Here is a 72,089-nt window from a genome sequence, read left to right as displayed (position 1 = left end):
ATCGGCAGACTCAGTAGCCTCGGTTTTTCGGATGACTGCCTTGCCTGGTTCACCAATTACTTGGCAGACATAGTTCAGTGTGTCAAATCGGAGGGCATGCTGTCCGGTCCTCTGGCAGTCTCTATGGGGGTGCCACAGGGTTCAATTCTCGGGCCAACTCTTTTCTCTGTATATATCAATGATGTTGCTCTTGCTGCGGGCGATTCCCTGATCCACCTCTACGCAGACGACACCATTCTATATACATCCGGCCCGTCCTTGGACACTGTGCTATCTAACCTCCAATTGAGCTTCAATGCCACACAACACTCCTTCCGTGGCCTCCAACTGCTCTTAAACGCTAGTAAAACCAAATGCATGCTTTTCAACCGATCGCTGCCTGCACCCGCATGCCCGACTAGAATCACCACCCTGGATGGTTCCGACCTTGAATATGTGGAGATCTATAAGTACCTAGGTGTCTGGCTAGACTGTAAACTCTCCTTCCAGACTCATATCAAACATCTCCAATTAAAAATCAAATCAAGAGTCGGCTTAGTATTCCACAACAAAGCCTCCTTCACTCACGCCGCCAAACTTACCCTAGTAAAACTGACTATCCTACCGATCCTCGACTTCGGCGATGTCATCTACAAAATTGCTTCCAACACTCTACTCAGCAAACTGCATCCAGTTTATCACAGTGCCATCCGTTTTGTCACTAAAGCACCTTATACCACCCACCACTGCGACTGGTATGCTCTAGTCGGCTGGCCCTCGCTACATATTCGTCGCCAGACCCACTGGCTCCAGGTCATCTACAAGTCCATGCTAGGTAAAGCTCCGCCTTATCTCAGTTCACTGGTCACGATGGCAACACCCATCCGTAGCACGCGCTTCCGCAGGTGTATCTCACTGATCATCCCTAAAGCCAACACCTCATTTGGCCGCCTTTCGTTCCAGTACATTTAACATTTACATTTAAGTCATTTAGCAGACGCTCTTATCCAGAGCGACTTAGTACTCTGCTGCCTGTGACTGGAACGAATTGCAAAAATCCCTGAAGTTGGAGACTTATCTCCCTCACCAACTTCAAACATCTGCTATCTGAGCAGCTAACCGATCGCTGCAGCTGTACATAGTCTATTGGTAAATAGCCCACCCATTTTCACCTACCTCATCCCCATACTGTTTTTATTTATTTACTCTTCTGCTCTTTTGCACACCAGTATCTCTACCTGTACATGACCATCTGATCATTTATCACCCCAGTGTTAATCTGCAAAATTGTAATTATTCACCTACCTCCTCATGCCTTTTGCACACAATGTATATAGACTCCCCTTTTTTCTACTATGTTCTTGACTTGTTAATTGTTTACTCCATGTGTAACTGTCTGTTCACACTGCAATGCTTTATCTTGGCCAGGTCGCAGTTGCAAATGAGAACTAGTTCTCAACTAGCCAACCTGGTGAAATAAATAAAAAATAGAGGAACAGGTATGATAGTTAGAGGAACAGGTATGATAGTTAGAGGAACAGGTATGATAGTTAGAGGAACAGGTATGATGAGTTGGATAGAGGAACAGGTATGATAGTTAGAGGAACAGGTATGATAGTTAGAGGAACAGGTATGATAGTTAGAGGAACAGGTATGATAGTTAGAGGAACAGGTATGATGAGTTGGATAGAGGAACAGGTATGATAGTTAGAGGAACAGGTATGATGAGTTGGATAGAGAAACAGGTATGATAGTTAGAGGAACAGGTATGATGAGTTGGATAGAGGAACAGGTATGATGAGATTGACAGAGGAACAGGTATGATGAGTTGGATAGAGGAACAGGTATGGAGAGTTGGATAGAGGAACAGGTATGGAGAGTTGGATAGAGGAACAGGTATGGAGAGTTGGATAGAGGAACAGGTATGGAGAGTTGGATAGAGGAACAGGTATGATGAGTTGGATAGAGGAACAGGTATGATGAGAGAGGAACAGGTATGATGAGTTGATAGAGGACAGGTATGATAGAGGAACAGGTATGATGAGTTGGATAGAGGAACAGGTATGATGAGAGAGGAACAGGTATGATGAGTTGGATAGAGGAACAGGTATGATAGTTAGAGGAACAGGTATGATGAGTTGGATAGAGGAACAGGTATGATGAGATTGACAGAGGAACAGGTATGATGAGTTGGATAGAGGAACAGGTATGGAGAGTTGGATAGAGGAACAGGTATGGAGAGTTGGATAGAGGAACAGGTATGATGAGTTGGATAGAGGAACAGGTATGATGAGAGAGGAACAGGTATGATGAGTTGGATAGAGGAACAGGTATGATGAGTTGGATAGAGGAACAGGTATGATGAGATAGATAGAGGAACAGGTATGGAGAGTTGGATAGAGGAACAGGTATGATGGTTAGAGGAACAGGTATGGAGAGTTGGATAGAGGAACAGGTATGATGGTTAGAGGAACAGGTATGATGGTTAGAGGAACAGGTACGATGGTTAGAGGAACAGGTATAATGAGATAGATGGAGGCACAGGTATGATGAGATGGAGGCACAGGTATGATGAGATAGATAGATAGATAGAGGATTCAGGTATGGTGAGATAGATAGAGGAACAGGTATGGTGAGAGACAGAGGAACATGTATGATGAGTTTCAGGAAAAGGTATGATGAGATAGAGGAACATTTATGATGAGTTATAGGAACACGTATGATGAAATAGGGGCACAAGTGGCACCTACAGGAGACAGGGGAGCTGCATCCTCAAATAGCTAGTGTCTGTGATCTATTATCTTCGATGTCAAATCGGATGGCTGCTCCCCCTGCTCTTTGCCATTTAGTGTGATTGAACAGGAGCGGGCTGTCAGAGCTGATACGATAAGAGCTTGTGCATCGCTCTCGTCCTCTCTGTCTCCTAACAATCCCTCACCTCACGGTTGATTAAATGATATGATTGGAGAGAAAACAGACCGTATGAGTTTCTCTTCACTATGACATGCCGTCACCACTGAGCAATAATAGTAGCCTCTTCACCACAGAAAGTAAACATCCAGCTTCTTATTGGGGTGAATAATTAAAACCGCCTTTGTGCCGAGTGCCTCCTGTTTTGTGCAGTGTGTATTATTTTTATCCTGATAACAGATGTGTTCAGAGGATCATATGAAAGTAGGATCTCAGAGAGAAACTGGAGATATTGTACTTTATGATAACACCAGTGTGATAAGACAGGCAGCACACAGTTCTCTGCGTATTGTGGTGAACCACTTCCTTTCCCTTCCAAAGGATATGCACTTTGACCTTTTGAAGGATTTAAGTCACAACATTCCGTAAACATTTACTTTACAGGGTCAACTAAATTCCATTCCTCAGAGGTTGAATCAGATGCATAGCCAGTGGTCTTATTGATGACCCCCTTGTACATTGATACAGTACTCCTTCTGTAAACCTTCGCAGAGGCAGTGTAAACAGCTTTATTCTCCACAGATGAAATTGGAAATGCTCTGAGCCAGAGTCAAAGCTTAGCCACACGACCTTTAACTGTAGTTATTATAGTTGTAGGAGAAGTTTTAGAAAAACTCAGGTTGGCTTTAGTTTGGTTGAGTCTTCTCCTGGAGGCAGACCTGACCAATATTCCGGTAGATAGCAAAGACAAAAATTGGCTATATTGAGAAAAATTCATAAAAACAAATTCCATCCTGAGCGTTTTGGTCTTCATTTAAGGTTAGGGTTAGACATTAGTGTTAACCCAGATTGTATGACTTTGTGCCTGTGCCAGCTATAGACCACTCTGCAGAGTGGCCTCCTTAACAAGATTCATGATGAAAAACGCTAATCTGCTGGAAAAAAACTAATTTCACCAGCTTTTAACAGGCTTAAACATTGTTGCCAGCTTCTAACAGGCGTTTAGCAACGTTTACCGCCTGATATCTTGCATCACTAAACACTTTCCAAATATGGTCCAAATATCCCCCTATCCCCTACCTAGTGCACTACTTATGACCAGAGCCCTATGAAACCATTTGTGCAGAGGGGGCATGCTGAGTGTCTTGCCGACAGCCCAGAGTCACAGGGGGTTACATCCACTGACAGGAAGGGGACGTCAGGGTGTCACCAGCGCTATCTCACTGGGCAAAAACCAAGGGGCCAGGGTTTCCGTTCCAGAAGAACGATTTAGACTGCTCCTACAGTATTGCTTCTGTACTGCAGTTTAACTGACGCCCTGCCAAGAAAGACAATTTCCATACACAGCCACAGAGAATTCAGATTAGAAAATTCCTAATAAGACACTTTAGTCATCACCTTTGTGCACAAAACATCCTTTGAATTTTTCAACCTTATGTGGCAAAATGTCACGCCCTGGTCTTAGTATTTTGTGTTTTCTTTATTACATTTACATTTACATTTAAGTCATTTAGCAGACGCTCTTATCCAGAGCGACTTACAAATTTATTATTTTGGTCAGGCCAGGGTGTGACATGGGTTATTTATGTGGTGTGTTTTGTCTAGGGGTTTGTTGTAGGTAATGGGATTATGGTTAGTGGGGTTGTCTAGAAAAGTCTATGGTTGAGAGGGGGGTGTAGAGAGAGAGAGGGGGTGTAGAGAGAGAGTGTGGGGGGGGAGAGAGGGGGAGAGAGAGGGGGGAGGTGGGGGTGGGGGTGTAGAGAGAGGGGGAGGTAGGGGGGGGGGGAGAGAGGGGGGAGGTGGGAGGTGGGGGGAGAGAGAGGGGGAGGTGGGAGGTGGGGGTGTAGAGAGAGGAGAGGGAGGGTGGAGAGAGAGGAGAGGGAGGGGAGGGAGGAGAGGGAGGGGAGAGAGGAGAGGGAGGGTGGAGAGAGAGGAGAGGGAGGGTGGAGAGAGAGGAGAGGGAGGGTGGGAGAGGGGGAGAGAGAAGAGGGAGGGTGGAGAGGGAGAAGGAAGGTGGAGAGAGAAGAGGGAAGGTGGAGAGAGAAGAGGGAGGGTGGAGAGAGGGAGAGGAAGGTGGAGAGAGGGAGAGGGAAGGTGGGAGAGAGAAGAGGGTGGGTGGGGAGAGGGAGGGTGGAGAGAGGGAGAGGGAGGGTAGAGGGGGAGAAGAGGGAGAAAGGGTGGGGAGAGGGAGGGTGGAGAGAGAGAGAAGAGGGAGGGTGGGGAGAGGGAAGGTGGAAGGAGAGAAGAGGGAGGGTGGGGAGAGGGAAGGTGGAGAGGGGAGAGGGAAGGTGGAGAGAGAAGAGGGAAGGTAGGGAGAGGGAAGGTGGAGAGAGAAGAGGGAAGAGGGAAGGTGGAGAGAGAAGAGGGAAGGTAGGGAGAGGGAAGGTGGAGAGAGAAGAGGGAAGAGGGAAGGTGGAGAGAGGGAGAGGGAGGGTGGAGAGGGAAGGTGGAGAGAGTGGGGAGAGGGAAGGTGGAGAGGGGAGAGGGAAGGTGGAGAGAGAAGAGGGAAGGTAGGGAGAGGGAAGGTGGAGAGAGGGAGAGGGAGGGTGGAGAGGGGGAGGGGGGTGGAGAGAGGGAGGGAGGGTGGAGGGAGAGGGATGGAGGGTGGAGAGGGAGAGGGAGGGTGGAGAGGGAGAAGGAGGGTGGAGAGGGAGGAGGGAGAGGGAGGGTGGAGAGAGGGAAGAGGGAGGGTGGGAAGAGGGAGGGTGGAGAGAGGGAAGAGGGAGGGTGGAGAGAGGGAAGAGGGAGGGTGGAGAGAGGGAGGGTGGAGAGAGGGAGGGTGGGGAGAGGGAGGGTGGGGAGAGGGAGGGTGGGGAGAGGGAAGGTGGAGAGAGGGAGAGGGAAGGTGGAGAGAGGGAGAGAGGGAGAGGGAGGGTGGAGAGAGAGAAGAGGGAGGGTGAAGAGAGGGAGAGGAGATGCAGAGGGATATATGGAGAGCGATAAGGGAGAGAGGGAGGGTGGAGAGAGAGGGTGGGGGTGTGGGGAGAGAGGGTGGGGGTGTGGGGAGAGAGGGTGGGGGAGGTGGAGAGAGGGAGCGTGAGAGAGGGTGAAAAGGAGAGATGCCACCAGCTGTGTGCCCTCATTAGAAACAACTGTATAATTGCCTCACACAACCAGGTGAGACTCTCCTGTCCATTCACCTCTCTCTCTCTCTTGTCCTAGATGTTTGAGATACCTGCTCTCTCTAGCTACTCTTTCATTGTCCAGATTCCAGTCATTCACCTCATTCTCTCTCTCTCCCTCTCCCTCTCCCTCTCCCTGTCCTCTCCTGTCCTGGCTGTTTGAGTTACCTGCTCTCTCCAGCTACTCTTTCATCGTCCAGGCTCGTCATTCACCTCATGGTTGATGAAAGTGAATAGAGCAGTTTGGCGAGTCACCTCACACGTGTGACGCAATAGGTGTTGGCCAAAGAACAACACAGAATATCCAAATTTGCCATGGTGGGCTAGGTAACAGGAGGAATGGGACAACATTCACCCAACTTATTGTATAGAACATTTGTGGGCAGAACTGAAAAAGCGTGTGCGAGCAACGAGGCCGACAAACCTGACTCAGTTACACCAGCTCTGTCAGGAGGAATGGGACAACACTTATTGTGGGAAGCTTGTGGAAGGATACCCAAAACGTTTCACCCAAGATAAACAATTTAAAGGCAATGCTACCAATTACTAATTGAGTGTATGTAAACTTCTGACGGACTGGGAATGTGACGCTGGAGGCAGGACTTTCTCCTATAGAGCTCCATTTTTATGGAATGGTCTGCCTACCCATGTGAGAGACGCAAACTCGGTCTCAACCTTTAAGTCTTTACTGAAGACTCATCTCTTCAGTGGGTCATATGATTGCAGTGTAGCCCAGGAGTGTGAAGGTGAACGGAAAGGCTCTGGAGCAACGAACCACCCTTGCTGTCTCTGCCTGGCCGGTTCCCCTCTTTCCACTGGGATTGTCTGCCTCTAACCCTATTACAGGGGCTGAGTCACTGGCTTACTAGGGCTGTTTCATACCGTCCCTAGGAGGGGTGCGTCACTTGAGTGGGTTGAGTCACTGTTGTGATCTTCCTGTCTGGGTTGGTGCCCCCCCTTGGGTTGTGCAGTGGCGGAGATCTTTGTGGGTTATACTCGGCCTTGTCTCAGGATGGTAAGTTGGTGGTGTGGGGGCGGTGCTTTGGCAAAGTGGGTGGGGTTATATCCTTCCTGTTTGGCCCTGTCCGGGGGTGTCATCGGATGAGGCCACAGTGTCTCCTGAACCCTCCTGTCTCAGCCTCCAGTATTTATGCTGCAGTAGTTTATGTGTCGGGGGGCTAGGGTCAGTTTGTTATATCTGGAGTACTTCTGCTGTCCTATCCAGTGTCCTGTGTGAATTTAAGTATGCTCTCTCTAATTCTCTCTTTCTCTCTCTCTGAGGACCTGAGCCCTAGGACCATGCCTCAGGACTACCGGGCATGATGACTCCTTGCTGTTACCAGTCCACCTGGCCGTGCTGCTGCTCCAGTTTCAACTGTTCTGCCTGTGATTACTATTATTTGACCATGCTGGTCATTTATGAACATTTGAACATCTTGACCATGTTCTGTTATAATCTCCACCCGGCACAGCCAGAAGAGGACTGGCCACCCCACATAGCCTGGTTCCTCTCTAGGTTTCTTCCTAGGTTTTGGCCTTTCTAGGGAGTTTTTCCTAGCCAGCGTGCTTCTACACCTGCATTGCTTGCTGTTTGGTGTTTTAGGCTGGGTTTCAATCAGGCCTTTATAGTAGAATGGCCAGACTGAAGCCACTCCTCAGTAAAAGGGTCATGACAGCCCGCTTAGAGTTTGCTAAAAGCCACCTAAAGGACTCTCAGGCCATGGGAAACAAGATTATCTGGTCTGATGACACCAAGATTTAACTCTTTGGCCTGAAAGCCAAGCGTCACGACTGGAGGAAACCTGACACCATCCCTACGGTGAAGCATGATGCTGTGGGGATGTTTTTCAGCGGCAGGGACTGGGAGACTAGTCAGGAGTGAGGCAAAGATGAACAGAGCAAAGTACAGAGATCCTTGATGAAAACCTGCTCCAGAGGGCTCAGGTTCTCAGACTGGTACGAAGGTTCAACTTCCAACCGGACAATGACCCTAAGCACACAGCCAAGACTATGCAGGAGTGTCTTAGGGACAAGTCTCTGAATGTCCTTGAGTGGCCCAGCCAGAGCCTGGACTTGAACCTGTTCGAACATCTCTGGAGAGACCTGAAAATAGCTGTGCAGCGACACTCCCCTTCCAACCTAACAGAGCTTGAGAAGATCTGCGGAGAAGAATGGGAGAAACTCCCCAAATACAGATATGCCAAGCTTGTAGCATCATACCCAAGAAGAATCGATGCTGTAATCTCTGCCAAAGATGCTTCAAAGTACTGAGTAAAGGGTCTGAATACTTATTTAAATGTAATATTTAAGTTTTTTATTTTCTATATAATTAGCAAACATTTCTACAAGCCTGCTTTTTCTTTGCCATTATGGGTTTATTGTGTATAGATTGAGGGGGAAAAAATGATTTATTATATTTTAGAATAAGGCTGTAACGTAACAAAATGTGGAAAAAGTCAAGGAGTCTGAATACTTTCCGAAGGCCTGTATGCTGAGCACTTGTTGGATGCTTTTCCTTCACTCTGCGGTCCAACTCATCCCAAACCATCTCATCTATATTTACACACTATGAGGTTGGAATAATACTGTCAAATTGTGAAAATGATGATAATGCCATTTTAGTGTAAGAGCTGTTTGAAAAAAAAACACCCAAAAATGTCAGCATGTTTTTGTGGGATGGAGCTTTGGCCTGCCTGGTGATATTTCCAGACTCTGCCAATAACAAATAGCTTTCCCCTCCACACTCAGAACACTCCCAGACAGCCCTAGCAAAACTCTTGATTGAGAAATTGCTCTTTGATAAGAAGAACATTTGTAACATTTATAATTTAAGACAATCCCAGTAAGGTCCTTAATTGTTACCCAGAAATTATTTGATATTTAGATAAAAACGGCTGCATTAGACCTATAAATGCTGACTCATTCAACAAAGCAAGTTTGATCTTGCATTTACATTTAGATTAAATATGTCCACAAAGCTGCCTGGAGACTGTTATATTATTACTGTTATATTATTGAAAAGTTTTAATGACTTTCAACTTGCACCAGAGGCAAAAATAGGCAGAGAGGGACAGAACAGGCATTACATCAAATCAACTTGCCTTTGTAAACAACCTCTGGTGATAGGATGCCATGGGATGTGATGAACAGCAGGAGTGTCAAACTCATTTCATGGAGGGCCTAGTGTTGGCAGGTTTTTTTTCTTCCATTTCAATTAAGACATAGACAACCAGGTGTGAGGAGTTCCTTACTAATTACTGAACTTAATTTATCAATCAAGTACAAGGGAGGAGCAAAAACCTGCAGACACTCGGCCCTCCGTGGAATGAGTTTGACAAGGCTAGACAATAGCACCATCATTTGGCCTGATGAGGTAAATACAGAACTTTAACCTGTATAGCAAGCTGCAAGTCCTATCAATCTATAGAGAATGATAGAAGCCTCTTGTTGCCAAAACACAGTTTTAGCAACATTGAGGGAAGCCCTGCTTCCGCCCTGCTTCCATCATGCTTCCGCAATTTTAAAGTAGTCAGTGGAGTGGGGATTCCTATGGGTTGTAGACTCAATGACGCTGCCCATGCAGTCGCAGACGCTATGATGGCACAGATATAAAGATGAGTCCTCTATATATCTCTATATATCAGTCATGTAATTTCATGCAAGTTTGCATTTTGCAACAATATAGTAATATATATACACTGCTCAAAAAAATAAAGGGAACACTAAAATAACACATCCTAGATCTGAATGAATGAATGAAATATTCTTATTAAATACTTTTTTCTTTACATAGTTGAATGTGCTGACAACAAAATCACACAAAACATTATCAATGGAAATCAAATTGATCAACCCATGGAGGTCTGGATTTGGAGTCACACTCAAAATTAAAGTGGAAAACCACACTACAGGCTGATCCAACTTTGATGTAATGTCCTTAAAACAAGTCAAAATGAGGCTCAGTAGTGTGTGTGGCCTCCACGTGCCTGTATGACCTCCCTAAAACGCCTAGGCATGCTCCTGATGAGGTGGCGGATGGTCTCCTGAGGGATCTCCTCCCAGTCCTGGACTAAAGCATCCGCCAACTCCTGGACAGTCTGTGGTTGGTGGATGGAGCGAGACATAATGTCCCAGATGTGCTCAATTGGATTCAGGTCTGGGGAACGGGCGGGCCAGTCAAATCAAAATCAGATCAAATCAAATTTATTTATATAGCCCTTCGTACATCAGCTGATATCTCAAAGTGCTGTACAGACACCCAGCCTAAAACCCCAAACAGCAAGCAATGCAGGTGTAGAAGCACGGTGGTTAGGAAAAACTCCCTAGAAAGGCCAAAACCTAGGAAGAAACCTAGAGAGGAACCAGGCTATGTGGGGTGGCCAGTCCTCTTCTGGCTGTGCCGGGTAGAGATTATAACAAAACATGGCCAAGATGTTCAAATGTTCATATATGACCAGCATGGTCGAATAATAATAAGGTAGAACAGTTGAAACTGGAGCAGCAGCACGGCCAGGTGGACTGGGGACAGCAAGGAGTCATCATGTCAGGTAGTCCTGGGGCATGGTCCTAGGGCTCAGGTCCTCCGAGAGAGAGAAGGAGAGAATTAGAGAACGCACACTTAGATTCACACAGGACACCGAATTTGACAGGAGAAGTACTCCAGATATAACAAACTGACCCCAGCCCCCGACACATAAACTACTGCAGCATAAATACTGGAGGCTGAGACAGGAGGGGTCAGGAGACACTGTGGCCCCATCCGAGGACACCCCGGACAGGGCCAAACAGGAAGGATATAACCCCACCCACTTTGCCAAAGCACAGCCCCCACACCACTAGAGGGATATCTTCAACCACCAACTTACCATCCTGAGACAAAGCTGAGTATAGCCCGCAAAGATCTCCGCCATGGCACAACCCAAAGGGGGTGCCAACCCAGACAGGATGACCACATCAGTGAATCAACCCACTCAGGTGACGCACCCCCTCCAGGGACGGCATGAGAGAGCACCAGTAAGCCAGTGACTCAGCCCCTGTAATAGGGTTAGAGGCAGAGAATCCCAGTGGAAAGAGGGGAACCGGCCAGGCAGAGACAGCAAGGTTCGTTGCTCCAGAGCCTTTCCGTTCACCTTCCCACTCCTGGGCCAGACTACACTCAATCATATGACCCACTGAAGAGATGAGTCTTCAGTAAAGACTTAAAGGTTGAGACCGAGTTTGCGTCTCTGACATGGGTAGGCAGACCGTTCCATAAAAATGGAGCTCTATAGGAGAAAGCCCTGCCTCCAGCTGTTTGCTTAGAAATTCTAGGGACAATTAGGAGGCCTGCGTCTTGTGACTGTAGCGTACGTGTAGGTATGTACATCAGGACCAAATCAGAGAGATAGGTAGGAGCAAGCCCATGTAATGCTTTGTAGGTTAGCAGTAAAACCTTGAAATCAGCCCTTGCTTTGACAGGAAGCCAGTGTAGGGAGGCTAGCACTGGAGTAATATGATAAAAATTTTTGGTTCTAGTCAGGATTCTAGCAGCCATATTTAGCACTAACTGAAGTTTATTTAGTGCTTTATCCGGGTAGCCGGAAAATAGAGCATTGCAGTAGTCTAACCTAGAAGTGACAAAAGCATGGATTAATTTTTCTGCATAATTTTTGGACAGAAAGTTTCTGATTTTTGCAATGTTACGTAGATGGAAAAAAGCTGTCCTTGAAATGGTCTTGATATGTTCTTCAAAAGAGAGATCAGGGTCCAGAGTAACGCCGAGGTCCTTCACAGTTTTATTTGAGACGACTGTACAACCATTAAGATTAATTGTCAGATTCAACAGAAGATCTCTTTGTTTCTTGGGACCTAGAACAAGCATCTCTGTTTTGTCCGAGTTTAAAAGTAGAAAGTTTGCAGCCATCCACTTCCTTATGTCTGAAATACATGCTTCTAGCAAGGGCAATTTTGGGGCTTCACCATGTTTCATTGAAATGTACAGCTGTGTGTCATCCGCATAGCAGTGAAAGTTAACATTATGTTTTCGAATAACATCCCCAAGAGGTAAAATATATAGTGAAAACAATAGTGGTCCTAAAACGGAACCTTGAGGAACACCGAAATTTACAGTTGATTTGTCAGAGGACAAACCATTCACAGAGACAAACTGATATCTTTCCGACAGATAAGATCTAAACCAGGCCAGAACTTGTCCGTGTAGACCAATTTGGGTTTCCAAGGTTTAGAGGCCATGATTATTTTCATCATTGTGTCAAAAGATATAGTACTAAAACACTTGAGCTTCTCTCTTGATCCTAAGTCCAGGCAGAGTTGTGCAGACTCAGGACAACTGAGCTTTGAAGGAATACGCAGATTTAAAGAGGAGTCTGTAATTTGCTTTCTAATAATCATAATTTTTTTCCTCAAAGAAGTTCATGAGTTTATCACTGCTAAAGTGAAAGTCATCCTCTCTTGGGGAATGCTGCTTTTTAGTTAGCTTTGCGACAGTATCAAAAAGGAATTTTGGATTGTTCTTATTTTCCTCAATTAAGTTAGAAAAATAGGATGATCGAGCAGCAGTAAGTGCTCTTCGGTACTGCACGGTACTGTCTTTCCAAGCTAGATGGAAGACTTCCAGTTTGGTGTGGCGCCATTTCCGTTCCAATTTCCTGGAAGCTTGCTTCAGAGCTCCGGTATTTTCTGTGTACCAGGGAGCTAGTTTCTTATGAGAAATGTTTTTAGTTTTTAGGGGTGCAACTGCATCTAGGGTATTGCGCAAGGTTAAATTGAGTTCCTCAGTTAGGTGGTTAACTGATTTTTGTCCTCTGGTGTCATTGGGTAGACAGAGGGAATCTGGAAGGACATCAAGGAATCTTTGTGTTGTCTGTGAATTTATAGCATGACTTTTGATGTTCCTTGGTTGGGGTCTGAGCAGATTATTTGTTGCAATTGCAAACGTAATAAAATGGTGGTCCGATAGTCCAGGATTATGAGGAAAAACATTAAGATCCACAACATTTATTCCATGGGACAAAACTAGGTCCAGCGTATGACTGTGACAGTGAGTGGGTCCAGAGACATGTTGGACAAAACCCACTGAGTCGATGATGGCTCCGAAAGCCTTTTGGAGTGGGTCTGTGGACTTTTCCATGTGAATATTAAAGTCACCAAAGATTAGAATATTATCTGCTATGACTACAAGGTCCGATAGGAATTCAGGAACTCAGTGAGGAATGCTGTATATGGCCCAGGAGGCCTGTAAACAGTAGCTATAAAAAGTGATTGAGTAGGCTGCATAGATTTCATGACTAGAAGCTCAAAAGACGAAAACGTCATTTTTTTTTTGTAAATTGAAATTTGCTATCGTAAATGTTAGCAACACCTCCGCCTTTGCGGGATGCACGGGGGATATGGTCACTAGTGTAGCCAGGAGGTGAGGTAAAATTCATCAGGCTTAAGCCATGTTTCAGTCAGGCCAATCACATCAAGATTATGATCAGTGATTAGGTCATTGACTATAATTGCCTTTGAAGTAAGGGATCTAACATTAAGTAGCTCTATTTTGAGATGTGAGGTATCATGATCTCTTTCAATAATGACAGGAATGGAGGTGGTCTTTATCCTAGTGAGATTGCTAAGGCGAACACCGCCATGTTTAGTTTTGCCCAACCTTGGTCGTGGCACAGACACGATCTCAATGGTGATAGCTGAGCTGACTACACTGACTGTGCTAGTGGCAGACTCCACTATGCTGGCAGGCTGGCTAACAGCCTGCTGCCTGGCCTGCACCCTATTTCATTGTGGAGCTAGAGGAGTTAGAGCCCTGTCTATGTTGGTAGATAAGATGAGAGCACCCCTCCAGCTTGGATGGAGTCCGTCACTCCTCAGCAGGTCAGGCTTGGTCCTGTTTTGTGGGTGAGTCCCAGAAAGAGGGCCAATTATCTACAAATTCTAACTTTTGGGAGGGGCAGAAAACAGTTTTCAACCAGCGATTGAGTTGTGAGACTCTGCTGTAGAGCTCATCACTCCCCCTAACTGAGAGGGGGCCAGAGACAATTACTCGATGCCGACACATCTTTCTAGCTGATTTACACGCAGAAGCTATGTTGCGCTTGGTGATCTCTGACTGTTTCATCCTAACATCGTTGGTGCCGACATGGATAACAATATCTCTGTACTCTCTTCACTCGCCAGTTTTAGCTTTAGCCAGCACCATCTTCAGATTAGCCTTAACGTCGGTAGCCCTGCCCCCCGGTAAACAGTGTATGATCGCTGGATGATTCGTTTTAAGTCTAATACTTCGGGTAATTGAGTCGCCAATGACTAGAGTTTTCAATTTGTCAGAGCTAATGGTGGGAAGCTTTGGCGTCTCAGACCCCGTAACGGGAGGAGTAGAGTCCAGAGAAGGCTCGGCCTCTGACTCCGACTCGCTGCTTAATGGGGAAAACCGGTTGAAAGTTTCTGTCGGCTGAATGAGCGACACCGGTTGAGCGTTCCTACAGCATTTCCTTCCAGAAACCGTGAGAAAGTTGTCCGGCTGCGGGGACTGTGCCAGGGGATTTATACTAACGTTACTATCTGTACTTACTGGTGGCACAGACGCTGTTTCATCCTTTCCTACACTGAAATTACCCTTGCCTAACGATTGCGTCTGAAGCCCTGCTTGTAGCACAGCTATCCTCGCCGTAAGGCGAGTACAGCGACTGCAATTAGAAGGCATCATGTTAATGTTACTACTTAGCTTCGGCTGTTGGAGATCCTGACAAATCGTGTCCAGATAAAACGTCCGGAGTGAAAAAGTTGGGGGGGGGGGGAATAAATATATAAAATATATATATATATATATATATAAAACAGTAATTAAAAAGTAAAAACCGTAAAGTTGTCAGGTAGCAAAATAGGTTGGCAACAAAACGCACAGCACAGCAACTCGAAAACAGGTCTGCAAGTTGTGACCGGAAATTACGTCCATAGCAGTCCATAGCATCAATGCCTTCTTCTTGCATGAACTGCTGACACACTCCAGCCACATGAGGTCTAGCATTGTCTTGCATTAGGAGGAACGCAGGAGGAACCCAGGGCCAACCAGCATATGGTCTCACAAGGGGTCTGAGGATCTCATCTCGGTACCTAATGGCAGTCAGGCTACCTCTGGCGAACACATGGAGGGCTGTGCGGCCCCCCAAAGAAATGCCACCCCACACCATGACTGACCAACCGTCAAACCGGTCATGCTGGAGGATGTTGCAGGCAGCAGAACGTTCTCCACGGCGTCTCCAGACTGTCACATCTGGCACATGTGCTCAGTGTGAACCTGCTTTCATCTGTGAAGAGCACGTCCTGCACGGTGTTGCGATGTAAACACAACCCCCATCTGTGGACGTCGGGCCCTCATACCACCCTCATGGAGTCTGTTTCTGACCGTTTGAGCAGACACATGCACATTTGTGGCCTGCTGGAGGTCATTTTGCAGGGCTCTGACAGTGCTCCTCCTGCTCCTCCTTGCTCAAAGGCGGAGGTAGCAGTCCTGCTGCTGGGTTGTTGCCCTCCTACCGCCTCCTCCACGTCTCCTGATGTACTGGCCTGTCTCCTGGTAGCGCCTCCATGCTCTGGACACTACGCTGACAGACACAGCAAACCATCTTGCCACAGCTCGCATTGATGTGCCATCCTGGGTGAACTGCACTACCTGAGCCACTTGTGTGGGTTGTAGACTCCATCCCATGCTACCACTAGAGTGAAAGCACCTCCAGCATTCAAAAGTGACCAAAACATCAGCCAGGAAGCATAGGATCTGAGAAGTGGTCTGTGGTCCCCACCTGCAGAACCACTCCTTTATTGGGGGTGTCTTGCTAATTGCCTATAATTTCCACCTGTTGTCTATTCCATTTGCACAACAGCATGTGAAATTTATTGTCAATCAGTGTTGCTTCCTAAGTGGACAGTTTGATTTTACAGAAGTGTGATTGACTTGGAGTTACATTGTGTTGTTTAAGTGTTCCCTTTATTTTTTTGAGCAGTGTATATACAGTGCCTTGCGAAAGTATTCGGCCCCCTTGAACTTTGCGACCTTTTGCCACATTTCAGGCTTCAAACATAAAGATATAAAACTGTATTTTTTTGTGAAGAATCAACAACAAGTGGGACACAATCATGAAGTGGAACGACATTTATTGGATATTTCAAACTTTTTTAACAAATCAACAACTGAAAAATTGGGCGTGCAAAATTATTCAGCCCCTTAAGTTAATACTTTGTAGCGCCACCTTTTGCTGCGATTACAGCTGTAAGTCGCTTGGGGTATGTCTCTATCAATTTTGCACATCGAGAGACTGAACATTTTTCCCATTCCTCCTTGCAAAACAGCTCGTGCTCAGTGAGGTTGGATGGAGAGCATTTGTGAACAGCAGTTTTTAGTTCTTTCCACAGATTCTCGATTGGATTCAGGTCTGGACTTTGACTTGGCCATTCTAACACCTGGATATGTTTATTTTTGAACCATTCCATTGTAGATTTTGCTTTATGTTTTGGATCATTGTCTTGTTGGAAGACAAATCTCCATCCCAGTCTCAGGTCTTTTGCAGACTCCATCAGGTTCTTCCAGAATGGTCCTGTATTTGGCTCCATCCATCTTCCCATCAATTTTAACCATCTTCCCTGTCCCTGCTGAAGAAAAGCAGGCCCAAACCATGATGCTGCCACCACCATGTTTGACAGTGGGGATGGTATGGTCAGGGAGATGAGCTGTGTTGCTTTTACGCCAAACATAACGTTTTGCATTGTTGCCAAAAAGTTCAATTTTGGTTTCATCTGACCAGAGCACCTTCTTCCACATGTTTGGTGTGTCTCCCAGGTGGCTTGTGGCAAACTTTAAACAACACTTTTTATGGATATCTTTAAGAAATGTCTTTCTTCTTGCCACTCTTCCATAAAGGCCAGATTTGTGCAATATACGACTGATTGTTGTCCTATGGACAGAGTCTCCCACCTCAGCTGTAGATCTCTGCAGTTCATCCAGAGTGATCATGGGCCTCTTGACTGCATCTCTAATCAGTCTTCTCCTTGTATGAGCTGATGGTTTAGAGGAACGGCCAGGTCTTGGTAGATTTGCAGTGGTCTGATATTCCTTCCATTTCAATATTATCGCTTGCACAGTGCTCCTTGGGATGCTTAAAGCTTGGGAAATATTTTTGTATCCAAATCTGGCTTTAAACTTCTTCACAACAGTATCTCGGACCTGCCTGGTGTGTTCCTTGTTCTTCATGATGCTCTCTGCGCTTTTATCGGACCTCTGAGACTATCACAGTGCAGGTGCATTTATACGGAGACTTGATTACACACAGGTGGATTGTATTTATCATCATTAGTCATTTAGGTCAACATTGGATCATTCAGAGATCCTCACTGAACTTCTGGAGAGAGTTTGCTGCACTGAAAGTAAAGGGGCTGAATAATTTTGCACGCCCAATTTTTCAGTTTTTGATTTGTTAAAAACGTTTGAAATATCCAATAAATGTCGTTCCACTTCATGATTGTGTTCCACTTGTTGTTGATTCTTCACAAAAAAATACAGTTTTATATCTTTATGTTTGAAGCCTGAAATGTGGCAAAAGGTCGCAAAGTTCAAGGGGGCCGAATACTTTCGGAAGGCACTGTATATATATATTTTTTTTTTCCAGATCAGGCCATGGTCCCTGGGACAACAACTCAAAATATGTTGGTCACATACTCATATTCAGCAGATGTTATTGCGGGTGTAGCAAAATGCTTGTGAAAATATAGAAGTTATTTCTGGCTATATGTAATAACACAAAAATTGTTCTGGGCTAATAATGTAAGAAATAACACCCCAAAATATACACTGCAAAGTTGCTTAGGAGTTCCCCAGCCTGTCCCAGGATGCCCTCTTCCTCCATCCTTGGTCAGGAGGTCAACAAACTCTACAGGAAACAGAAGAGCAGATAGGCTGCCGGCCCAGACAAGGTCTCTCAAGCCATATATAAGCATTGTGCTGACCAGCTCTCCCCTGTTTTCACTGAAATATACAACCAGTCACTAGAGAAATGCACTGTTCCTGCCTGTTTCAAATCTTCCATCACTGTTCCAGTCCAGAAAAAACAAAAGGTGTCCGGTCTGAATGAGTACAGACCTGGTGTCCTGTCTGAAGGACTACAGACCTGGTGTCCTGTCTGAAGGACTACAGACCTGGTGTCCTGTCTGAATGAGTACAGACCTGGTGTCCTGTCTGAAGGATTACAGACCCGGTGTCCGGTCTGAATGACTACAGACCTGGTGTCCTGTCTGAATGAGTACAGACCTGGTGTCCTGTCTGAATGACTACAGACCTAGTGTCCTGTCTGAAGGACTACAGACCTGGTGTCCTGTCTGAAGGACTACAGACCTGGTGTCCTGTCTGAAGGATTACAGACCTGGTGTCCTGTCTGAAGGACTACAGACCTGGTGTCCTGTCTACAGACCTGGTGTCCTGTCTGAAGGACTACAGACCTGGTGTCCTGTCTGAAGGACTACAGACCTGGTGTCCTGTCTGAAGGACTACAGACCTGGTGTCCTGTCTACAGACCTGGTGTCCTGTCTGAATGACTACAGACCTGGTGTCCTGTCTGAAGTACAGACTGAAGGATTAGACCTGGTGTCCTGTCTGAATGAGTACAGACCTGGTGTCCTACAGACCCGGTGTCCTGTCTGAAGGACTACAGACCTGTCCTGTCTACAGACCTGTCCCTGAAGGACTACAGATGAAGGATTACAGACCTGGTGTCCTGTCTGAAGGACTACAGACCTGGTGTCCTGTCTGAAGGACTACAGACCTGGTGTCCTGTCTGAAGGACTACAGACCTGGTGTCCTGTCTACAGAATGAAGGACTACAGACCTGGTGTCCTGTCTGAAGGAGTACAGACCTGGTGTCCTGTCTGAATGAGTACAGACCTGGTGTCCTGTCTGAAGGATTACAGACCTGGTGTCCTGTCTGAATGAGTACAGACCTGGTGTCCGGTCTGAATGATTACAGACCCGGTGTCCGGTCTGAATGAGTACAGACCTGGTGTCCTGTCTGAAGGATTACAGACCTGGTGTCCTGTCTGAAGGAGTACAGACCTGGTGTCCTGTCTGAAGATTACAGACCTGGTGTCCTGTCTACAGACTGTCTGAATGTACAGACCTGGTGTCCTGTACAGACCTGGTGTCCTGTCTGAAGGATTACAGACCTGGTGTCCTGTCTGAAGGACTACAGACCTGGTGTCCTGTCTGAATGATTACAGACCTGGTGTCCTGTCTGAAGGATTACAGACCCTGGTGGTGTCCTGGTGTCCTGTCTGAAGGACTACAGACCTGGTGTCCTGTCTGAATGAGTCTACAGACCTGGTGTCCTGTCTGAAGGATTACAGACCTGGTGTCCTGTCTGACTACAATGAGGTACAGACCTGTCCTGTGTCCTGTCTGAATGACTACAGACCTGTCCTGTCTGAAGGATTCTGGTGTGTCTGAATGACTACAGACCTGGTGTCCTGTCTGAAGGATTACAGACCCGGTGTCCGGTCTGAATGACTACAGACCTGGTGTCCTGTCTCTACAGAAGGACTACAGACCTACAGGTGTCCTGTCTGAAGGACTACAGACCTGGTGTCCTGTCTGAAGGATTACAGACCTGGTGTCCTGTCCTACAGACCTGGTGTCCTGTCTGAAGGACTACAGACTACAGACCTGGTGTCCTGTCTGAAGGACTACAGGTGTCCTGTCTGAAGGATTACAGACCTGGTGTCCTGTCTGAAGGACTACAGACCTGGTGTCCTGTCTGAATGACTACAGACCTAGTGTCCTGTCTGAATGACTACAGACCTAGTGTCCTGTCTGAAGGACTACAGACCTGGTGTCCTGTCTGAATGACTACAGACCTGGTGTCCTGTCTGAAGGACTACAGACCTGGTGTCCTGTCTGAAGGATTACAGACCTGGTGTCCTGTCTGAAGGACTACAGACCTGGTGTCCTGTCTGAAGGACTACAGACTGTCTGAAGGACTACAGACCTGGTGTCCTGTCTGAAGGACTACAGACCTGGTGTCCTGTCTGAAGGACTACAGACCTGGTGTCCTGTCTGAAGGACTACAGACCTGGTGTCCTGTTTGAAGGACTACAGACCTGGTGTCCTGTCTGAAGGAGTACAGACCTGGTGTCCTGTCTGAATGACTACAGACCTGGTGTCCTGTCTGAAGGACTACAGACCTAGTGTCCTGTCTGAAGGATTACAGACCTGGTGTCCTGTCTGAATGAGTACAGACCTGTAGCGCTCACCTTGGTCATCATGAAAACCTTTGAGCGCCTGGTACTGTCCCATCTCTAAACCATCACTGACGCCTCCCCTCGACCCACTGCAGGTCACCTACAGAGCTTACAGGTCTGTGGACAACGCTGTCACCGTGGGCCTAGACTACACCTCAAACATCTGGAAAACCCAAAGACATACCAAGGATATTGTTTGTGAACTTGAGCTCTGTGTTCAATACCATCATGTCAGAACAACTAAAAGACAAACCCTCCAAGCTGAATGTGTCCAGCTCCATGTCAGTGGATCACTGACTTCTTGACCAACAGGACTCATCACGTTGGGAAAACACCTTTCGGACTCTTTATCCCACAACGCTGGGGCGCTGTAAGGACGCGTGCTCTCATCTCTACTCTACACCAACTACTCACGTATGCAGGTGACGCCACTCTGGTTGGTCTCATCAACGAAGGCGATGAGTTCAGGTACAATGGAGAGGTCGATCAGCTGGTGTTCTGGTGCAGTCTCAATAACCTGGAACTCAACACAGACAAAACTGTGGAGATGGTTTGTTGACTTCAGAAAATGCCGCCACCACCAGATTGATGGCTCAGCTGTTAGCACGGCTGAATCATTCACATTCCTGGGAACCATCATTGCCCATAACCTTAAGTGGGAGGACAACATCACAGCAAGAAGGTACCCCAGCGGATGTATTACTTGCGGCAGCTGAAAAAACTCAAAATCTGCCAGTTTATGCATCAATTGTTGAGTTCATCCTCATCTCCTCCATCGCCATCTGGTTTGGGTTTGAAGCTGCTCACAACAAGGGCAAATTTCAATGCATTGTCTGGTCTGCAGAGAGGGTTATTGCTGGCTAGCACCTGCCCTACATCGAGGTTCTGCATGACTCCAGGGCAAGGAAGTGTGCAGGAAAGATCCTAGCCAACCCCTCCCACCCCCTACACCAAAAATTCACCTCACTCACAACCAAAACCCTCTCACACCTGAAACGTTGCTTCCCCGGGCTGTGGCCCTAACCAACCGGCCATCCGGCCCAGAGACTAAAGGACTATGTACTCGATGTGGCACACCGCATCAAGCCATCTCTGAACTGTACACAAAATAACTGAACTATACTGCATGTCCATCTCTCTGCATTTACATTTGCTGATACTGTAAAATGGTACATTCACTGTGTATTTGTATATCTGTTAATTATCTTATAGCTCTTTGCTCACTTACCTAGTTGTATATATGTATGTAAACGTTGTTTAAAATCTGCTGTCTGTATTTGGTCTCTAAATCACCATATGAAATGGTAAAATTCTGAGTTTGTGTAAATGTACTTGGTGAAGGTGATTCTGATGTTGGATTTCTTCATGGTTTTACCCTGCTTAGAAACGCCTAAAATGGCTATACTGCTTCTTACTTTATCATAATCCTAATAATCCTTATCATAATTGCACAACGTTTTGCAACGGAAACCGTTTACTGTTTACTCTCGGAACCAAACGGAAACGGGACCTACCTGAATTTGTCCAATAGAAACTCTCGTTTTCATTTCAAAATGTTTCCTGTTTAGAGTAAACGGTTTCCATTACAAAACGTTTTGCAAAGGAATCTGACTAATGAATACACCCCAGGGTTATAATCATTAGTACAAACCGTACACCTAAAACGAGAGCTTCTATTTGGCAAATCCAGGTAGGTCCCACCCCGTTTCATTCCGTTTGCTTCCGTTTAAAAAAGTTTTACCACAGAATAGCCATGTTTTTGCTATATCGCGAATGAGAACATTACAGAAATTTAGGGCGGCCTATGTTTTAGTCTCGTGAATTTAACCCAAAGGCACATTTGGATTAATTTGGAAAAAGGGCGTTACTTCCGTAACCAGGTAGAGGTCCGTGGCCGGAGTGAAACTTCCCTGTAAACGTGAAGTCACAGGTGCATAATTTATTATTTCCTTGATTCAATGTCAATACCCAACCACTAGAGAGAGGCATGAGACCAGCTTTTTTAATGGGCCTACATACAATATGCTCATGTTGTGTGGGCGCCCAAATTAGAGTTGAGTTGCAGAATGGGGCTTATTGATTAAACTGGTCAATTAACCACTCGTTTATTTATTTTTATCAGACTTAAAGGTGTAGATCAGGGGTGAGAAACTCCAGTCATTGGGGACCGGAGGGGTGTTACTTTTTCCTCATCCCTAGCAAACACAGCTGATTAAACTAATTGCGTTCTAAACTGAAGATCATGATTCGTTGAATTGTGAAGTTAGCTGGGGCTGGGGCAAAAGTGTGACATCAATCAGGCCCCCGAGGACTGGAGTTGCCCATCCCTGATATAGATATTGCTCAGGTTGATAGATTGGGTATCATGACTGCAAGTCAAATCTAACAAAGACACTTCTTTCAACTTTTTTCTAAAGATCGGACACATTTTTTCAATTTTCGCCTAAAATGACATACCTAAATCTAACTGCCTGTAGCTCAGGACCTGAAGCAAGGATATGCATATTCTTGATACCATTTGAAAAGGAAACACTTTGAAGTTTGTGGAAATGTGAAATTAATGTAAGAGAATGTAACACATTAGATCTGGTAAAAGATAATACAAAGAAAAAAAAAAACTTTTTTTTGTTTTGTTCTATCATCTTTGAAATGCAAGAGAAAGGCCACAATGTATTATCCCAGTTTAGGTGCAATTTAGATTTTGGCCACTAGATGGTGTATGTGCAAAGTTTTAGATTGATCCAATGAACCATTGCATTACTGTTCAAAATGTTGTATTAAGTCCACCCAAATGTGCCTAATTGGTTTATTGACACATTTTCAAGTCCATAACTGTGCACTCTTCTAAAAAAAATAGCATAGTATTTGTTCACTGTGATAGCTGTAAATTGGACAGTGCAGTTAGTTTAATGAGAATGTAAGATTTCTGCCCATATCAGATATGTCTATATCCTGAGACATGTTCTTGTTACTTACATCATGCTAATCACATTAGCGCACGTTAGCTCAACCGTCCTGTGGGGAGGGGGGGGGGACCGATCCGTAGAGGTTTTAAAATGCAGGGTTTCTTTTAGTTTTTTGTTTGGTTTCGGTTCCTCCTCAGTGAACTGGTCTTGTTTTAGATGGGGAAACTCTGGTGTGTCTGTTGCCATGACCACGTCTGGACATGCAGACTAAAACAAGAAGATGGGGATGGTGAGGTAAAAAATAAATGCCACTGGAATCAAATAATCCCTCTGGTGTTTGACAGCTCCTTTTTCTGAGCCCCTCTGAAAAAAACATCTTCAAAGCAATACCAGATACCCTCCTCAACCTGTACTAGTAACTTTCATATGCACGTGACATATCAATTGGCTGTGAAAATAAAATATGACACATAGAGAGGCGTGAAGTGTGATATGCTACTTGTAATCTGCATCCCAAATGGCACCCTATTCCCTATGTACTGCATTACTTTTGACCAGAGCTCATAGGCTAGTAACCCGAAAGATCGCTGGTTCGAATATACAAGTCGACAATGTGAAAGTCTGTCGATGTGCCCTTGAGCAAGGCACTTAAACCCTATTTTGCTCCATGGGCGCCGTACTTCTATGGCAGTCCTTGTAAAACAAAACATTTCACTGCACCTATCCGGTGTGTGACAATATTATTATGATATTTTGTGATTTATAGAGCGTACTGTAAATCAGAGTAGCATGTCTGTTCTACACAATATAATTCCATCTGCAGATTCTCCACATTCCATAACGTTGAAACCACTTCAACAGACACCGAGGCGCTGAAATAACTGTACAAGATACAGCCACTCTGTAGGTCTATTTTATCAGAGGGAGAGAAATTCTTAGTCTCCAGGGTGCATCCTGGTCATGTATTCAGTGGAGTCCAATGGACAAGTACGATGACAAGGACATCAATTTTCAATCAATTGTATCCGTTGCAGCTCTACAGGCTATATCTATTCCATGGAGAGTAGAGAGATCAATATGTTTTTTAAAGTTTACAGTAAATAAAACATTTATTTAACCTTTATTTAACTGTTGTTTTTTTACCTCTATTTAACTAGGCAAGTCTACCGACACCAGTGAGCCAGCAATATGATTAATATCAAAGGCTTCTGCTGAACAGACAGTTATGCCCATCACAATACATATTTTAGAGATTGTTATTAGTGTGCTACAACACACACACACACACAGCAGGAGATTTAGCACCTAACAGGCACCTGTGTCTCCTCTGGCTGATATTAGTTATGTCCTACAACACCCGGCCTCCACTATGAGCTAATACCAATTTGTAGTCATTGAGTGCCACAAATGGCATGCTATTCCCTATATAATGCAGGTCGAGGTCGAGGTCACCAGGTTAAGTAAGCCAAGACATCATACAGACACACAGTCAGAGATAGTATAATTTAACTCACAATATTGTATTTCTTTATTCATTATTGAAACCCTGAAGTGACGATAGATAAAGGCGGTGGCCATTTTTGTTATGCCTCGTCTTCTCCTAGTTCATCAGTCAGACACAGCCAGTTATAACAAATCATGTTGAGGTAACAGGTACAGTAATAAATTATTAATTATTAAAAAACACTACTAAAGAAATTCATATCAATAATACAAAGGTTTCAAACATACTTGATATGATATCATTGATTTCTTCAGACACAAGCTTTTTTCTTCTCTTTTTTTGTAAAATACTGCCAAAGACAACATGCTACTTCATACCCTGGGAAGTGGAACTTCCACTGTACTGCACCTCTCGGTGAAATACATCAGGGTCACTCCAGGGCCATGTTTATTAAGCACCAAATGAATGAAAATGGACTTAAACATGAAGGCAATACTTGGACTTGTCCAATAAGAAACGGCCATTTTTGTTTTCCATTGCGAACTGCTTTGCTACGTACGGAACACGACCCAGGGCTGAGAGTATAGAAACTGTTCAGTGCAACAGACATGAGACAGACAGATTCGGCTACATGGGATTGACATATGATAAGATCAGTTTTTCACATTCCATTATGCCTTCCCTTTCATATTTAGCCATTTTTCAACAGATGCGGATATGAAACTCAAACTCTGTTAAAAATGCAATGGTACTTTGTTCTTTTAAGAGCCCATTTCTAACCAGATGAACAAGCCATAATGTTTGTTTTTTGTTTTGTTTAGTGCTTTAACAGTACAAGCCATTTCATATGTTGTGAAATACTCCTTATTAGACAAGAGAAATCGAACGTCTTGTTGCTTGGAGTGACTGGTCCCCTCGACCTACAAGCCAGATTCCCCATCGACTGATCCCAGACCAGTACTAACAGCCACATCCTCCCACTTTTCTTCAGGACCCCAGGAAACAAAGCCACATCCTTTCATGCCAGTGGCTAGTGCAAATAGAATATACTTCAAAATCATATACCCTTATCGTTTCAGAATTCAATCTTCAACACCATGGAGAATGCACAACCACAATGTTACACTCAAATAATGTGTCCCAAGTCCCCGACCTGACTGACAGTCAGATCACGGGTCCCCAACAACATCTAACTTCACATCTCCCCAACTGGAGAATTCCTTGATGTCCACCTCCACAGAGAGCACCATCACATCACTGTCTGTAATTCAAAGTCAGTCCATAAGGAGCTCAAACGGAAGGGCCTTTTTTTCTGACCAATCAGGGGAAGGGAAAGGGTAAATCTATTAATTTGTACAAATGAATGCATTTAACCAAAATGTTTCTTCTGCATTTAACCCAACCCCTCTGAATCAGAGAGGTGCGGGGGACTGCCTTAGTTGACGTCTACGTCATCAGCACCCGGGGAGTAGTTGTTGTTGGGGGTTAACTGCCTTGCTCAAGAGCAGAATGGCAGATTTTTCCACCTTGCCGGCTCTGGGATTCGAACCAGCGATTTTTCAGTTACTGGCCCAACGCTCTTAACCACTAGGCAACCTGCTATAAGACCCCCACTTGGGGATGTCTTGGAGTTGACCCCCTCAACTGAGAGAGGTTTTCCATGACACTGTAACAGTCAACAGTCAGTTCCTTCGCTCCCCAAGTCCCCCCTTCCTCCTCCAGTTGTTGCTCCCTGCCAGTCTGCAGTTCTCTCTAACAACAATGCTACGCAGAGGCGCGAAGGGTGACACCATCATAAGATAACACAGTGGACTTTGTGAGAACCCGTTGAGCGTTCTCCTCGCCACTTCATCTTCTTTTTCTTCTTTAGGCTCCTCTCTGGGATCTGCTGCCTGCAAAGGGAGGGTGGGAGAGAGGGGGGGGGTCGAGAGAGCGAGGGAGAGAGAGGGGGGGGGAGAGGGGGGGGAGAGAGAGAGAGAGAGAGAGAGAGAGAGAGAGAGAGAGAGAGAATACAATGAGTAAGAAAGGAGGGTATGTAAAGGGAGGAGAAAACGAGAAAAAAGAGATGGAGATGAGAGAAGATGAGGGTTATAATCAGATGGCCAAGCTATCTAATCAGCTAGACTAGATGGCCTCTGTGTTACTCCTCTAAATGCTTGACAAACAGTTGAGTGGGCCCTCCAGCAGGATATGACCACACCAAACATCAACACATACTGGAGTCCTCTGAAATTACACATCTGTTCATTCAGGAAATAGCTACAGTTTTTTGCCCATCCTTTTAACACTACTTTTTCTGGCATTCATGTCAAACATATAGTTATGTACGTTTGCAAAGAGAAACCAAAATGGTGGTTCTCTTATTCCAGCATCAATTTAATCCAATATGTTCATGCCTATAGATTCATAATCCTTAAACATAACCTGCAAGTCAGTGAGTATCCATCTAGAAGTTTGACCTACCTTATAACCCTGACTAATCCATGGAACGCCTTGTCCACATTCATAGGAGGATCCTTGGCACTTGTCTCAATGTATGTAATCTGTAAAGAAAAAACACATTGATCCAACATTGCCAGGAAAGACAACATAGTACACAAGCAAACATCAAATTGTCTCTTGTTTTAAAAAGTTCTACAGCTGCACCATCGAGAGCATCCTGACTGGTTGCATCACCGCCTGGTATGGAAACTGCTCGGCCTCCAACCGCAAGGCGCTACAGAGTGTAGTGTGTTCGGCACAGTACAGCAAGCGGTACCGGAGCGCCAGGTCCCGTTCCAAAAGGCTTCTTAACAGCTTCTACCCCCAAGCCATAAAAATGCTGAACAGCTAATCACATGGCTACTCAGACTATTAGCATTGACCCCCCCTTTTTATGCTGCTGCTACTCGCTGTTATTGTCTATGCATAGTCACTTTACCCCTGCCTACATATTACCTCATTTACCTCGACTAACCTGTACCCCTGCGCATTGACTCGTCGGTACTGGTACTCCCTGTATATAGCCTCGTTATTGTTACTTCTACATTTTTTTACTTTAGTTTATTTAGTAAATATTTTCTTTACTTTTATTTTTCTTAAAACTGCATTGTTGGTTAAGGGCTTGTAAGTAAGCATTTCATGGTAAGGTCGACTATACCTGTTGTATTTGGCGCATGTGACAAATAACATTTGATTTGATTTAGCTAGTGCCACAAGGTATAGACAACAAATAGTAATCACGTCTTTCCGACCAGACCCTCATAATAAGGAATGTGAGTTTTTCCGACCCAGCACCAACAACCTCTCTCCCAGCCTGCCCTGCACCAAGAACCTCTGTCCCAGCCTGCCCTGCACCAACAACCTCTGTCCCAGCCTGCCCTGCAACCAACAACCTCTGTCCAAGCCTGCCCTGCAACCAACAACCTCTGTCCCAGCCTGCCCTGCACCAACAACCTCTGTCCCAGCCTGCCCTGCACCAACAACCTCTGTCCCAGCCTGCCCTGCAACCAACAACCTCTCTCCCAGCCAGCCCTGCAACCAACAACCTCTCTCCCAGCCTGCCTTGCACTAACTAGGTAATTCAGTAAATACGGTTTTCCTGGTCAGAAAAAAACTATCCAGGAGTCCCTATCAAAAATACATGAATCAATTTGGACACTGTACTACATCAAACCAGACATTGAATACATAGGATTTAGACGTCAAGCTGTCCCATAATGCTTCTTGTCGAAGCTGTACTCACGTTGTGTTTGGCAGCCATTTCCTGCCCCTGGTCGCTGGTGATTTTGCGCAGGTGAACCAAGTCCACCTTATTGGCCACCAGCACCATGGGGAAGGCCTCCCTGAAGGAGAGAATGAAAAAGAGGGACTGAGGAACAGATGTATCTCATTTAACACAACGTGTTCAGTAACACCACTACACAGCTGACGATCTGACTGGAATCCCACTGAGCAAAAGTTGGTTGAGTCAACGCTGTTCCCACGTCACTTCAAACCCCCAAAATCTATGTGATGATGTTGAATCAATGTGGGAAACTGATTGGATTACCAACAAAAACATTTTTTTTTATTAGTATCATTTTTTAACCAATTTTTTTTAACCATATTTTTTTTGTTGAATTCACGTTAGCTAACAACTCAAATCTAAATAAAAACTAGAAATTGAACTGACGTCTGCGCCCAGTGGGATGGAGACGTTGGCTGAGGAAGCAGTAGTTTGTTGTCATTTTTTGTGAACAAGAGATACAATAGAGAACAGAATGACTATCTGCTGTATAGATGAACCCTTTACCAGTGAGTTCGAGGGACGACACAAAACATTACGGCAGACAACCCAGTCGGAGGCACTCCGAGCACCAGCAGCAGTATGTGTCTGGTCCATAAGGCATGCATCATACTTGTTTTATTTCACCTTTATTTCACCAGGTAGGCTAGTTGAGAACACCTTTATTTCACCAGGTAGGCTAGTTGAGAACACATTTATTTAACCAGGTAGGCTGGTTGAGAACACATTTATTTAACCAGGTAGGCTAGTTGAGAACACCTTTATTTAACCAGGTAGGCTAGTTGAGAACACATTTATTTAACCAGGTAGGCTAGTTGAGAACACCTTTATTTAACCAGGTAGGCTAGTTGAGAACACCTTTATTTAACCAGATAGGCTAGTTGAGAACACCTTTATTTAACCAGGTAGGCTAGTTGAGAACACCTTTATTTAACCAGGTAGGCTAGTTGAGAACACCTTTATTTAACCAGATAGGCTAGTTGAGAACACCTTTATTTCACCAGGTAGGCTAGTTGAGAACACCTTTATTTAACCAGGTAGGCTAGTTGAGAACACCTTTATTTAACCAGGTAGGCTAGTTGAGAACACCTTTATTTAACCAGGTAGGCTAGTTGAGAACACCTTTATTTAACCAGGTAGGCTAGTTGAGAACAAGTTCTCATTTACAACTGCGACCTGGCCAAGATAAAGCATAGCAGTGTGAACAGACAACACAGAGTTACACACGGAGTAAACAATACCAAGAGCTGTGTCTCACCTGTCCTTCACCCTGAGGATGAGCTGGTGGAAGCGGTCCACATGTTCAAAGCTGGCCTTGTCTGTCACAGAGAACACGATGAGGAAGCCGTCCCCCGTCCTCATGTACTGCTCCCTCATAGCACTGAACTCCTCTTGGCCTGCCGTGTCCAGCACTGTGCAATTACACACAGACAGGTACCAGTGTTTCAGCACTGTGCAATTACACACAGACACTGTAATAACACAGAGACACTGTGTAATAACACACAGGCACTGTAACACACAGACACTGTAACACACAGACACTGTAATAACACAGAGACACTGTGTAATAACACACAGGCACTGTAACACACAGACACTGTAATAACACACAGGCACTGTAATAACACACAGACACTGTGTAATAACACACAGACACTGTAATAACACACAGGCACTGTAATAACACACAGACACTGTAATAACACACAGATACTGTGCAATAACACACAGATACTGTGCAATAACACACATAGAGGTACCAATGTTGCAGGTTTTACAATATGTTTTTGGGGAAATTCATTTTCTTGCTCAACTATGAAAAATCTAGCTAAAAAACAAATGCACATCATGGGTGTAAATCCCAGGATCTAAATCTGTGAATCTATATGGGAGCACTGTGCTACAATGTGTTTAATTAACAAGTTAGAAACACAATTAATAAAGGAGACAACCACCCCCCCTAACCCTGACAGACAGAGGACAAGATGTCTCCCTACCGTCCAGGATGGCCCACTGTCCGTCTATCTCTGTGTGTTTCAGGTAGGAGTCCTCGATGGTGGGGTCGTAGTCAGACACAAAGATCTTCTGAAAGAACTGGATGGTGAGAGCGCTCTTCCCCACCCCTCCGTCCCCCACCACCACCAGCTTGTAAGTGGGGAGGTTGTCGCTAGGGACCGCGCTGCTGGTTGCCATGGTGACAGGCAGCTGGCTACACCTGGAACACGGCAGGAGGGGGGAGGCAGGCAGGCAGGGAGGGAGAGATGGAGGAAGAAAGGAGCACAAGATAAGAGTGTTAGACTGCTGCTGCTGGTGCTAATTCATTGCCAGGGAGACCAGACTTCACGGAGAACCATGCATCAAACACCAGCCCCCTCAGAGAGAAAGAGCATCAGCTAGCTATCGACACCTCCACACCTCCGTCAATCTCAACTAGAGAGGCTTGCAGAAAAGGCTGTAGTAAAGGATGTGTGTGATGTGCAAGCAACATGTGTCATAATACTGAAATAAACCAAAGAGCTGGAGCAGCAGAGCCTAAGATAGAGATTAGGCTACTGACTGAGCTGGAGAAAACACCCTGGTCACTGATTGGCTGTCTGTATGAAGAAGTGCCTTGCACAGCCAGCCAACCAGTGGTGTAATGGAGAGGCTCTCCTTCCCACTATGTAGACTATTCTGTTTTCTCCTTCTTCTGAGACTGCCAGAATAGCGTGCAGCAACAACCACTCTCCCAGCACCATTATGAGCAAGGGAAATACAGTCTAGACATATAGACTACTGTGTTTTGTAATTATGGCTTTCAGAAAGAAATGCACTGCCCGTGACTTTTCTCTGAAAGAGTAGACTATATAGCAGCTGTCGTGGTGCATTTTCACCAGCTTCCCACAAAAATAATTATGATTCAGATTCACTGACCATTTCTGTTTATTTTTCTGTCGCTTGACAACATTTTCCCTCCCACACTTTCTTTAAATTGCTGTTTTCTACTGTGACTTAGTAAGGACCTGGTCCTTGATAAATATGGACATTACAGCAGGTAAGTGCTCTGTTGTCTTGTGTGTGGGGGCATTATTTCATTAACCTTATGCCGTAATGGCGAAAGGCAACAGCTTTCACAAGACATGTAAAGCCACTAAGATAGTGGGTAGAGGACAGGCTGTGGGTAGAGGACAGTCTGTGGGTAGAGGACAGGCTGTGGGAAGGGCAGGCTGTGGGTAGAGGGCAGGCTGTGGGTAGAGGGCAGGCTGTGGGTAGAGGACAGGCTGTGGGTAGAGGGCAGGCTGTGGGTAGAGGACAGGCTGTGGGTAGAGGACAGGCTGTGGGAAGAGGACAGGCTGTGGGTAGAGGACCGGCTGTAGGTAGAAGACAGGTTGTGGGTAGAGGACAGGCTGTGGGTAGAGGACAGGCTCTGGGTAGAAGACAGGTTGTGGGTAGAGGGCAGGCTGTGGGTAGAGGACAGGCTGTGGGTAGAGGACAGGCTGTATGTAGATGCTGTGGGTAGAGGACAGGCTATGGGTAGAACATGTGGGTAGAGGACAGGCTGTGGGTAGAGGACAGGCTGTGGGTAGAGGACAGGCTGTGGGTAGAAGACAGGCTGTGGGTAGAGGACAGGCTGTGTGTAGATGCTGTGGGTAGAGGACAGGCTGTGGGTAGAGGACAGGCTGTGGGTAGAGGACAGGCTGTGGGTAGAGGACAGGCTGTGGGAAAAGGACAGGCTGTGGGAAAAGGACAGGCTGTGGGTAGAGGACAGGCTATGGGTAGAGGACAGGCTGTGTGTAGAGGACAAGCTGTGGGTATTTGCTGTGGGTAGAGGACAGGCTGTGGGTAGAGGACAGGCTATGGGTAGAAAATGTGGGTAGAGGACAGCATGTGTGGAAAGGACATGGCATAGATACAGTTGAAGTCGGAAGTTTACATACACCTTAGCAAAATACTTTTAAAAACTCAGTTTCTCACAATTCCTGACATTTAATCCTAGTAAAAAATCCCTGTTTTAGGTCAGTTAGGATCACCACTTTATTTTAAGAATGTGAAATGTCTGAACAATAGTACAGAGAATGACGTTTCATCACGTTCCCAGTGGGTCAGAAGTTTACATACACTCAATTAGTATTTGGTAGCATTGCCTTTAAATTGTTTAACATGGGTCAAACGTTTCAGGTAGCCTTCCACAAGCTTCCCACAATAAGTTGGGTGAATGTTGGCCCATTCCTCCTGACAGAGCTGGTGGAACTGAGTCAGGTTTGTAGGCCTCCTTGCTCGCACATGCTTTTTCATTTCTGCCCACAAGTTTTCTATAGGATTGAGGTCAGGGCTTTGCGATGGCCACTCCAATACCTTGACTTTGTTGTCCTTAAAACTATTTTGCCACAACTTTTGAAGTTTGCTTGGTATCATTGTCCATTTGGAAGACACATTTGCGACCAAGCTTTAACTTCCTGACTGATGTCTTGAGATGCTGCTTCAATATATCACATAATTATCCTCCCTCATGATGTCATCTATTTTGTGAAGTGCACCAGTCCCTCCTGCAGCAAAGCACCCCCACAACATGATGCTGCCATCCCCGTGCCTCACAGTTGTGATGGTGTTCTTTGGCTTGCAAGTCTCCCCCTTTTTCCTCCAAACATAACAATGGTCATTATCGCCAAACAGTTCTATTTTTGTTTCATCAGACCAGAGGACATTTCTCCAAAAAGTATGATCTTTGCCCCCATGTGCAGTTGCAAACCATAGTCTGTCTTTGTATGGCGGTTTTGGAGCAGTGGCTTCTTCCTTGCTGAGCGGCCTTTCAGGTTATGTCGATATAGGACTCGTTTTACTGTGGATATAGATACTTTTGTACCTGTTTCCTCCAGCATCTCACAAGGTTGTTTGCTGTTGTTCTGGGATTGATTTGCACTTTTCACACCAAAGTACGTTCATCTCTAGTAGACAAAACGCGTCTCCGTCCTGAGCAGTATGACGGTTGCGTGGCCCATGGTGTTTATACTTGCGTACTATTGTTTGTACAGATGAACGTGGTACCTTCAGGCGTTGGAAATTGCTCCCAAGGATGAACCAGACTTGTGGAGGTCTTGGCTGATTTCTTTTGATTTTACCATGATGTCAAGCAAAGAGGCACTGAGTTTGAAGGTAGGCCTTGAAACACAAAATTAATCAAATTATGTAACTTAGCCTATCAGAAGCTTCTAAAGCCATGACATAATTTTCTGGAATTTTCCAAGCTGTTTAAAGGCACAGTCAACTTAGTGTATGTGAACTTCTGACCCACTGGAATTGTGATACAGTGAATTATGTGAAATAATCTGTCTGTAAACAATTGTTGGAAAAATGACTGCACAAAATGTATTGCACAAAGTAGATGTCCTAACCGACTTGCCAAAACTCTAGTTTGTTAACAAGAATTTTGTGGAGTGGTTGAGAAACGAGTTTTAATGATTCCAACCTAAGTGTATGTAAACCTCCAACTTCAACTGTAGGTCACATGGCAAGGTCACTGCCCAGGATGTGTGACACAGATCTGACCCTTTAAAATAATTCAGATTTTTTTTTGCCTGATTCCAGTTATTTGTTTCCCCAAAGTCAGTTTTCCATTTTCTTCTCTATGTTTCTGTTTTCTCCTGTTTTTTCAGGTTTTCACTCTCAACGTCACACTTTTTTTAATAGAAAAAGAGCAGAATTGGATGTTCCAAGAACACAACTATGTTAAAACCACATCAGGAGGCCATTTTTTAGTTCTAGAAAAAAATGAAGAAATGTCAATTTTGGTGTGTAGTTAGCCTGTAATGAAAGTGCACACCAGGAAGAGATCAGTATTTTATTAGGCATTGCTATAGCGCTCACGTGATTGCAGAGTTTGCAAAACAAATAGCTACTAGATTGATGAAAATAATGTTGATACTGTACCATTCTGGTAGGCATAGGCTATGTTGTATTTAACATTTAATTGAGAAGGTTTGTGGGAAAGCTTCTCCATCGCTTCCAGAAGGTTATCATTAGCATTATCGCTAACGGCTACACAGTGCTGTCAGGACTTCTGCCGAAGTCGAAGCCTCTCCTTGTTCGGGCGGTGCTCAGCGGTCAACGTCACCGGTCTTCTAGCCATCATTGATCCATTTTTCATTTTCCATTGGTTTTGTCTTGTCTTCCTACACTGGTTTCAATCCCATTCATTACCTGTTGTGTATTTAACCCTCTGTTTTCTCATCATGTTTTTGTCATAGATTGTTTGTTATTCAGTGTTGTGTTGTATTGGTGCGCGACGGGTCTTTGTACCCATTTTGTTTATTTGTTACATTTTGTGTTTGGAGTGTTTAGTTTATTTGTTATTAAATACTCCATTACACTCCGTTTGATTCTCCTACGCCTGACTTCCCTGCCACCTATATACACGACTCTGACAAGTGTAGACATAAGCGTGCACACACAGACATGGGCATTCTTGTGCTGTTTCATAAAGTTTCAGGAAAATAAGAATCCCTGATGCATTTTGTTACTGTCTTAATTCACAAATATATTTTCTAATAAGTTCAATAGATTTAGTTGATTTCCTACTAAGTTCAATACATGTTTTAATATTGTTGAATTCCCTTAATTAATGTCTGGATTCCGTGATTCTGTCCTGGTTCTCTGCACCGTGCATACAGCGAGTGGGTAGAGAACAGCCCAGACAGTGGGTACAGCCCAGGCTCAGCCCAGACAGTGGGTACAGCCCAGGCTCAGCCCGGACAGTGGGTACAGCCCAGGCTCAGCCCGGACAGTGGGTACAGCCCAGGCTCAGCCCGGACAGTGGGTACAGCCCAGGCTCAGCCCAGACAGTGGGTAGAGGACAGCCCAGGCTCAGGCCAGACAGTAGGTAGAGGACAGCCCCAAGCTCAGCCCAGGCAGTGGGTAAAGGACAGCCCAGGCTCAGCCCAGGCAGTGGGTAGAGGACAGCCCAGACTCAGCCCAGGCAGTGGGTAGAGAACAGCCCAGACTCAGCCCAAGCAGTGGGTAGAGAACAGCCCAGACTCAGCCCAAGCAGTGGGTAGAGGACAGCCCAGACTCAGCCCAGGCAGTGGGTAGAGAACAGCCCAGGCAGTGGGTAGAGGACAGCCCAGACTCAGCCCAGGCAGTGGGTAGAGAACAGCCCAGACTCAGCCCAGGCAGTGGGTAGAGGACAGCCCAGACTCAGCCCAGGCAGTGGGTAGAGAACAGCCCAGACTCAGCCCAGGCAGTGGGTAGAGAACAGCCCAGACTCAGCCCAGGCAGTGGGTAGAGACCATGGCACTGGGTCGCAGGAAACAGCAGTCAGCTGGTGAAGGCAGCCCGCCCCTTCCTGCTCCACAGCAGTCAGCTGGTGAAGGCAGCCCGCCCCTTCCTGCTCCACACAATAAAGGGAAGGAAAGTGGTTTCCTTCCTCAAGCGGCCCAGACAGACCTTCCTGCCTCAAGCAGCCCAGACAGACCTTCCTGCCTCAAGCGGCCCAGACAGACCTTCCTGCCTCAAGCGGCCCATACAGACCTTCCTGCCTCAAGCAGCCCAGACAGACCTTCCTGCCTCAAGCGGCCCAGACAGACCTTCCTGCCTCAAGCAGCCCAGACAGACCTTCCTGCCTCAAGCGGCCCAGACAGACCTTCCTGCCTCAAGCAACCCAGACAGACCTTTCTGCCTCAAGCAGCCCAGACCGACCTTCCTGCCTCAAGAGGCCCAGACAGACCCTTGGAGAAGGATGTACTGGAAGATATTCCTGCCTCGCCCCACAAGGGAACAGAAACTAGAGGAACAACCTGCCTCCCTCACAAGGGAACAGCTAGCTAGAGGAACAACATCACTCAGTCACATGGGAACAGCTAGCTAGAGGAACAACCTCGCTCCCTCACAAGGGAACAGCTAGCTAGAGGAACAACTTCCCTCCCTCACAAGGGAACAGCTAGCTAGAGGAACAACATCCCTCCCTCACAAGGGAACAGCTAGCTAGAGGAACAACCTGCCTCTCTCACAAGGGAACAGCTAGCTAGAACAACTTCCCTCCCTCACAAGGGAACAGCAAGCTAGAGGAACAACCTGCCTCCCTCACAAGGGAACAGCAAGCTAGAGGAACAACCTGCCTCCCTCACAAGGGAACAGCTAGCTAGAGGAACGACCTGCCTCCCTCACAAGGGAACAGCTAGCTAGAGGAACAACCTGCCTCCCTCACAAGGGAACAGCTAGCTAGAGGAACAACCTGCCTCCCTCACAAGGGAACAGCTAGCTAGAGGAACAACCTGCCTACCTCACAAGGGAACAGCTAGCTAGAACAACTTCCCTCCCTCACAAGGGAACAGCAAGCTAGAGGAACAACCTGCCTCCCTCACAAGGGAACAGCTAGCTAGAGGAACAACCTCCCTCCCTCACATGGGAACAGATAGCTAGAGGAACAACTTCCCTCCCTCACAAGGGAACAGCTAGCTAGAACAACTTCCCTCCCTCACAAGGGAACAGCTAGCTAGAACAACTTCCCTCCCTCACAAGGGAACAGCTAGCTAGAGGAACAACCTGCATACCCAAAACATACTGTACCACCTCATCAATCAATTAAACTACTACTGACCGTTTACCACCCAATACATACCAATTTTATACCACCGGTCCAGCTCTGATCTGTCTCACTCATCTAAGATCCTCACGTGAGCGCTGACTGATGACCAATGACTAAGGGAGTACTGCCAGTAAAGAGCATGTCCTTATCATCACTGGTAAATGGCCAGCGAGTGTGCCAACTAAAGTCCTGTTGACTGTACACATGAAGTCACTAGATTCTGGATACAAATGAGATCACTAGATTCTGGGTATATATGAAGTCACTAGATTCTGGGTATATATGAGGTCACTAGATTCTGGGTACAAATAAGGTCACTAGATTCTGGATACAAATAAGGTCACTAGATTCTGGGTATAAATGAGGTCACTAGATTCTGGGTACAAATGAGATCACTAGATTCTGGGTCTTCAGCATCTGTGATGACAGTATACACAATCACATAATGGACAGCTGTGTGCTCAATGTGCTCTGAACGTCTCTCATTCTATAATCTGATCAGAACTCATGCATTACATATTTTGCCACTAAAAGACTGACTGTACATGACTTGGTAAAGATAATGTTATGTTACTTTTGAGATGCCTCTTCAGTGAATCAACCTCACCTGGCTGTCAGTGGACTTTATAGGAACATCTAATGTACTGCAGAGTATAGATCCATGTCACATTTCATAGAGTAACGCCTTGTTAGAGTCATTTGGTTGACACTGCCCAACTTGTTTCTCTAAAACAAAACAAGAGTTCAAGCTGCTTTGATCAAGTTTAAATTAAACATACAGTACCTTCAGTAGCATTTTAACTTCTCTGATCGACTGACAAATGAAAAGCCTTGAAAATAAAAGAGAGCCGCACACTCTAGGAGCTAAGATTCAAAAATGTAATTGCCAACGTTTTGACAGCCAAACTGTCTTCATCAGGGTAAAGCCTCCACCACCATGTGAAAAGCCTCCACCACCATGTGAAAAAGCCTGCACCACCATGTGAAAAGCCTCCACCACCATGTGAAAAAGCCTCCACCACCATGTGAAAAAGCCTCCACCACCATGTGAAAAGCCTCCACCACCATGTGAAAAGCCTCCACCACCATGTGAAAAGCCTCCACCACCATGTGAAGAGCCTCCACCACCATGTGAAAAAGCCTCCACCACCATGTGAAAAGCCTCCACCACCATGTGAAAATCCTCCACCACCATGTGAAAAAGCCTGCACCACCATGTGAAAAGCCTCCACCACCATGTGAAAAAGCCTCCACCACCATGTGAAAAAGCCTCCACCACCATGTGAAAAAGCCTCCACCACCATGTGAAAAGCCTCCACCACCATGTGAAAAAGCCTATACCACCATGTGAAAATCCACCTTATTGAATATGTGTAGCCTCCACCACCATGTGAAAAATCCAGACTATGTGTAGCCCTATTGAATATGTGAAAAGCCTCCACCACCATGTGAAAAGCCTCCACCACCATGTGAAGAGCCCCACCACTATGTGAAAAAGCCCTACCATATGTGAAAAGCCTCCACCACCATGTAGAAAACTCCACCACCATGTGAAAAAGCCTATACCACCATGTGAAAAGCCTCCACCACCATGTGAATAAGTAGCCCATGTGAAAAATAGACCATGTGAAAAAAAGCCCCATAGACCATGTGAAAAAGCCCCATAGACATGTGTAGCCCCATAGACTATGTGTAGCCCTATAGACTATGTGTAGCCTTATTGAATATGTGTAGCCCTATAGACTATGTGTAGCCCTATAGACTATGTGTAGCCCTATTGAATATGTGTAGCCCTATAGACTATGTGTAGCCCTATTGACTATGTGTAGCCCTATAGAATATGTGTAGCCCTATAGACTATGTGTAGCCCTATAGACTATGTGTAGCCCTATAGACTATGTGTAGCCCTATTGAATATGTGTAGCCCTATAGACTATGTGTAGCCCTATAGACTATGTGTAGCCCTATAGACTATGTGTAGCCCTATAGACTATGTGTAGCCCTATTGAATATGTGTAGCCCTATAGACTATGTGTAGCCCTATTGAATATGTGTAGCCCTATAGACTATGTGTAGCCCTATTGAAGGCTGCTCAATGGTGGGTGACCTCATCCTATGATGTGGTGCCTGAAGAAATTCTGCAATGGTTATAATGCATCTATTCATAACATGCCTGGTTGAAATACAGTCTGAGGTATAAACATTGTAACAAAGCAGATACATGTATCAATTAAGTTTGATCTTGCGATGTTTTATCAAGTTATTATATTTTTTTATGAAAAGTAGATTATACTACTGTTCACTTCACCACTGACATAAAACGTCACAACATTATTTCTGTTGTTTTGAAGTCGGGGTTCTGTGTGTATAAGAAACGAGTTGCCGCGCATGGATAAAGGTTTTTTGTTGCTTCTTGAATGTGAAAATCTTTTAGAGAAGTTTGCTGCATCAAGCAATTTCCGCAAATTTAATATTGGCGTCCATTTCTCGAATCCAACAGAGGCCCCACAATGTTACAAAAAAATGTACTCCAGTTTACGTTGCAGAAACCAACTCCACAATTTAAATATTTACAAAAGCAGAGTAAAAAACTGACATGAAAAAGACTTACTAAGAATGTTTAAACAACCTACAGTAGCTATGTGTAGCTGCCTGGCCAACGACGACCATTTCAGCAAATAACTTACCAATATGAAACCCGTTGTCGTGGAAGTAGACTACAGCACTTCACGTACAAATATTCCACATCCCTCTTTCTATCCGTTACCTCAGAACATTGCCATCATCTTGTGACGAGAATGCGCCTGTCATATCCGCGATGCGACGCAGTCCGCTATGTAGCAAATTTTTATTGCAACAGCTGATACTAAAAATAGAACGGTCTCATAGGGGTGGACCCTTATGTTGGTTACAAATAAGAATCATCCGATTTTACTCTCTGCATTAAATAATGACTGCTATTCAAATTTGGTCTAAATTAACATTTTTAAATATGTTTCACAGAAACATATTTTGTCTACAAAATGTAGAAATCTGATGATTATTTTTAGGAACGCACCTTTTTTGAGAAAGTGGACTGTTCCGTTATGTCGAGTCTCCCCCAGACTGGTTTCAAGCAATGGTTTGAAGAGGTACCTCTGTCTAAATTCTAAGGTGGCGTCTCTGAGTAGCACATTTCGATTTTAACATCAACATAGCTTTTGTAATTATTTTATTGACCATGAAACTTGATTAGTGGCAATTACAGTCACAAGACTAATTCATTGTATTTGTATGGGTCACTGATCACTACATTTATTAATTCGAGCTAATTACAGTCGCTAGCCTAATTCATTGTATTTCTATGGGTCACTGATCAGTACATTTATGAATTATTCTATAATGCATCACATGTTAACAAAATGAAAGTGAGAAAGTTAATCAGATGTGAGACTCAAAGTACATTGATCATGGAAAAATAGAGGTATACAAACTAGGGCAAAAAAAATGCATAATTGAGTGTGGAGAAGTTGCGGTGTGGTACAGCAGTGCTTCATTTGTAAATCGAGGTGCCGGAACAAAAAGTGAGCACGAACGCATGAGAAAAATGTGCCATAGAGCAGTAGAGGAGAGGCACTTACAGAAGTTGCACACATGGCGGAAAAAAATTGTATCCTAGGATCCCAGAAAAATATGGCCTTTTATAAACACTATTCATGCAATTGTACATAATTTTACATGACACATGACGTTGGCAGAATCTTTTTTAATACCGCACAAATAAATGATCGAAATGGCAGGCTACTTTGACACTGAGAAAACTAGAATCTGAGATCAATAAAAACGACCTTGTCTTAAATTCAATAGCCTGGCTCACCCAATGACACGGTGCTCACACATATATATTTTTCTAAAACAATATTTGAAAGTTGATCAAATATGTTGGTAGCCTAGCATAGTCTTCTCTTTTCAGCAGGAGCCATTTGCTTTCCAACCCGTGTTTTCCCTCAATTGAGGCTCAGCGGTCTAAGGCACTGCATCTCAGTGCTAGAGGCGTTACTACAGACCCTGGTTCGATCCTGGGCTGCATCACCAACGGCCGGGATTGGGAGTCCCATACGGCGGCGCACATTTGGCTCAGTGTCGTCTGAGTTAGGGGATGGTTTGGCCGGGGAAAGACGTAATTTTAAATAAGAATTTGTTCTTAACTGACTTGCCTAGTTAAATAAAGGTTAAATAAAACATATTTGAAATATTGCTAAAAGGGCTGTTTTGTCTGCATGCTGTTTTTTCACTGACAGATTTGCCTCGTGTTCCCCACTATAGGCTATTCCTTACTATTGGGCTACAGTGGCAATTTTAGCATGTAAATCTTGATGAGGCAAAAAAAAAAATGGATGACCATTTAAAACGTATTTTACCAGTCTGAGCTTTTTTTTCTGAGTTCCCAGTTGTCTTTAACTCTCTGAAGTCTGAGATTTCCCAGTTCCTAGTTTCCGGTTGTTTTGAACACGGCAGGAGTCATGCTGGATTGACAGCATGGCCAATGTATTCAACCTTATCTGTCCAATGACATGTGCATGTTTTTCCTTTTAAGCTTGGAAAAGAGACCCTGAAACCCAGACTTGGACCACAACCCACTCTACTGAATAGCAGGTTAGTGATTGCTTTGCAACGCTTGCAGTTAGCCACTGATTCCTTCCAAATCACTCATCGTTGGATTTGCGATTTCCAACTTAGTAGTGTAATGTTTATGTCCAATTGCCGATGAGCACAGATATGTTTTAACTATAATTTCTCCTCATATCACAAGGATTGAGAATTATTTGCCAGTAATTGTCAACATGATTCATCATGATGACTGCTTGTCTAGCTTGCTAGCTAACATATTGAAAGTATGATGTTGATATGATCAGTTCAATCAAAGCTACTGTAGATATAACATGATTTGATGTCATTTTATCTGTGGCCAATGACCTTGAGCCTTCTTGAATGGGCACCTCTAATGTACAGTAATTATATGGCAGCACCCAAGGGGCTTGAATTTTTGAGCTCTCCCCATAGATTTTGTAGTGATGTAATGTCCCCATTAGCTGAGCCAATCACGGCGCAAGTAGAGAACATTATCAACCACAATTCTCTGTATTTTCCACTGGCTGCCACCACCATAGACAGCACTGAGCTAGGCTGAAAAACCTACATTTTGGAGCTGTCTTACTCAAGAAAGCAACCATGTTTGTATGCAGCTTTATTAACTGAATGATTTTGGGGGTTTTACATTGTTTGCAAACTGATAGGTAACACGTATTAATGGCTAAATAACATGCAAAAAAAGGCACACAATAGATAAACAGGCTCTGCCCCACCTGCCCTGAATGACGGGGTTGCCACTGTTGGGCTACAATCCACAGCTAGGCTATTTTTAAAATCTTGAGACTCTGTGGCTGAATTATAGGCCTTCTCATGGTGAAGTAGATTATTCTGAATTATTTCATTTATTCCTGAACAGACAGCAGTAATTATATAACTTTGGTAAGTGTATTTACATTTATCAGGGGTGCTGCACTTCCTCCTTTACGCGATTCTATAAGGAAATACATTATGTGCAAAGCTGGAGAGATGAGAGTTGGAGGCTCGTGTCTTTCAGAGCAGAGAAGGAGATAGATCATAGAAAGGGAAACTCATTCTAGTTCTGTGAGACATACTGGCACACTTCTCACACAGCCACGGCCACGCGTTGGTCTCAAACATAGGTTACAATGGTGCGCAAATCATAAACCCAAGCCGGCCCAACCCAAATCAAATATTTAAAAATTAGGCTGAAAATCAACTTTTTCATATAATGTATATTTTTTGTGGGGGCAGGATAATGAACAAAGAGGCAACTTGAATTAACTTTGATCGCTTTTATAATATTTTTTACATTGCAAAAAGTGACAATTATTTTTCATGCCACAAGAGGTACCGGATCTGGCCAAATAGGTTCCGGAACAAAACGGAGAGGTGCCGGATATTGTGACGTCATTATGTTGACACTTTTAGGTGAAATTAACAGATATGAGGCTGAAGCGATGGATTTAAGGCTTCCTTCATGCCATTACAAGTAGCCTAAATATCCTTCTGATCTCTTTCATGGGTTTCAGTTGGAGGACAGGTGACGGATAAGATTATATCAATCAAGTGTGTTTGTGATTGCATGTGTAGGCACTGAAATAGCACAGATACAATTTATCATGTTCTTTTTCTCTCCATACTTCACTTACAGTAAACAACATCTATATTGATTCTACAGATACTTACAGAGTGGGTCCTTTCTCCTTGAGAGAGAGACTGGCTAGAAATATGTGCCATGAGGTCAGACACCATTGTGTTCCTCTGGGAACCCGTTTCAAATCAAATCAAATTTTATTTGTCACATCCTCTGAATTCAACAGGTATAGATAGACCTTACCGTTAAATGCTTACTTACAAGCCCTTAATATATTCCTCTAAGGGCTCAGATCCCGCTAGCGGGATTAAAATCGACAACATCCGGTGAAGCTGGAACGCGCGATCTGGAGCCTATTTTAGAGTATATCCCATAGGTTAGCATTGAAACGGCCTGTGACCTCAAAGAAATACAATTCCGGATAGATTTTCCTCTGGTTTTTGCCTGCCATATCAGTTCTGTTATACTCACAGACAATTTTAACAGTTTTAGAAACTTCAGAGTGTTTCCTATCCAATGCTAACAATTATATGCATATCCTAGTTTCTGGGCCTGAGTAACAGGCAGTTTACTTTGGGCACGCCAGTCATCCGGAAATTCAGGATACTGCCCTTAGCCCTGAAAGGGCTTAACCAACAATGCAGAATTTTGTAAAAAGTAAGTAAGTAAATATTAGAGCCAGTTTCATCATAGCGCTTGATGGTTTTTGTGACTTTACGTGAAGAAACTTCAAAAGTTCTTGAATTCATCCGGATTGACTGACCTTTATGTCTTTAAGTAATGATGGACTGTCGTTTCTCTTTCCTTATTTGAGCTGTTCTTGCCATAATATGGCCTTGGTCTTTTACCAAATAGGGCTATCTTCTGTATACCACCACTACATTCCCACAACACAACTGATTGGCTCAAACATATTAAGAAGGAAAGACATTTCACAAATGAACCTTTAACAAGGCAAACCTGTTAATTGAAATGCATTCCAGGTGACTACCTTATGAAGCTTGTTGAGAAAATGCCAAGAGTGTGCAAAACTGTCATCAAGGCAAAGGGTGGCTACTTTGAAAATCTCAAATATAACATATATTTTGATTTGTTTAACACTTTTTAAGTTACTACATGATTCCATATGAGTTATTTCATAGTTGTGATGTCTTCACTATTATTCTATATTCTAGAAAATAGTAAAAATAAAGAAAACTCATGGAATAAGTAGGTGTATCCAAACCTTTGAATGGTACTGTGCATAGCAGTGCTATTTGCAGTTAGCTCCAGGTAAACGTTGCAGTTCTTCAGCCATTCTTCAAACCAAAAACAACCTACATATGGACAGTACCAAAACAAATGATCTAATGATTCTGTCTCTTCGCAGCATAGCAAAATCTGCAGAGCTGGGATGGTTGTATCCCCATATATATATAACATTCTATTGGTTGCAAGAATTGTGTATAATAATTTAAATAGAAAAACTCAAAGTTTTGAATCAAGTGTTGTTTGGTGTATCAGTTCATACATGAACCATGTGCCATGGAATCGGTACATCGAAAATATCTTCCCAACTATTTTGCAATTTACATGGCACAGCTGTACATTTTTTGTCCTTAAATGAAAGTGGTATACTTTTTTATTTATCACAATTTTCTTTAGACAATTTTTGTCTTTAATGCAGGGCCGACAGACAAGTTCCTTACTTTCTCCCTCTTCCATTTTTGCAGTAATGCAGCAATTATTTGGTTGTAATTTTGTGAAGACCAGCCCTTTCCATATTTGTATGTTAGTTGCATGTGTGACATAACTCCACCAGTCCTATTTATGATATAATGTACAAAGATTATACCTTTATTTTTGTATTCCTGCATCGGTCTCTGATCATTATACAATGTGACATATGGCGTGTTTTAAAAATAGTCATATTTTGGAGATGATTTCATTTTCAAATAACTGAAAGGGAGAGGTTGTAATCTGAATAAAGGGAAAGGGCGAGACATTCCTACTAATCTGCTAGAAAACCCATTTGGAAATTATCTAGATCCTCTGAGGCTGTGGAGGGATCCAAGTTGTGGATTTAAAAGAAAACATGAATCAGCGGTTAATGGCACCTTTCTTTTTAAGCCATGGATTTCTATGCCCTTGATACTATTGTTGTATCTGATTTTAATAGCCAACATTTCGATGGCCATAATAAATAGATATGCCAAAAGTGGACAACCTTGTTTTACTTCTCTTGACAGTTTAAAACTTTCTGAGAAGTAGCCATTATTTACTATTTTACACCTAGGGCTACTATACTTAACCTTAACCCATTGTTTAAGAGATTCTCCCAAACCTTTATGTTCTAGGCATTTACAGTGCATTCGGAAAGTATTCAGACTCCTTGACTTTTTCCACATTTTACATTACAGCCTTATACTAAAATTTATTATTTGTTTATTTCCCTCATCAATCTACACACAACACCACATGATGACAAAGCAAATTTATAAGAAAAAAATGGAAATATCACAGTTACATAAGTATTCAGACCCTATACTCAGTACTTTGTTGAAGCACCTTTGGCAGCAATTACACCTTCAAGTCATCTTGGGTATGACACTACACGCTTGGCACACCTGTATTTGGGGAGTTTCTCCCATTCTTCTCTGACAATCCTCTCAAGCTCTGTCAGGTTGGATGGGGAATGTCGCTGCACAGCTATTTTCAGGTCTCTCCAGCAATGTTCGATATGGTTCAAGTCCGGGCTCTGGCTAGGCCACTTAAGGACATTCAGAGACTTGTCCCGAAGCCACTCCTGCATCGTCTTGGCTATGTGCTTAGGGTTGTTGTCCTGTTGGAAGGTGAACCTTCGCCCCAGCCTGAGGTGCTGAGCGCTCTGGAGCAAGTTCTCATCAAGGATCTCTCTGTACTTTGCTCCGTTCACCTTTCCCTCGATCCTGACTAGTCTCCAAGTCCCTGACGCTGAAAAACATCCCCACAGCATGAGGCTGCCATCACCATGCTTCACCATAGGGATCGTGCCTGGTTTCCTCCAGACGTGACACTAGGTATTCAGGCCAAAAAGTTCTGGTCTGACAGTGGTCTGACAGTCCTTTAGGTGCGTTTCAGCAAACTCAAAGAGGGCTGTCATGTGCCTTTTACTGAGGTGTGGCTTCCTTCTGGCAACTCTACCATAAAAGCCTGATTGGTGGCGTGCTGCAGAGATGGCTGTCCTTCTGGAAGGTTCTCCCATCTCCACAGAGGAACTCTTGAGCTCTGTCAGAGTCACCATCGGGTTCTTCGTCACCTCCCTGACCAAGGCCCTTCTCCACTGATTGCTCCGCCCGACCAAAGTCAGCTATGAATACTAGGCCTGGCTTCCCAGATTTTTCAGTGTTCTATTGTTTCCAGTACTTGTCTTATATTTTCTCCAATGTATCGTCCATGTAAAAAACCTGTCTGATTAGGATGAATAATATCCAACAACACATTTTTTATTCTAAGCTCTATATACTATGCTAGAATTTTTGCATCACAGCACTGAAGTGTAAGGGGCCTCAAAAAAAATCATTGACTGGATCTTTATATTTACCACTTGGGTCTTGTTTCAGTAATAAAGAAATCAGACATTCTTGCTGAGTATCTGATAATCTAGCATTTAATATGAATGGTTAAAGCATGCTAATAACGGTCCTCTGCGTGGAAATTATGTAAGAGTAATGTACACTACCATTGAAAAGTTTGCGGTCACTTCGAAATGTCCTTGTTTTTGAAATAAAAGCACTTTTTTTGTCCATTAAAATAACATCAAATTGATCAGAAATACAGTGTAAACATTGTTAATGTTGTACATGACTATTGTAGCTGGAAACTGTGTTCCAGTAGCATGTTGTGTTAGCTAATCCAAGTTTATCATTTTAAAAGGGTAATTGATCATTAGAAAACCCTTTTGCAATTATGTTAGCACAGCTGAAATCTGTTGTTCTGATTAAAGAAGCAATAAAACTGTCCGCCTTTAGACTGGTTGAGTATCTGGAGCATCAGCAGTTGTGGGTTTGATTACAGGCTCAAAATGGCCAGAAACAAAGAACTTTCTTCTGAAACTCGTCAATCTATTCTTGTTCTGAGAAAGGAAGGCTATTTCATGCGAGAAATTGCCAAGAGGCTGAAGATGCTTTGTACTACGCTTTGTACTACTCCCTTCACAGAACAAAGCAAACTGTCTGTAACCAGATAGAATAGAAAGAGGAGTGGGAGGCCCCGGTGCACAACCGAGCAAGATGACAAGTACATTACAGTGTCTAGTTTGAGAAACAGAGCTCCTAGTAGCAGGGAAACTTAAATCCGTTTTACCAAATTTCTATCAGCATGTTAAATGTGCAACCAGAGAGAAAAAAACGCTGGACCTCCTTTACTCCATACACAGAGACGCATACAAAGCTCTCCCTCGCTCTCCATTTGGCAAATCTGACCATAATTCTATTCTCCGGATTCCTGCTTACATGCAAAACTTAAAGTAGGAAGCACCAGTGACTAGATCAATAAAAAAGTGGTCAGATGAAGCAGATGCTAAGCTACAGGACAGTTTTGCTAGCACAGACTGGAATATGTTCCGAGATTCCTCCGATGGAATTGAGGGGTACACGTTGGCTACATCATTGGCTACATCAATGAGTGCATGTACTGTACATACCCCAACCAGAAGCCATGGATTACAGGCAACATCCGCACTGAGCTAAAGGCTAGAGCTGCTGTTTTCAAGGAGCGGGACTCTAACCCGGAAGCATTTAAGAAATCACACTATGCCTTCCGACGAACCATCAAAAGGCAAAGCGTCAATAGAGGACTAAAATCTAATCGTACTACACCGGCTCTGACGCTCGTCGGATGTGGCAGGGCTTGCAAACCATTACAGACTACAAAGGGAAGCACAGCCGAGAGCTGCCCAGTGACACGAGCCTAGCAGACGAGCTAAACTACTTCTATACTCGTTTCGAGGCAAAGAACACTGAAAACTGCATGAGAGCACCAGCTGTTCAGAAAAACTGTGTGATCACGCTCTCCGCAGCCGATGTGAGTAAGACCATTAAACAGGTCAACATTCACAGGGCCAGACGGATTAACAGGACGTGTGCTGCGAGCATGCTCTGACCAACTGGAAAGTGTCTTCACTGACATTTTCAGCCTGTCCCTGTCCGAGTCTGTAATACCAACATGTTTTAAGCAGACCACCATAGTGACTGTGCCCACTACCGAGCAGTAGCACTCACATCTGTAGCCACAATGTGCTTTGAAAGGCTGGTCATTGCTCACATCAACACCATTATCCCAGAAACCCTAGACCCAATTTGCATACCACCCCCAACAGATCCACAGATGATGCAAGCTCTATTGCACTCCACACGCCCTTTCTCACTTGGACTAAAGGAACACCTATGTGAGAATGCTACTCATTGACTATAGCTCAGCTTTCAACGCCATAGTGCCCTCAAAGCTCATCAATTAGCTAAGGACCCTGGGACATATCCCTCTGCAACTGGTTCCTGGACTTTGTGAAGGGCCGTCCCCACATCCGCCATGCTGATCCTCAACACAGGGGCCCCTCAGGGGTGTGTACTCAGTCCAGTCCTGCACTCCCTGTTTACTCATAACTGTACGGCCAGGCACGACTCCAACACCATCATTAAGTTTGCCGATGACACAACAGTGTGATCACCGACAATGATGAGACAGCCTATAGGGAGGAGGTCAGAGACCTGACCATGTGGTGGCAGGACAACAACCTCAACGTGATCAAGACAAAGTAGATGATTGTGGACTACAGGAAGATGAGGACCGAGCACACCCACATTCTCATCGACGGGGCTGCAGTGGAGCAGGTTGAGAGCTTCAAGTTCCTTGGTGTCCACATCACCAACAAACTAACATGGTCTAAGCACACCAAGACAGTCGTGAAGAGGGCACGACAAAACCTATTCCCCCTCAGGAGACTGATGCCTAAGCCAGCTCATCGGGCTTCCACGTCCTAGCTGGCTCAAGAGGTTTCTTTGCCTCGGTTGGCTCGGCAGGTTCCCATCCCACGTCATGCTCCGCCGGATCATCGGGCTTCAACGCCGCAGCGGGATCGCCAGGCTCCCATGCCGCAGCCGGTACGTGGGGAGTTTACCCCCAGCCGGATTGCCCAGCGCCCCGTGTTGTTTTTGTTGCACTGCTTTGCTTTATCTTGGCCAGGTTGCAATTGTAAATGAGAACTTGTTCTCAACTGGCCTACCTGGTTAAATAACGGTGAAATTTAAAATTTAAAATATAAAATTAAAATAGTAACTTTAATAACTCGACCTACATGTACATATTACCTAAACTAACCGGTGTCCCTGCACATTGACTCTGTACCGGTATCCCCTATATATAGTCTCGCTATTGTTATTCTTCCGCTGTTCTTTAATTGCTTGTTACTTTTATTTGTTATTATCAGTAAAAAAAAATAAACTGCATTGTTGGTTAAGGGCTCGTAAGTAAGCATTTCACTGTAAGGTCTACACCTGTTGTATTCGGAGCATGTCACTGTAAGGTCTACACCTGTTGTATTCAGCATTTCACTGTAAGGTCTACACCTGTTGTATTCAGCATTTCACTGTAAGGTCTACACCTGTTGTATTCAGCATGTCACTGTAAGGTCTACACCTGTTGTATTCAGCATGTCACTGTAAGGTCTACACCTGTTGTATTCGGAGCATGTCACTGTAAGGTCTACACCTGTTGTATTCGGAGCATGTCACTGTAAGGTCTACACCTGTTGTATTCGGAGCATGTCACTGTAAGGTCTACACCTGTTGTATTCGGAGACTTTCACTGTAAGGTCTACACCTGTTGTATTCGGAGCATGTCACTGTAAGGTCTACACCTGTTGTATTCGGAGCATGTCACTGTAAGGTCTACACCTGTTGTATTCGGAGCATGTCACTGTAAGGTCTACACCTGTTGTATTCGGAGCATGTCACTGTAAGGTCTACACCTGTTGTATTCGGAGCATGTCACTGTAAGGTCTACACCTGTTGTATTCAGCATGTCACTGTAAGGTCTACACCTGTTGTATTCGGAGTATGTCACTGTAAGGTCTACACCTGTTGTATTCAGCATGTCACTGTAAGGTCTACACCTGTTGTATTCGGAGCATGTCACTGTAAGGTCTACACCTGTTGTATTCGGAGCATGTCACTGTAAGGTCTACACCTGTTGTATTCGGAGCATGTCACTGTAAGGTCTACACCTGTTGTATTCGGAGCATGTCACTGTAAGGTCTACACCTGTTGTATTCAGCATGTCACTGTAAGGTCTACACCTGTTGTATTCAGCATGTCACTGTAAGGTCTACACCTGTTGTATTCAGCATGTCACTGTAAGGTCTACACCTGTTGTATTCGGAGCATGTCACTGTAAGGTCTACACCTGTTGTATTCAGCATGTCACTGTAAGGTCTACACCTGTTGTATTCAGCATGTCACTGTAAGGTCTACACCTGTTGTATTCGGAGCATGTCACTGTAAGGTCTACACCTGTTGTATTCAGCATGTCACTGTAAGGTCTACACCTGTTGTATTCAGCATGTCACTGTAAGGTCTACACCTGTTGTATTCAGCATGTCACTGTAAGGTCTACACCTGTTGTATTCGGAGCATGTCACTGTAAGGTCTACACCTGTTGTATTCAGCATGTCACTGTAAGGTCTACACCTGTTGTATTCAGCATGTCACTGTAAGGTCTACACCTGTTGTATTCAGCATGTCACTGTAAGGTCTACACCTGTTGTATTCAGCATGTCACTGTAAGGTCTACACCTGTTGTATTCAGCATGTCACTGTAAGGTCTACACCTGTTGTATTCAGCATGTCACTGTAAGGTCTACACCTGTTGTATTCAGCATGTCACTGTAAGGTCTACACCTGTTGTATTCGGAGCATGTCACTGTAAGGTCTACACCTGTTGTATTCAGCATGTCACTGTAAGGTCTACACCTGTTGTATTCAGCATGTCACTGTAAGGTCTACACCTGTTGTATTCAGCATGTCACTGTAAGGTCTACACCTGTTGTATTCAGCATGTCACTGTAAGGTCTACACCTGTTGTATTCAGCATGTCACTGTAAGGTCTACACCTGTTGTATTCAGCATGTCACTGTAAGGTCTACACCTGTTGTATTCAGCATGTCACTGTAAGGTCTACACCTGTTGTATTCAGCATGTCACTGTAAGGTCTACACCTGTTGTATTCAGCATGTCACTGTAAGGTCTACACCTGTTGTATTCAGCATGTCACTGTAAGGTCTACACCTGTTGTATTCAGCATGTCACTGTAAGGTCTACACCTGTTGTATTCAGCATGTCACTGTAAGGTCTACACCTGTTGTATTCAGCATGTCACTGTAAGGTCTACACCTGTTGTATTCAGCATGTCACTGTAAGGTCTACACCTGTTGTATTCAGCATGTCACTGTAAGGTCTACACCTGTTGTATTCAGCATGTCACTGTAAGGTCTACACCTGTTGTATTCAGCATGTCACTGTAAGGTCTACACCTGTTGTATTCAGCATGTCACTGTAAGGTCTACACCTGTTGTATTCGGAGCATGTCACTGTAAGGTCTACACCTGTTGTATTCAGCATGTCACTGTAAGGTCTACACCTGTTGTATTCAGCATGTCACTGTAAGGTCTACACCTGTTGTATTCAGCATGTCACTGTAAGGTCTACACCTGTTGTATTCAGCATGTCACTGTAAGGTCTACACCTGTTGTATTCAGCATGTCACTGTAAGGTCTACACCTGTTGTATTCAGCATGTCACTGTAAGGTCTACACCTGTTGTATTCAGCATGTCACTGTAAGGTCTACACCTGTTGTATTCAGCATGTCACTGTAAGGTCTACACCTGTTGTATTCAGCATGTCACTGTAAGGTCTACACCTGTTGTATTCGGAGCATGTCACTGTAAGGTCTACACCTGTTGTATTCAGCATGTCACTGTAAGGTCTACACCTGTTGTATTCAGCATGTCACTGTAAGGTCTACACCTGTTGTATGCATGTCACTAATAAAATTGGATTTGATTTATATGAGATCAGATGATGTTCCTGACACTTTAACACAGACTATATTTGACTCACAATTCTGGCAGCTTGGAACAGTGTAACTTCAAGGTGTTCTTGTGTTGTTGCATGGTCGAGTGGTGTGAATTTATGATCTTAGTTGATATCAAATCAAATTTTATTTGTCACATACACATGGTTAGCAGATGTTAATGCGAATGTAGTGGAATGCTTGTGCTTCTAGTTCCGACAATGCAGTAATTCAGCGATAATCTAACTATCAATTCCACAACTACTACCTTATACACACAGTGTAAAGGGATGAAGAATATGTACATAAAAATACATGAATGAGTGATGGTACAGAACGGCATAGGCAAGATGCAGTAGATGGTATAGAGTACAGTATATACATGTGAGATGAGTAATGTAGGGTATGTAAACATTATATGAAGTGGCATTGTTTAAAGTGGCTAGTGATACATGTATTACATAAAGATGGGAAGATGCAGTAGATGCTATAGAGTACAGTATATACATATGAGATGAATAATGTAGGGTATGTAAACATTATATGAAGTGGCTGTCACGTTATAAGCTGCAGCGCGATATATTTTCCACATAATTTATTAAAGTGAAAAACCTAGAACAAAACAAAGAAAGAAAGAAACAACGAACCGTGACTAACGAGATGCTACGTGAACTAACTCAAAACACATACATTCAAACAATATCCCATAACCCACAGGTGGAAAAATGCAACTTAAGTATGATCCCCAATTAGAGACAATGATTACCAGCTGCCTCTAATTGGGAATCATACATAAACCCCAACATAGAAAATAAACCTAGAACCGCACATAGAAATAATAAACTAGACTAAAACTCCTAGTCACGCCCTGACCTACTTTACCATAGAAAATATAGGCTTTCTATGGTAAGGACGTGACAGTCACATTGTTTAAAGTGGCTAGTGATACATTTTTACATACATTTTTCCATTATTAAAGTGGCTGGAGTTGAGTCTTGGATTTTAGAGCTGTTGAGTTATATCAAGAACCTGAAAGGGTACTTTGGCTGTCCCCATAGCAGAACCCTTTGAATAACCTTTATTGGTTCCAGGTAGAACTCTTTTTGCATCCATGTAGAACCCTTTCCACAGAGGGTTCTACATGGAACCCAAAAGGGTTCTATCTGAAACCAAATAAGGTAATCCTATGGGCACAGCCGAAGAACCCCTTTGGAACTCTTTTTTTTTCTAAGAGTGTATTCATGAAAGAGAAATCATTGAACAGACCTTTTAGTAATTTTGAATCTTAAACGTTCCTAGGAATTTATCTTCTTAGGGCTAAACTGTTACCCTTAGGTTTATCAGACCAACTGTAAGGGGCAAAGGCAGGTTGTTTGCACACACACACGGATTTGTACCATAAAGTGGCTAATGGTGGGGAGAAGGCGATGGGAGCAGACCTGTGTCTACAGGGAATGTCACTGTAAGGAGCAGACCTGTGTCTACAGGGAAGGTGTCAGCTGTAAGGTCTAGACCTGTGTCTACAGGGAAGGTGGCAGCTGATAGGAGCAGACCTGTGTCTACAGGGAAGGTGTCACGATAGGAGCAGACCTGTGTCTACAGGGCAGGTGGCAGCGATAGGAGCAGACCTGTGTCTTCAGGGAAGGTTGCAGCGATAGGAGCAGACCTGTGTCTACAGGGAAGGTGGCAGCGATAGGAGCAGATTTGTGTCTACAGGGAAGGGGGCAGCAGGAGCAGACCTGTGTCTACAGGGAAGGTGGCAGCGATAGGAGCAGACCTGTGTCTACAGGGAAGGTGGCAGCGTTAGGAGCAGACCTGTGTCTACAGGGAAGGTGGCAGCAATAGGAGCAGACCTGTGTCTACAGGGAAGGTGGCAGCGATAGGTGCAGACCTGTGTCTACAGGGAAGGTATCAACGGTAGGAGCAGACCTGTGTCTACAGGGAAGGTGGCATCGATAGGAGCAGACCTATGTCTACAGGGAAGGTGGCAGCGATAGGAGCAGACCTGTGTCTACAGGGAAGGTGGCATCAATAGGAGCAGACCTATGTCTACAGGGAAGGTAAAGCGATAGGAGCAGACCTGTGTCTACAGGGAAGGTGGCAGCGATAGGAGCAGACCTGTGTCTACAGGGAAGGTGGCAGCGATAGGAGCAGACCTGTGTCTCCAGGGAAGGTGGCAGCGATAGGAGCAGACCTGTGTAAACAGGGATGGTTGAAGTGGCAGACCTGTGTCTCCAGGGAAGGTGGCTAGTGATAGCAGACCTGTGTTACAGGGAAGGTGGGAAGATAGGAGCAGACCTGAGTCTACAGGGAAGGTGGCAGCGATAGGAGCAGACCTGTGTCTACAGGGAAGGTGGCAGCGGTAGGAGCAGACCTGTGTCTACAGGGAAGGTGGCAGCGGTAGGAGCAGACCTGTGTCTCCAGGGAAGGTGGCAGGGATAGGAGCAGACCTGTGTCTACAGGGAAGGTTTAGGGATAGGAGCAGACCTGTGTCTACAGGGAAGGTGGCAGGGATAGGAGCAGACCTGTGTCTACAGGGAAGGTGGCAGGGATAGGAGCAGACCTGTGTCTACAGGGAAGGTGGCAGGGATAGGAGCAGACCTGTGTCTACAGGGAATGTGGCAGCGATAGGTGCAGACCTGTGTCCCCAGGGAAGGTGGCAGGGATAGGAGCAGACCTGTATCTACAGGGAAGGTTGCAGCGGTAGGAGCAGACCTGTGTCTACAGGGAAAGCGATAGGAGCAGACCTGTGTCTACAGGGAAGGTAATAAATAGGAGCAGACCTGTGTCTACAGGGAAGGTTTAGCGATAGGAGCAGACCTGTGTCTACAGGGACGGTGGCAGCGATAGGAGCAGACCTGTGTCTCCAGGGAAGGTGGCAGCGATAGGAGCAGACCTGTGTCTACAGGGAAGGTGGCAGCGATAGGAGCAGACCTGTGTCTCCAGGGAAGGTGGAGCGATAGGAGCAGACCTGTGTCTCCAGGGAAGGTTGCAGCGGTAGGAGCAGACCTGTGTCTACAGGGAAGGTGGCAGCGATAGGAGCAGACCTGTGACTACAGGGAAGGTGGCAGCGATAGGAGCAGACCTGTGTCTACAGGGAAGGTTGCAGCGGTAGGAGCAGACCTGTGTCTCCAGGGAAGGTGGCAGGGATAGGAGCAGACCTGTGTCTACAGGGAAGGTGGCAGCGATAGGGCAGACCTGTGTCTCCAGGGAAGGTGGCAGCGAAATAGGAGCAGACCTGTGTCTACAGGGAAGGTGACAGCTATAGGAGCAGACCTGTGTCTCCAGGGAAGGTATCTTCGATAGGAGCAGACCTGTGTCTACAGGGAAGGTTTATCAGGAGCAGACCTGTGTCTACAGGGGAAGGTGGCAGCGATAGGAGCAGACCTGTGTCTACAGGGAAGGTGGCAGCGATAGGAGCAGACCTGTGTCTACAGGGAAGGTGGCAGCGATAGGAGCAGACCTGTATCTACAGGGAAGGTGGCAGCGATAGGAGCAGACCTGTGTCTCCAGGGAAGGTGGCAGCTATAGGAGCAGACCTGTGTCTCCAGGGAAGGTGGCAGCGATAGGAGCAGACCTGTGTCTACAGGGAAGGTGGCAGCGGTAGGAGCAGACCTGTGTCTACAGGGAAGGTGGCAGCTATAGGAGCAGACCTGTGTCTCCAGGGAAGGTGGCAGCGATAGGAGCAGACCTGTGTCTACAGGGAAGGTGGCAGCGATAGGAGCAGACCTGTGTCTACAGGGAAGGTGGCAGCGATAGGAGCAGACCTGTGTCTACAGGGAAGGTGGCAGCTATAGGAGCAGACCTGTGTCTACAGGGAAGGTGGCAGCGGTAGGAGCAGACCTGTGTCTCCAGGGAAGGTGGCAGCTATAGGAGCAGACCTGTGTCTCCAGGGAAGGTGGCAGCGATAGGAGCAGACCTGTGTCTACAGGGAAGGTGGCAGCGGTAGGAGCAGACCTGTGTCTACAGGGAAGGTGGCAGCGATAGGAGCAGACCTGTGTCTACAGGGAAGGTGGCAGCGATAGGAGCAGACCTGTGTCTACAGGGAAGGTGGCAGCGATAGGAGCAGACCTGTATCTACAGGGAAGGTGGCAGGGATAGGAGCAGACCTGTGTCTACAGGGAAGGTGGCAGCGATAGGAGCAGACCTGTGTCTACAGGGAAGGTGGCAGCGATAGGATCGATGTGATTGTGTATAATCTGATGGCGGACGGGTTCTGTGCTGTGTTGCTTGATATCAGGATTGCCTTTATAAATAAGTAATGCGTTAGATACCTGTTCCTGGCTTTTACAAGACTCATTACAGCGACTAATGGGCATGAAATGGACAGCTCTCTCTCCCTTCTCTTTCACAGTGTGCTGTTCCTGGAACACCTCATGTTCACTCAAACCCCCCCTTCTCATGCTGAATTGCATTAGTGCATGTGAGGCTTCCGGGAACCAAATCATCTATTCCACGCACATTGTTTTCCAGTAACCTACCATTCTCTTTGATTCCTATGTACTATGTATATATAATAGCAGGATACTACATCATTCTATGTCTTCCAAATAGATTTTGATCATGAAGATGAATAACAAACATAAACAATGATCCCTTGAGCAAAAAAAATATAATCTGAAACTGGAAACCCAAAGGGGCCTTTGAAACCTAAAAGAATACTTCCCTGCTCAGTGAATGGAGAAGTACACTATTGATTTACCTTTTGTAAATTTCTTGGAGGCAATCATGTCAAGGGTCGCTAGATTGATCGATTGGTCTCCACTCAAACTGATTGATTGCTCAACCGATGAAGCAGTGGTGATGGGATCTTAATTTGATTATTGATTTCAAGATCTCTTTTACAGTGTGTGTGTGTGTGTGTGTGTGTGTGTGTGTGTGTGTGTGTGTGTGTGTGTGTGTGTGTGTGTGTGTGTGTGTGTGTGTGTGTGTGTGTGTGTGTGTGTGTGTGTGTGTGTGACATATTTCTGAGACTCGGTTAAAGGCCCAGTACAGTCAAAACATGATTTTCTTTTGTTTTACGTATACTGAACAAAAATATAGATGGAACAATTTCAACGATTTTACAAGTTACAGTTCAAATAAGGAAATCAGTCAATTTAAATAAATGAATTAGGCCCTCTTCTATGGATTTCACACTACTGGGAATACAAATATGCATCTGTTGGTCACAGATACTTTAAAAAATGGTAAGGGCATGGATCAGAAAACCAGTCAGTGTCTGATGTGACCACCATTTGCCTCATGGGGCGCAGTCATGGGTGGGCCTGGGAGGGCATAGGCCCACCCACTTGAGAGCCAGGCCCAGACAATCAGGATGAATTTTTCCCCACAAGAAGGGCACTATTACAGACAAAAAGACTTCTCAGTTTCATCAGCTTTCCGGGGGCCTTGTCTCAGATGATTCCGCAGGTGAAGAAGTCAGATGTGGAGGTCCTGGGCTGGCGTGGTTGTACGTGGTCTGCAGTTGTGAGGCCAGTTGGACGTACTGCAAAATTCTCTAGAATGACATTGGAAGCGGCTTGTGGTAGAGAAATTAACATTCAATTATCTGGCAACAGCTCTGGTGGACATTCCTGCAGGCAGCATTCCAATTACACACTCCTTCAAAACTTGAGACATCTGTAGCACTGTGTTGTGTGATAAAACTGCACATTTTAGAGTGGCCTTTTATTGTCCCCTGCACAAGACGCACCTGTGTAATGAACATGCTGTTTAATCAGCTTCTTGATATGCCACGCCTGTCAGGTGGATTATCTTTGCAAAGGAGAAATGCTCACTAACAGGGATGTAAACAAATATGTGCACAAAATTTGAGAGAAATAAACTTTTTGTGTGTATGGAACATATCTGGGATATCTGGGACACTTTACATGTTGGGTTTTATATTTTTTGTTCAGTATATATTTACATACTATGAGGTTGGAATAATAATGTGAAATTGTGAAAATTATGATAATTCCCTTTTAGTGTAAGAGATATTAGAAAACAAACAGCTTGAAATTTCAGCCTTTTTGGTGGGATGGAGTTTTGGCCCACCTGGTGACATCACCAGGTGGTAAATTAGCTAATTAACCTAAGAAAGAGAGTCCCAAACCTCTCTGCAATAACAGCTAGTTTTCACTTTCCCCCTCCACACTCAGACCACTCCCAGACAGTCACTGCAAAGTCCTGCTTGAGAAATTGCTTTCTGCTGAGAAGCTATTTTTGTTTGTTTTTGACCATTTTAATTTAAAACAATCACAGTAAGGTACTTAACTAACTCAGAAATGATTTGATATTGAGATCAATATTAAACAGTCTACATTGGACCTTTAACACTATCACAACATGAACTTTCCACAAATCATACCTTATTTACGTGATACCGAGCCTTCACAAAATACCCTTTGACTTATTCCACCTTTGGTTGTGTTACACACAATACCCCATAATAACAAAGTGATAACATGTTTTCAGATATTCTTGCTAATTTATTCAATATGAAATACAGAAATATCTCATTTATATTCACACCCCTGAGTCAATACATGTTAGAATCACATTTGGCAGAAATTACAGCTGTGAGTCTTTGCACAACTGAATTGTATAATATTTGCAGATAATTCATTTTTAAAAATGATTCAAGCTCTGTAAAATTGGTTGTTGATCATTGCTAAACAACCATTTTCAGGTCTTGCCATAGATTTTCAAGTAGATTTAAGTCAAAACTGTAACTCAGCCACATTCACTGTCTTCTTGATAAGCAACTCCAGTGTAGATTTGGCCTTGTGTTTTAGGTTATTGTCCTGCTGAAAGGTGAATTCATCTCCCAGTGTCTGGTGGAAAGCAGACTGAACCAGGTTTTGCTCTAGGATTTTGCCTGTGCTTAGCTTTTTTTTGATCCTGAAAAACACCCCAGACCTTAATGATGACAAGCATACTCAAAAAATGATGCAACCACCACCATGCTTGAAAATATGGAGAGTGGTACTCAGTAATGTGTTGTATTGGATTTGCCCCAAACATACCACTTTGTATTCAGGACAAAAAGTTAATTGCTTTGCCACATTTTTTGCAGTATTACTTTAGTGCCTTGTTGCAAACAGTATGTATGTTTTTGAATATTTTTATTCTGTACAAGCCTCATTCTTTTTACTCTGTCAATTAGGTTAGTATTGTGGAGTAACTAAAATGTTGTTGATCCATCCTCAGTTCTCTCCTATCAGAGCCATTAAACTCTGTACCTGTTTTAAAGTCACCATTGGCCTCATGGTGAAATCCCTGAGCGGTTTCTTTCCTCTCCTGCAACTGAGTTAAGAAGGACACCTGTATCTTTGTAGTGACTGGGTGTATTGATACACCATCCAAAGGGATATTAAATGTTTTTAAATGTTTTTGCTTTTGTTTTTACCAATAGGTGCCCTTCTTTGCAAAGCATTGAAAAACCTCCCTGGTCTTGGTGGTTGAATTTGTATTTGAAATTCACTATTCAACTGAGGGACCTTATAGATAATATGTGGGGTACAGAGATGAGGTAGTCATTCCAAAATCATGTTTAACACTATTATTGCACACAGTGTGAGTCCATGCAACTTTTTGTTACTTGTTAAGCATATTTTTACTCCTGGACGTATTTAAGCTTGCCCTAAAAAAGGGGTTGAACACTTATTTGTACTTGTATTCGTATTTATTAGAATCCCCATTACTCTTCCTGGGTTCCAAACACATTAAGGCCCTTACATTACCAGTGAAGATTTTAGCATGGAATTTTGGTGAGGAAAACTCCCCCCAACAGTTGTTGATGCATGCCAGCGAAGTCACTACACAACACTAAACATTACATTAATTGCACTATAACGGTGACAAACGGTGCCCACAAACTGTTAACGCCTGCATAAAGCTGTCCCAACAGCAGAGCTTTCTTTTCAGCACCATGGAGTGAATCCTTACCACTGCTACACCTGGCTAGTTCCCAGTTGTCTTCAACTCACTGAAGTCTGAGATTTCCCAGTTCCAAGTTACCAGCACGGCCAATGTATTCAACCTTGTATGGCCCATGGTATTGAATGTTTATCCTTTTAAGCTTAGAAATTAGATCCTTAAACCCAGACTTGGACCACACACCCACTCTACTGAATAGCGGGTTAGTGATTGCTTTGCAACGCTTGCAGCTAGCCACTGATTCCTTCCAAATCACTCATCGTTGAATTTGCGATTTCCAACTTGTCGTGTAATGTTTATAGCAAATGGCCGATGAGCACCGATACAATTTATCTATAATTTTTCTTCATATGACAAGGGTTGAAAAGGATTTGCCAGTAGATTGTCTACAGGATTCATGATGATAACTGCTTGTCTAGCTTGCTAGCTAACATTTTGAAAAGTATGATGTTGACATGATCAGTCCAATCAAAGCTACTGTAGATATAACGTGATTTGATGTCATTTTATCTGAGCCTTCTTGGATGGGCACCTCTAATGTAACTCTATGGCAGCACCCAAGGGGCTTGAATCTTCTGGCTCTCCCCGTAGATTTTGCAGCAACGTAGTGTCCCCATGAGGGACAGAACACTGAGCCAATCACAGCACAACCAGAGAACATTACCAACCCTTACGCTCCATATTTTCCGCTGGCTGGCCCACCACCACAGAAAGCACTGAGCTAAGCTGAAACACCTGCATTATGGAGCTGTCTTACTCAATAAGCAAAAAAGAGACCATGTTTGTATGCAGCTTTATTAACTAAACATTGTTTGCAAACTGATATGTGACACGTATTAATGTCAAAATAACATGCAAAACAGGTGGAAACAAAAGATAAAACAGTACATCATATAACATTATTACACCACTACATTTCTACAATACAAATAGTATAATACCACCATACAACAATATTACAATGTACGTGTGTGGTAGCGCCTGTATGCGTGTGTCTGTGCCTGTGTATGTCTCTTCACAGTCCCAGCTGTTCCATAAGGTGCATTTTTATCTGTTTTTTCAATCTGATTCCACTGCTTGTATCAATTACCTGATGTGGAATAGAGTTCCATGTAGTCATGGCTCTATGTAGTTCTGTGCGTTTCCCATAGTCTGTTCTAGACTTGGAGATTGTGAAGAGACTCAAGACATTTCAGATTTAAATTTTTTATTAATTTGTAAACATTACAAAAAACAAAATTCCACTTTGACATTATGGGGTATTTTGTGTCGGTAGGCAAGTGACACAAAATAAAAATGTAATCCATTTTAAATTCAGGCGGTAACACACTGAAACAAAAGGTCAAGAGGTGTGAATACTGTGTGAAGGCCCTGTATCACTGACATTAATCAGGGTAAAATGTGTAGAATTTCAGGAACGTAGCTGTAAAACATTTTTTTTTCAGGAAATTCAAAACTGACTTTTTTCTCTCCTTAGTCAAGAACGGGGGCAATAAAAAAAATTGCCCACTTGGTGCCCCCTCCCGACCAAATCTCACTTCGGGTCCCCAAAAGGCTGCCTGTACGCATTCTACATTGGTGTGCATAATCTCCCTCTACTGCATGATCATTAGCAGCAGTATTCAGATTAGTCAAAAGCTTTCCATCCACTAGTGTCTTGACCTTTATGTAGGCTACAAACACCCAGGCTTAATAAATCCTGAAAATCCATAGTCAAATGAGAGAGAGCTCCAAAGGTTACCAACGAGTAGCCTTTGATAATACAAATCTCCATTCGACACCCTGGATTGCTCAGCCAGTGACGTATGAAAAACAGCAATGACGTTGACGCCACTGACCCTCAGCCTGGCTTTACATTCGTCACCGTGGCAGCCAGAACTCCTTTCTCCCATCATTAAAATACATCTTACTCCTTCTGTCCTGCTAGCATGTGTTCCATGTTGCCTAGTGACCTCGCTCATTGGAATTAAAAGGGGATTACGAAAGGGATGCGGTTTTAAACTGAACTGGTGTTCATATTCATGCTGGTAGAGTAGAGGGAGGCTGTGGTGTAGTAGGACTCTGGTCTATAGACTGCTGCAGCAAGCCCAGATCTTAAACCTTTATGTGAGGAACACAAAATCCATTCTATTACCAGCATGTTTCCGGGAATGGGTAACCTCCTTCTTTTGACTGTTCCCTTTTTAAGGGCCAGGAGATTCTCGAATGTCTGCCAGTGCCAGTTGCCATGGAGATTTGTGTAGGGAAAAGCAAAGAGGAGCTTTCTCTCTTGGAGTTGATCATAGCCTCTTGCTCGTTTTGTGTAGATAATTCTACTGAGGTTTGATGAATCTCACAGCATCAATGTGTAATGTATGCACAGTTACAATGAGTGGTCTATCTCTAAATGAAATAACATTAGGGACAGATCAGGGCTGGTCCATCTCAAGGTGTCATAAAAAAATGCACCCCTCCCCAACTAAAAAACACATTTTTACACATCCCTCCCCTTGTACTGTAAAATAGATTGAACACCCTCCCCCCTCATATAATTTACTCAAAAATGTTTAAGACCACAAATAAAAATAACTATAGCGACCCTTTGTTTAAAAAAAATAATAATTATTTTCAGTTCGCTGCAACCAGCGACTGGAAAGAGATACAACAAACACTCAAACTGTACAGTTTTATCTCAATCGCTTCATTCAAAGACTCAATCATGGACACTCTTACTGACAGTTGTGGCTGTTTTGCATGATGTATTGTTGTCTCTACCTTCTTGCCTTTGTGCTGTTGTCTGTGCCCAATAATGTTAGTACCCTGTTTTGTGCTGCTACCATGCTGTGTTGTTATGTGTTTCTACCATGCTGTGTTGTCATGTGTTGCTGCCATGCTATGTTGTTGTCTTCGTTCTCTCTTTATGTAGTGTTGTCTTTCTTGTTGTGATGTGTGTTTTGTCCTATATTTTTAATCCCAGCCCCCGTCCCCCAGAAGGCCTTTTGGTAGGCCGTCATTGTAAATAAGACTTTGTTCTTAACTGACTTACCTAGTTAAATAATAATAAATAATAAAAATAATAAATAATAATAATAATAAAAATCATAAATAAATGTGGATATCAACTTTGTCACTTCAAGATGCTTTTTTGGCACAGTGGATGCCAAGCATGGCTACAGGCCAGAAAGTTGAGGGTTCGACGACCACCACAGACGAGCTCACTCTCTCTACCTGTTTCATTACTTCATGATCAGAGACAGTTGCAGACAATGATCAGCTGTGGGGGAATCCGATTTTTAAAATAATATAAAATATATGCAACAAATTTTCCACCAACAGTTTTCTGTGCCAATGCAACATACAACCAACAAACCAAACATACCGACTTTGGGCACCTCGATATCATGGTTTCCGTTTTCAACACCAAAATCAAGACTATGTCAATCTTGAGAAACAGAAACACATCCCTCCCTACCTTAGGCTAACCCAGTACTGAATGTTGCGGCAGGAAGGTAGCAGCAGAAGAATGTTGCGGTAGGTAGCCTAGTGGTTAGAATATTGAGCCAGTAACCAAAAGGTTGCTAGATCAAATCCCTGAGCTGACAAGGTAAACAATCAGTCATTCTGCCCCTGAACAAGGCAGTTAACCCACTGTTCCTAGGCCGTCATTGTAAATATGAATTTGTTCTTCACTGACTTGCCTAGTTAAATATATATTTTTGAAGGTTTCCCAAATTGACCCAGCCTGCGTCCCAAATTGACCCAGGCTGCGTCCCAAATTGACCCAGCCTGCGTCCCAAATTGACCCAGCCTGTGTCCCAAATTGATGAGGGGTACGTATTCACACTTCCACTTGCCCCAGCCAGCCTCGTCCTCCCCAGACCTCAGCAACCTTTGAGCACAGGAGGCAACCTTTAAGAGGAAAGAAGAAAACGGGACCAGAAGGGAACAGACAGGAGCGATAGAACAGGTTTACCGTCCTCTGTAGACTCCCATTGTTCATTCTCAGAGGAACATGCATAAAAGGGTTTTAACAGATTTACATGGCACAGTTGGTGTGCTTTTCTCTGTTCTGAAGTGGCAACTAGATAGTTTGTCAGTGCACTGTCGCACAACCGTATATGGACCTTGAAACTTTGCTTGAAAAGGAGAACAAACCATTGGCAGCAGAGCAAGAACCTGGTCACCTGGACTAAAGTGACGAGGCTCAGTTCAAATATGCCCTTCATCCTCTCCTGTGAAGATGATAGCTTATCTTTAGCCATTTCACCAGCGGCATACAGGCGTCGTAGGAAATCACACACATAAGATAACAGGGACTGAGGAGGCTCGGGAGTCTTCCAGTCATCCTGGAGAACAGATAGGGTGTGTGGACTTCTATGTCCAAACACAAGGTCATTTGGACTGAAACCCGTGCTCTCCTGTGAAACCTCCCTGGCGGCTAACAGTAACCAAGGCAACCCCTCCTCCCAATCCTTATCCATCTCAGTACAATAAGCTCTCAACAAAGACTTAAGTGTTTGATGGAAATGTTCCAGCGTTCCTTGACTATGCACGTGATAGGCGCTAGACAAATTGTGTTTAATATGGAGCTGTTGGAGAACCTTACCAAACAGATTAGAGGTGAAATTAGATCCTTGATCACTCTGAATGACCTTAGGGATTCCAAACAGTGAGAAACTGAGTCAAAGGTTTTAGCACAGTCATGATAGATCTGAGAGGATCGGCAGCAGGAAACCTAGTGGTCTGACACATCACAGTGAGCAGGTAACTACTACCCCTTTTAGAACGAGGCAGAAGGACCAACACAGTCAATTATCAGATACACAAAAGGTTGGTTGAGTACAGGAATGGGAAACAGTGGTACCAGCTTGATACCAGATTGATTAGGTTTACCTGTCAACTGACAGGTGTGACAAGTTTTGATGAACTCAGAAACATCCCCCTTTAACCTAGGCCAAAAGAAATGTCTTAATATGTAATTGTAGGTTTTCCCTCACACCCATATGTCCAGCAACGTCGTCATTGTGGGAAGTTGTCAACACCAACTCACAAAGCTTAACTGGTACAACAACCTGACTAATCGCCTCTCCCACAAAACAACTACCATGAGACATCCACTTTCTCATCAGGACATCCTCTTGGAGAAAATAGCCGTGGGCGACATCTCCCAACTGTTCCACAGGCACAATTTGGTCACGCAACTCTTCTAATGTGGAGTCAGCCCTTTGCTCCTTGATTTGGTGTTTTGCAACAGAGGTCTCTTTCCATTCATCAAATTGTCGCTTCCTAGCTTGGATTGATTGGTTCATTTTATTTGTCACTAGAAAAAAATACATATGCACAAATAATTTAAAAAGTGATCGAGATTGCACAATAAAGTCTGGGACTTGTTTCCATTGTGGTCCCTACATTTTCTGCAGCATATGGTACAGTCTAATTTACACATCTCTATCTGGCTTTCAGGGGTCACCTTATTATTTTATTGGAAAGATTATATATTTTTTCAGCTGTAGAGTTTTAAAACAGCATATCACTTGAATATTGTTGCTTTAAATCAGTGCACACACTGTCATAGTCTTACACTCTCTCCACCAATTCCATTCAAATTGCACCCAGAATATATAATTAATGGGACTTGTGAAGCAAACGTCCAATTCTAAATATTATTATTATTATTAATATTATTGTTGTGGGCCTTACGCAGCAGCTTCAATCTTCAACATACTTCTTATTGTCGGACTTGTGAAGCAAAAGCACGAGCTTCCTCTTCAACATATTACTTCTTCTTCATCTACTTCTTCATTAGCGCGCTACTCCTCTTACACCGTTTAAGCTAGAAATGCCGCTCAAACTTTAAAACGTTCAGAATGGTAATGCTTGAGTTGCTTGTATACAACGTTTTTGATATCTTTTATACTTTTTAATATATTAAACCTGTAGTCCTCCATCCCGTTGTATGGGATTTCCTCAAGATTCTAAAAAGCCCAATTGTGACATCATCACTTCAAACTTCCATTCACTGTAAATGCAATAATGCAACTTTTGACACAAATCAGCAACGTAGAACACTTACTCAAATCTTGCATTTGAACATAAAATTATATTCTGATAAAAAGTTACAGCTATTTTTGTAAATGCATCAACTGCAGTTTTGACCACTTCCCCAACAATTTGGACAAAAAGTTAAGAGGGTACAAAATCTTCCTCTACTTCTCTGCTTTTCAAAACTGAATACATTTTAGAAATAGTTTATCAGTAGATCTGTTTTAGTTACCCATCAACTGCTCTCTTTTTTACACACAGTGAGTCATGTCAGAAGCTAATGTTAGCAGATGAATTATTTGCCAACAACAGTATTCCAATAAAATGATATCACATTTTGAAGGTCACTTTATAGCTTTGTCTAACAAAACTATTATGAATCTAGCAAATACGTTTTGTGGGTCAGAGCATGGTATTTATTTGGTATTAAAGCACTGTATGTTAGCATGTTTTTCACACTTGCTTTAGCCATAGTGGAGCAGTGTTGCCAATGTTACCGTTCTCTAGCAACGCTTTGCTTGGTGAAAGAGAAGTCTTCATAGCTCGACAAATCCCCATGATTTGTGAACTACTGACCACCCAACTTGCCTAGCAACGCTTGACTCGCGGGAATGAATGTCTTCATAGTTTTTCAAATTCCCTTGACTTGTTCATCTGTTTCAGACTGAACAGCTAGCGCTAAGATTTAAAATACTTTCCCGATCTGGATGACCTAGAATGATAAAGAGAACATTTCTAATGCTTACTAGCATTGTTCTTCTTTTCCAGGATCATTCTCCGTGTTCTAAATAACTTAACTGACTAGTTTGCCGGTCTCTATAGAGGAGTAGGGCTGTAACCCTCTTATTGGATTGAGTGGATTACGAATTCTACCAATACAAAGTTACAGCTGTTTGACAGAGTTTAGAGTGACAAAAACTGTCAAGGTAACGTCTATTAACAACTCTCCGTGTAATCATTGAGCAGCCTGAACGGAGCTGTTGTTATGGATACTCACAGACAGAGAGTGCAAAAATTATGACTTGGGTGAAGAGAGACACCACACTTACTGACAACAACCACACAAATATTGACCCCACCACAAATGAACCACACAACTACAGACCACAACTACTGACCACAATTATACATTTTATTTTGTGGCTAGACATTTTAGTCAGTATGTTGGCAGCAGCCACTCAATGTTAGTGATGGCTGTTTAAAAGTCTGATGGCCTGTTTTTCAGTCTCTCGGTCCTAGCTTTGATGCACCTGTACTTACCTCGCCTTCTGGATGATAGTGGGGTAAACAGGCAGTGGCTCAGGTGGTTGTTGTCCTTGATGACATAGGGTGGTGTACCTACCTGGAGGGCAGGTAGTTTGCCCCCGGTGATGCGTTGTGCAGACCTCACTACCCTATGGAGAGCCTTACGGTTGTGGGCGGAGCAGTTGCCTACCAGGCGGTGATACAGCCCAACAGGATGCTCTCGATTGTGCATCTGTAAAAGTTTGAGTGTTTTTGATGACAATCCAAATTTCTTCAGCCTCCTGAGGTTTAAGAGGCACTGTTGCACCTTCTTCACCACGCTGTCTGTGTGGGTGGACCATTTCAGTTTGTCTGTGATGTGTACGCAGAGGAACTTAAAACTTTCCACCTTTTCCACTACTGTCCCGTCAATGTGGATAGGGTGGTGCTCCATCTTCTGTTTCCTGAAGTCCACGATCATCACCATATTTTCCTGACACCACACTCCGTGGGCCCTCACCTCCTCCATGTAGGCCGTCTCGTCGTTGTTGCCCACAACCACACAACTTCTGACCACAACCACAAACTGTCTGACCACACAAATACTGACCACATCACAACTACTGACCACAATTACTGACCACAACCACACAAATTCTGACCACAAAAACCTAACTACTGACAAAACAACTACTGACCACAATCATACCTCTGACCAAAACCACACAACTTCTGACCACACAACTATTCACCACTCATCTAAATCACCATAATTACTGACCACCACAATTATTGCTACAACTACTGACCACAACCACACAACACACAACTACTGACCACTACTACTGACCACAACCACACAAATAGTGACCACAATTACTAACTACAACCACACAGATTCTGACCACAAAAACATAACTTCTGACAAAACAACTACTTACCACAACATTTGACCACAGCCATGCAACTACTGAACATACAACTACTGACCACAACCACAGAACTTCTGACCACAACCACACAACTGCTGACAACAACTACTGACCACAAACACAGAACTTCTGACCATACAATTACTGACCACAACCACACAACTTCTGACCACAACCAAACAACTACTGACCACAACCACACAACTTTTGACCACACAACTACTGATCACAAAACCACTAACCACAACCACATAACTACTGACTACAACTACTGACTACAACCACACAACCACAAAACTACTGACAACAACCACACAACTGTTGACCACATAACTACTAAACACACAACTTCTGACCACAACCATACCACTACTGACCACAAACACAGAACTTCTGACCACACAAATACTGACCACAACCACACAACTTCTGACCACAACCACACCACTACTGACCACAAACACAGAACTTCTGACCACACAACTACTGACCACAACCACACAACTTCTGACCACAACATTTTTGACCACACAACTACTGTTCACAACTGCTGACCACAACCACACAACTTCTGACCACAACCATACAACTGCTGACCACAATTGCTGACCACAACCACACAACTACTGATCACTACTGTGACCACAACTACTGCGACCACAACTACTGCTCTGGTCTGCACTAGCTCTGGTCCAGCTCTAGCCCTGGGTGTTGCTAGCTAGCTCTGCCTCACACTAACTCTGGTCTGTGCTCTAAATTATAACTGTAACGATAGTCTTTGGTGGAATTGGTGGGAAAAAAGGCTACATAAGTGTGATTCCTAATCAGAGAAAACGATAGAAAGCTGCCTCTGATTGGGAACCACACTTGGCCAAACACAATGGAATAGAGAGACATAAAACGGCTCTCTAACGTCAGGGCGTGACAGTACACCCCCCCACAAAGGTGCGGACTCCGGCCACAAAACCTGAACCTATAGGGGAGGGTCCGGGTGGGCATCTATCCTCGGTGGCGGCTTCGGTGTGGGACGCAGACCCCACTCCACCTCTGGCTCCCCCCACTTTGGTGGCGCCTCTGGTGCGGGGACCCTCGTCTGGTGCGGGGACCACCCGGACTGGGGACCCTTGCCGCAGGCCCCGGACTGGGAATCCTCGCCTCATCCTCGCCCGTCGCCGGAGGTTACAGACTGGGGACTGTCGCCGGAGGCTCTCTAAGGTCAGGGCGTGACAATAACTACTTAAATGTGAACATATTAGCCTACAGTATAATACCTACCAACAATAATTGTAACTCTTGAACCGTTCACCAAACCACACCAAACCAACTTTCACATATTCAATTTATCCTAACTTTTAAATTATTATTAATTGATCAACTATAACTATATACGTTTGTGTAAAATAACTCATCAACATTCATTATTGAACCCTTCAAGCTAAAGACACCAAACCAAATTTCACATGTTCACTCTAACGTCAAATTCATATTTTTTTTAATCGACTATTACTATATGAATTAGCAAAAATGTGCATAAAATAACACAGCAACGGTAACTCTTAAACTGTTCATACTAGATACAACATATCGACTTTCAAATGTTCAGGCTTTCATCTACTTACTTTTTCAACTATAACCAGTCACCACCATTACTAATCTATGGATTTCACATGAATGATGAATGGGCAGGGGGGCGCAGCCAGTCAAAAATAGTTTTCCCCACAAAGGAGCTTTATTACAGACATAAATACTCCCCAGTTTCATCAGCTGTCTGGCTGGACTCAGGCGATCCGCAGGTGAAGAAGCCGGATGTGGACGTCCTGTGCTGCCGTGGTTACAAGTGGTCTGCGGTTGTGAGGCCGGTTGAATGTACTTTCTCTAAAATTACATTGGATGCAGCTTATGGTAGAGAAATTAACATTCAATTCTCTGGCAAAAGCTCTGCTGGACAAACCTGCAGTCAGCATGCCAATTGCAAGCTCCCTCAAAACTTGAGATGTCTATGGCATTGTGTTGTGTGACTAAATTGCACATTTTAGAGTGGCCTTTTATTGACACACCTGTCAGATGGATGGATTCTCTTGGCAAAGGAGAAATGCTCACTAACAGGGATGTAAACAAATTTGTGCACAAAAGTTGAGAGGTATAAGCTTTTGTGTGTATGGAAGATTTCTGTGATCTTTTATTTCAGCTCATGAAACATGGGACCAACACGTTACATGTTGCATTAATATTTTTGTTCAGTGTTTAGACAGTATCATAGGCTCAAGCTAAATAATAGCCATGCCACACCACACCTTGACAAAGGTTTCTGAACTTTATTATGGTAATATCAAAAGTAAGGGTATTTATGAGCAAGCTGTTATGTTGTGGAAAACAGCATTACAGTTGGAACTTAAATTGGACAAAGAAAATGGCTTAACAGAATTAAATATGGTTTAAATCTTTGCAAAAGTTCTGAACAGGCTTATATTGTAGCAATTACCATCAAAGGCAACTGCCTACCCTACCCAACAAGTGACCGAAATAGGCTAATATTATTCATTTTACAACAGACTAACAACATTCTTCTGTTGAAGGAGGAGCGGACCAAAATGCAGCGTGGTGGTTACTCATGTTTATTAATGAAAATACGACTAGACATGAAATAACTGAATGTACAAAACAACAGACGGACCGTGAAAAACTATACAGCCTATCTGGTGAACATAAACACAGAGACAGGAACAATCACCCACGAAACACTCAAAGAATATGGCTGCCTAAATATGGTTCCCAATCAGAGACAATGACAATCACCTGACTGATTGAGAACCGCCTCAGGCAGCCATAGACTATGCTAGACACCCCACAAAACCCCAAGACAAAAACACACCACAATAACCCATGTCACACCCTGGCCTGACCAAATAAATGAAGATAAACATAATATATTTCGACCAGGGCGTGACAGAACCTCCCCCCTAAGGTGCGGACTCCCGGACCCACATCAAAACAATATGGAGGGTCCGGGTGGGCGTCTGTCCATGGTGGCGGCTCCGGTGCTGGACGTGGCCCCCACTTCACCATAGTCCTCTCCCACCCTGTCCGCTTCCGTGACCTCCTAGCCACGGCAACCCTGCTAAATAAAACGGGACAGAGGGGCAGCTCGGGACAGAGGAGCAGCTCGGGACAGAGGGGCTCCTCAGACTCCGGCAGCAGCACCGGACAGGCGGGAGACTCCGGCAGCAGCGCCGGACAGGCGGGAGACTCCGGCAGCAGTGGAGAGGAGGAAGGCTCTGGCAGATCCTGGCTGACTGGCGGATCTGGAAGAGTCTGGCTGACTGGCGGATCTGGAAGAGTCTGGCTGACTGGCGGATCTGGAAGAGTCTGGCTGACTGGCGGATCTGGAAGAGTCTGGCTGACTGGCGGATCTGGAAGAGTCTGGCTGACTGGCGGATCTGGAAGAGTCTGGCTGACTGGCGGATCTGGAAGAGTCTGGCTGACTGGCAGATCTGGAAGAGTCTGGTTGGCTGGCAGATCTGGAAGAGTCTGGTGGATCTGGAAGAGTCTGGTTGACTGGCAGATCTGGAAGAGTCTGGTTGACTGGCAGATCTGGAAGAGTCTGGTTGACTGGCGGATCTGGAAGAGTCTGGTTGGCTGGCGGATCTGGAAGAGTCTGGTTGACTGGCAGATCTGGAAGAGTCTGGTTGACTGGCAGATCTGGAAGAGTCTGGTTGACTGGCAGATCTGGAAGAGTCTGGTTGATTGGCAGAT

The 72,089-nt window shown here is 44.3% G+C and overlaps 1 protein-coding gene across 1 annotated transcript; it reads right to left on the bottom strand.

Annotated features, from left to right (window-relative positions):
* Positions 1-24,687: 24,687 nt before the first annotated feature.
* On the bottom strand, positions 24,688-39,804 carry mrasa (muscle RAS oncogene homolog a). The gene is made up of 6 exons (XM_064976819.1): positions 39,652-39,804; positions 30,402-30,619; positions 29,660-29,813; positions 28,360-28,459; positions 27,099-27,178; positions 24,688-26,527 (listed from the first exon to the last, which is right to left on the bottom strand). The coding sequence occupies exons 2-6, from the start codon at positions 30,595-30,597 to the stop codon at positions 26,428-26,430; spliced, it is 630 nt and encodes a 209-aa protein (XP_064832891.1). The 5' UTR covers positions 30,598-30,619; positions 39,652-39,804; the 3' UTR covers positions 24,688-26,427.
* Between the last annotated feature and the right edge of the window lie 32,285 nt (positions 39,805-72,089).

The sequence above is a fragment of the Oncorhynchus masou genome, chromosome 10 (genome assembly GCF_036934945.1).
Source record: "Oncorhynchus masou masou isolate Uvic2021 chromosome 10, UVic_Omas_1.1, whole genome shotgun sequence".
In the NCBI taxonomy this organism is placed as follows: domain Eukaryota; kingdom Metazoa; phylum Chordata; class Actinopteri; order Salmoniformes; family Salmonidae; genus Oncorhynchus; species Oncorhynchus masou.
The sequence above is the reverse complement of the archived record's forward strand: the minus strand, read 5'-3'. Positions and strand labels throughout refer to the sequence as shown.

Excerpts from the sequence above, each read along its gene's own strand:
- mrasa (XM_064976819.1), bottom strand. The coding sequence starts at position 30,597 with ATGGCAACCAGCAGCGCGGTCCCTAGCGACAACCTCCCCACTTACAAG. Across the intron at positions 29,814-30,401 it reads ACAGTGGGCCATCCTGGACG|TGCTGGACACGGCAGGCCAA; the intron begins GTAGGGAGACAT and ends GTAATTGCACAG. Across the intron at positions 26,528-27,098 it reads GGATTAGTCAGGGTTATAAG|GCAGCAGATCCCAGAGAGGA; the intron begins GTAGGTCAAACT and ends CTCCCTTTGCAG.